Source organism: Rosa rugosa, chromosome 3, assembly GCF_958449725.1.
Source record: "Rosa rugosa chromosome 3, drRosRugo1.1, whole genome shotgun sequence".
NCBI classification, from domain to species: domain Eukaryota; kingdom Viridiplantae; phylum Streptophyta; class Magnoliopsida; order Rosales; family Rosaceae; genus Rosa; species Rosa rugosa.
Genome location: NC_084822.1, coordinates 47566500 through 47634217, shown reverse-complemented (window position 1 = coordinate 47634217; position 67718 = coordinate 47566500). Strand labels below are relative to the sequence as shown.

The 67718-nt window shown below is 38.9% G+C and overlaps 2 protein-coding genes, 3 long non-coding RNA genes and 1 other non-coding gene across 6 annotated transcripts; 4 read left to right on the top strand and 2 right to left on the bottom strand.

The window, feature by feature from the left end:
- The first annotated feature begins 12746 nt into the window (after window positions 1-12746).
- Window positions 12747-12831, top strand: TRNAM-CAU (transfer RNA methionine (anticodon CAU)). Its single transcript is given in 2 exon segments — window positions 12747-12784; window positions 12796-12831. It is a non-coding gene; the product is annotated as a tRNA-Met (tRNA).
- A 4145-nt stretch (window positions 12832-16976) lies between these two features.
- LOC133740286 (auxin transporter-like protein 3) lies at window positions 16977-19759 on the bottom strand. The gene is made up of 8 exons (XM_062168221.1): window positions 19484-19759; window positions 19183-19368; window positions 18981-19093; window positions 18667-18850; window positions 18301-18398; window positions 18006-18213; window positions 17664-17921; window positions 16977-17450 (listed from the first exon to the last, which is right to left on the bottom strand). The coding sequence occupies exons 1-8, from the start codon at window positions 19643-19645 to the stop codon at window positions 17256-17258; spliced, it is 1404 nt and encodes a 467-aa protein (XP_062024205.1). The 5' UTR covers window positions 19646-19759; the 3' UTR covers window positions 16977-17255.
- A 7493-nt stretch (window positions 19760-27252) lies between these two features.
- On the top strand, window positions 27253-29303 carry LOC133735315 (uncharacterized). The gene is made up of 3 exons (XR_009858939.1): window positions 27253-27571; window positions 28275-28349; window positions 29265-29303. It is a non-coding gene; the product is annotated as an uncharacterized LOC133735315 (long non-coding RNA).
- A 5141-nt stretch (window positions 29304-34444) lies between these two features.
- Window positions 34445-36685, top strand: LOC133741049 (uncharacterized). Its single transcript, XR_009861579.1, has 4 exons — window positions 34445-34546; window positions 34630-34953; window positions 35657-35731; window positions 36598-36685. It is a non-coding gene; the product is annotated as an uncharacterized LOC133741049 (long non-coding RNA).
- A 4342-nt stretch (window positions 36686-41027) lies between these two features.
- LOC133735837 (uncharacterized) lies at window positions 41028-43915 on the bottom strand. The gene is made up of 7 exons (XR_009859283.1): window positions 43862-43915; window positions 43686-43766; window positions 42683-42715; window positions 42237-42413; window positions 41816-42043; window positions 41548-41611; window positions 41028-41358 (listed from the first exon to the last, which is right to left on the bottom strand). It is a non-coding gene; the product is annotated as an uncharacterized LOC133735837 (long non-coding RNA).
- A 9474-nt stretch (window positions 43916-53389) lies between these two features.
- On the top strand, window positions 53390-55026 carry LOC133739656 (pathogenesis-related thaumatin-like protein 3.5). The gene is made up of 3 exons (XM_062167436.1): window positions 53390-53539; window positions 53800-54463; window positions 54679-55026. The coding sequence occupies exons 1-3, from the start codon at window positions 53473-53475 to the stop codon at window positions 54806-54808; spliced, it is 861 nt and encodes a 286-aa protein (XP_062023420.1). The 5' UTR covers window positions 53390-53472; the 3' UTR covers window positions 54809-55026.
- The last annotated feature ends 12692 nt before the right edge of the window (window positions 55027-67718 follow it).

Genomic DNA, 67718 nt, shown 5'->3' with positions numbered 1-67718 from the left:
CTTTTCTATCAAACCAGTTTGATTTTGTTGATTTAGCTTAGTAGAGTGGGGCCGACCGAAATTTCGCTTCTCACAGATCGAAACTTCAAATCTTAATATTTATACAAATGCTTTGGGCATAACTCTTTCTTTTTTGAGAGAATTGGGTGTCAATCCATTAATATTAAAGGTAGATAACATTACAAGGAACAACTCACCTAAAAAGAGACCTACGACAAGATTGAGTCATCCTTAGAGAACCCTATAGCCGAAACCAAATGAAACAATATAACTAGGGCAACCTAATATGAAACATCATCCTAAAATTAAAGAAAGCACCGGAACGGAACCAAGCACTAACCCTAATTTATTTCTTGAAACCCTAGGAGGCTAACCCTAGAGAACAATGCTAGCTTAAAAACCCAAGGAAATTGATTAAAAAAACCCTAAAAGACTGAGTCCAAACCAAGTCAGGCCCAGCCCCTAGCCCAGTAACATGGAAGCCCAGCTTGAGGCCCAGCGCACCACCCTCACGAACACAAACCCTACTAGGCCTGGGCATAACCGAATGCAAAACGGTTTTCCGACCGTTTCGAACCGGAAAATATGGGTCGGTTTTCGAACCGAATGAAGAGAGGAAAAAACCCACATTTGCCGAACCGAAACCGACTATATGCGGTTCGGAATCGGTGTTGGACAATTTTCCGACCGTTTTCAAACCGACCCGACCGATTTTCCATATATATATATATATATATATATATATATATATATATATATATATATATATATATATTACATGCCAATAGATGATTGATTTATTTTTCCTTTCTGTATACCTTATCACTAAGACCACACAGGCGCTCTCTCTCATTTCATTCGAGTTCTTAAACCCGCAGCCAGCTCTGTCTCTCTCTCAACTCTCCGTACGAACACCAGTTCACCACCCAATCTCCGGCCTCAATCTAAGAGTCTCCGGCCTCTCTCAGCCATCTCGGACGTCTATCTATCATCCGAGCTCCAGTATGTGCTGCTGTTACTGAAATTGGGAATTTAGATCTAGGGTTTTCTACTTCGATTTCTGATGGGGTATTGTTTAGGGTTTTACATCTTTGATTTGTACTTTGCTTTTGATTGTTGGGATACCTTATGTCTGTCATCCGAGCTCCGATATGTGCTGCTGTTAGTGAAATTGGGAATTTAGATCTAGGTTTTTCTACTTCGATTTCTGATGGGGTATTGTTTAGGGTTTTACATCTTTGATTTGTACTTTGCTTTAATTTGATTGTTGGGATACCTTATGTCTGAGTTGCTTGTGTGTTGTAATAGAGTTGGACGTTTTTGTCTGACGTTGTTTTTTATTGTTGAAAATAAGGTCAGATTATGAAATTGATTTGTTTCTACTTATTGTTTGTGAGTATTGTTTGGTACTCAGAATTGTTACTCAGAAAGTCGGAATGCTTGTTAGTCATTGTTGAAATTAGGGTTACTCAAATTGATAAATTGTCACTTAGAAATCGGAATGCTTTGTTACTGAAATTATTACTCCAATCAAATTGCTACTTTGATTGTTTGCTTACTGCTGCTTTGAAGTCATTATATGTATTTGCATCTGTTTTTTAGTTGTTGTGTGACTTGTGTCTAATATATGTTCTCCCACTAATGTTTCTTTGTTTTATTTTTCTTGAACTAGAATCTGGGGTTACTACTCAGGTCACAGCAACTGAGGAATGAAGTGAATGGCATGGTGAAGTGAGCTGCTGAAGCCTTTTTTGATGGCATCAAGTTATTATTATTATTCTGTTTCTTTAGACTGTTGGTAGCATTGCAGCAACACTTAATTTGCTAGTTGGTTTGTAATAACTTAACTGATTTAGCTTCTTTGCTTTGAATTTAACTGTTTTTTTTTAAACAGGTTTGAAATGCTTTCATTTGCTGCATGTTTGCTTGGATTTGTGTTGTTAGATTTGCTGCAGGTTTAAAGTTTAAACTGTTAGATATGCTGCAGGTTTGGAATGCTTAGATAGTTAGATGTTAGAGTTGCTGCAGCCTGTAGGTTTGCAATGCTTAGATGCTCGATATGCTGCAGGTTTGAAATGTTAGAAATGCTTAGATATTAGATTTGCTGCAGGTTTGAATCTTGAAATGCTTAGATGTTAGATTTGCTGCAAGTTTGTATTGTTAGGATGATGCATTTGCAAGTTTGAATGCTTGGATTTTAATATTCTTGTTTGTAATGTAACACTTGGATGTTGTAATGCTGAAAATGGACTGGAAAAGTCCAACTGGGCTGAAAATTGACTTATAGTAAGCAGAAATAGTAGGCTTGAAAATAAAATATTCTTGTTTGTAATGTTACACTTGGATGTTGTAATGCTGAAAATGGATTGGAAAAAAGTCCAACTGGGCTGAAAATTGACTTATAGTAAGCAGAAATAGTAGGCTTGAAAATAAAAAATTTGGGCCCATAATACAACCGAAACCGACCTGCTCCGATTCAAGAATTCGGCCCAAGCTAGCAAGAATATGGTGTTCGGTTCCAGAAATGGGATTTCCGAATATTTCGGTTTGGGCCTGGAACCGACTCGGCTCGAGTATGCCCAGGCCTAAACCCTACTAGTAATTGCCATACATCGCCTCATGCATACCATGTCTGACCAAATCTGGAAGCACGAGAAACCACTGTCCTTCGCCCTAGCCAAGAAAGATGAACTCAGTACCCAAACAACCATGAAGAAGCCACTGCAACTCAGCTATAATAAGCAAATCCCTCACCGCTACTACGCGGATCCTGTTGTGCTTGACCTCATGCCCAATAGCGCCGCCATTCCATAGTCCTCGTCCAAAGCGCACCGGATCGAGAAGAGATCCAGGCGTCGAACAATCCCAAAGCCAAGGTGCTTATTCCAACCCCAAGCATGCCTCCTATCCCAAAAAAGAAGAGCAGACCAATGAGAAGACCATGAGGCCCGTCCGACGACGATGTCGTGTTGACGTGCCGTCGGACGGAGCAAAAAGAAGATGCGGCGGCTGCTCTTCCTAGGAGAAAAGCTGTGTTCCCCTCTCTCGAGAGTATATTTAGACCTAGGCATAACTCTTTTTTTTATTAAGTCTCTAATGTTAATGGAGAAATATTGATTCTCCAAAAATTTTGGCCGCCAAGAATGAACACAAAATATTGGTGTTCTTGCATGCACTTCCCATTAAATCTAGCGCTTAGTAATGTTTTCTCACATCTTTTATTATTTATAGAAATTACACACCTTTCGATTATTATTTATAGCGCTTAGTAATGCACTTCGATTATGTCTGTATAGTCAGTCACACACCTTTCATAGCAATGTTACCAAGCAGTGGCGGATCTAGGATTCGAAAATAAAGAGAGCTACATATTTATGTGTCCCTTTGGGTGAAGCCCAATTTTTTTTTTAGTACAATTATGCACAAGTGTGCGAATGCAAGAGTGGGGAGATGAGAACCTAAGAGTTCAAGTGTTCAAAGATTGAATTTAGTCCGTAAGTTAGGCCTTTTTGTGAAGAAGAAGAAGAAGAAGAAGAAGAACATGAAGAATGAGAATTTGTGATGGACAGAGAGAATGGGAGAGCCAGAGAGGAGTTTGACTTCGATAATTTGAGAATTCGGGTGAGCTTCGTGAAACAAACATACATATAAACAAAAAATATACATCATATATATAGTTTTTTTTTTCAACCCAAAAGTTTGTTCTGAATATAAAGCCATGGATAGGACGAAATAGCTAGCAAATAAACCCAAGCCCAATCTGCAAAGTTAACTCTATAAACTTGAACTGATTACTCGGCATTCGAATGAGGCCAAGCTCCTGGCCGAGATACTGAGATAGCACAACAATTGATAAAATGATAAGTATTGAAATCAATTAAACCCACAACAATTGCACAGCAGAAAGAAGACTCACGGATCGACCTTGATAAGTTTTGAAATCAATTAAACCCACTTACCCACATCAATTAAACATTTAAACCCACATTAATTAAACATCAATTAAAGTATACATCTAATTTTTTTTTTTAAGCCTAAAAATCTCAGACGGGCTCCAGCCCGCCCAAGCTACTACCTAGATCCGCCCATGTTACCAAGTTTCTCGTTTTCATTTGTGTTGTATACCTAGTATACCTGGATAAATCATATATAAAGATTATATTATGTTTTAAATATTTGTGGTACTATTTATAATTCCAATAGAAAATAGTTTACTTTTTTATGTTTTAAGTATTTGAAATGCAATGTTGGAGAAAACCATTACTAATTATGAAGAATATAAGCTTGAAGCTAAAACTTTGGATCTTGCGGCCCTGGGATGTTATTGTCCTTTGGGTTGTACTGCATTATCAGACGAGTTGGGAGTTGGAGTGTCGAAGAAAAAGACAATTGAGTGTATTGAGTATTACTGCATTATGAGCCTGGTGGGAGTTGGAGTGGCGAAGAAAAAGAGAATTGAGCGTATTGAACTATTGATATAGCTTAATTGCATGGCTTATCTAAGACTTATTTGTATGGTTTATCTGAGCGTACTGTTTAGATGGAACATAATCGATCTTTACATTTTATTTCTTATAGGGCCTCTATAAGTTGAAGTGAATAAGTAACAAATTTGAGGTGTTATGGCTGAAACTAGTTTAGGTCATGTAAATGTTAATATTTCACTATACATACTTATAAGTTATATCAGGGGTACGGAATGAATTGAAGACTTATTAATTTCTAAATAGAGAATTTATTAATTGAATACTTATTATCATGGACAATTCTAGTATAAAAAGCTCAACACCATTTGGTCTCCATTTAGTGGCATAGTCTCTCCTTCGTAAGTGAGAGATTGTGAGTTCGACTCACGAAATACTAATTGTAGCTTTTGAGTTATTTATCTGATAAAAAACAATTAAAGTGTAAAAAGGGGTCAATTTCCAATCTAAGTTTCTAAATACCAATCACATAAAAATGACGCAGCAACCGGTGATATAGAATTGATCTACAAGTCCTTGCCTACTAGTGTTCAGTGTTGACTAGGAGCAACCTCATGATCTTGATTTGATCAATTTTGATTCTCTTTCACAACCTATGATTGTTACGCAGATGTGAATCAGTGCTCCAGTTCCTCCATTTCGTGTTTTTACAACACAGAACTGCTCCAAATCTTGTTAAGCTTATGCCGAAAGCCTTCTCTATCACCCAATTTGAGTTGGTTGATTCGCTTAGTAGAGTTGGGATCACCGAATGAAGCGTCGGCTGTATGTAACTATTACGTACCACGGTGGAAATGTTTGAATACGTCGTTTTTGGATACGAATTCTTAGTTGCTTATAAGAAGAGTAATGAGTGTACGTACGTCGGGCTTGAATAACAACGTACGTACATGCAGTAACAACTTACAAATATATATTACGTTCCTATGTAGTGATGGTACGCGTTACATCAGTTCTTTACCAAGATGGAAAGAAAATGATCGATATGAACTGGACATGACCTATCATAAACAACGATGTGATTCTCTTCTTTAACATCATGCTATGTTAGAACTGGATGTTCACATTATCCGAAACACAAAACAATGTCTGAATTTGACGACATCCGAAGAAACATATCGGATGACTTGGCCAAGAAAATATGGCTCAGAGAAGATTACTCTGTTTATTTAGTAAAAATCTTAAACTGATCAGATCCTTGCCACGAGCAACACGCTACTGAGGCATTTTTGGTGCATGAGTTCATCTTTTATGAGATTTATCTCACGATATATGCTTTGAGATCGAGAGAAGTTAGATATGACCAGCACTATCATGAGTAGGCAAATACTGCAGTGATTTTACCATGTTCTACAGCATCACTGTTAGACCTGAATTAAGCTAGTGAATCCAAGATTTACTGTCGGACTTAACAACCATTGCGCGCATAGCTTCAAAGACTTTGAGGTTAGCTCAGTGATAAGTTAAGGTAATTAAAGCTTCTAATTTTTTAGAATTAATTGAGTAATAAAAGATAGAATGTGAGAACATAAGATTTCTCCGCCAAAAACTAATGAAGAATTGACTGCAATGTTTGTTTAGATTCTTTATCAAAAGTGTATGTATAATTTTTAATTTTGTGAGATAGAAATAGAGTTTAGATTAAAAGTTGTCCAGTTAGAATTATGGAATCACGTACAGCTCGTCGCAGGCAGCCCAAGAGAGAGTCAGGGATGAGAAGGGAGCAGTCCAATGAGACACCAAGTAGTTTGGTTGCCGCTCACACTGATATTGCTCAGCCAACGTTGAATATCCCAGAAATTGATACTTCTCTAGCGGTGCAAGTCCATGCAAAGAATGCTCTTATGGTTCAGGACAGCTCTTCTATCGCCAGTGTCCCGCCGGGCTTTAGCAAGTTGGATGGTACTCCAGAAGTGGGAACCGGCAGAAATGAACTTGAAACTACAGATGATGTGACTTCTATTAGAAACCAAGAAGTCAATGCAAATGATGTAATCCCCATTAGAAAACCAGAAGTATTGTTGGATGAGGCTTTGGAGGAGGGAGAGTTCACGCCTGTGGTAACAAAGAAAGCAAAGAAGCTTCAAAAAAGGTCTGACAAGGTCAAAGTTAAACCCAAACCTGGGTTGCGCGCTCGAGTCCAGAAGAGCGCAAAACACTTTAATTGTTAATGAAGATTTTGTATTGGAACGCCCGTGGCATGGGAAACGATGACACACGACGGGCTTTAGCTAATATGGTACGTGCTCACAAAGCCTTAATTGTTTGCATTTCAGAACCTTTCATTTTGTTTAAATCTGTTCCTTTCTCCTTTTGGAGATCCTTGGGTCTCCAGCTCGTTACTACTAATAATCGGGGATTGCAAGCCCCCAACATGTGGTTTCTTTGTCATGAAGCTCTCAGAGTACAGGTGATCTCGGCCTCAGACCAACAGATTTCAGTATCTTGTAGCTTTGAGGGGGTTTCTTGTACACTAACGGCGGTGTACGCCAAAACTACGATTGCCGGTAGACGTCATCTCTGGCAAGAATTAAATCAAATTCATTCCCAGCATGGCCAGGGGCCCCGGTTGGTGTTTGGAGACTTTAACTGCATCTTGGGTGCGCATGAAAAGCGTGGAGGAGCTCTGCCAAATGGAACTTCATGCCTTGAGTTTAGTCAGATGTGCTCTGATTGTGAGCTTTTGGATATCCCCACAAAAGGCCTAGCTTACACATGGTCAAATGGTCATACTGAGGTCAAGCTTGACCGCGCTTTAGGGAACATGGAGTGGATGACTTCCTGGAGTTCAATGGATTGTTGCACACTTACAAAGGCTACGTCTGATCATTGTCCCATTTTAGTGTCCTGCTCCAAGCTGGATGCTATCCCGAGACCACCTTTCAAGTTTCAAAGTTTGTGGTTGCAGACACCAGATTTCTTGGCCCTAGTTCGATCGTTCTAGAACAGTCTGCATTATCATGGGTGCCCACAATTTATCCTAGCAGCTAAATTATGGGCTCTAAAAGGCATGCTGAAATTATGGAGCAAAGAACAAGTGGGAGATGTACATGCTCAGGTCACTCACTCAAAGGCAGCTTTAGATGCGGTTCAAGCTGAAATATCCACTCATGGTTTATCTGATGAAAGACTCAATGTAGAAAATACAGCCCACAACAGTTATTTAGCGGCCCTATCTCTTCAAGCTACTCTCTTAAGGGACAAATCTAGAATACGTTGGCTAAAAGATGGTGACAGGAACACAACTTTCCTTCATAACATGGTCAAGGTTCGGCGTCTTCAAAATTCAATTACATCGTTGTTGGTTGAGGACAGGGTGCACAATGATCAGGCTGCTATTGCTACACATGCAGTACAACACTTTGAAAGTTGTTTCACTCAAGATCATAAAATAGGGGTCACTGGTCTAGTGGAAAGGGTCATCCCTCATATGGTAACGGAGGAGGAGAACTCTTCTCTTCTTGTCACTCCTTCTGCTGAAGAAATTAGAGATGCCGTTATGAAAATGGATGGCAATAGCGCTCCTGGTCCTGATGGTTTTGGAGGATGTTTCTTCACTTCTTGTTGGTCTGTGGTAGCTCATGATGTAACTCGGGCAGTTCAGAGTTTTTTCATTAATGGTTACATTATGCCGCATTTCAACTCCAACATCCTCATTTTAATTCCTAAGCTTGAAGACGCTGAAAGCATCTCAGACTTTCGTCCAATTGCACTTGCTAACTTCGTGTTCAAGATTATCACAAGAATTATGGCTGATAGGCTCGGTCCAATAGCTTCTCGTATCATCTCCCCTAACCAAAGCGCCTTCATTAGAGGACGGTCCATTGTTGATCCCATTGTGCTGACCTCAGAATGTGTGAACCTCCTTGACCAGAAATGTAAGTATGGGAATTTAGCTATTAAATTTAACATCAGCAAAGCCTTTGACACTTTGGACTGGAATTTTCTTCTTCGTGTCCTCCGTGCCTTTGGGTTTGATGCCACCTTCGTTAACTACATTCACACTATCTTGCAATCTGCATATATATCTGTCAGTGTTAATGGGCAGGTCAATGGGTACTTTACATGCTCCAGGGGTGTCCGTCAAGGTGATCCTTTATCTCCTTTACTGTTTTGCCTAGCAGAAGAAGTCCTAAGTCGTGGCCTTTCTTCTCTGGTTAATAGAAGGAAGATAAGGACAATTGCAGCGCCATCAAGTGTTTTCCCACCTTCCCATGTGTTGTTTGCGGATGATATTATGGTATTTCTTCAGGGTAAGCCTTCTCACCTAAGAAATCTAATGTCTTTTATGGATGAATATGCTGTGAATTCTGGGCAGGTGGTCAACAAAGCCAAATCAAACTTACTTTTGGGAAGATATGCTTTGCCAAGGCAGAACAGAACTTGTGGTTTACTTGGAATACGACCAGGACAGTTTCCCTTCACCTATCTCGGTGTTCCCATTTTTATTGGGCATCCGAAATCTGTGCATTTGGTTCCAATTGCAGACAAAGTGAGGTGTAAGCTTAGCTCCTGGAAAGGCAAACAACTGTCGCAAGCAGGCAGACTGCAACTTATATCCTCCGTAATTGAAAGCATCTTGATCTACAGCTTCCACATCTATGAATGGCCAAAGTCCCTTCTTAACAAAGTACAGAGTTGGATGAGAAACTTCTTTTGGAGGGGAGATCCACTTAAGAACGGATTTGCCCTTGTAGCCTGGAGTACGATATGCTTTCCAAAATCTCAAGGAGGGTTGGGTTTAAAGGATCTTTTTGCTTTGAATAGATCATTGTTATTAAAAAGATGTTGGGAGATGGCTTCAAAGGCTTCTACATCAGCGAGGTTCCTTCATGATCGCTTTCTGCAAGTGGGTTTGCACCCTTGTTCGTCTTATAAGAAATCTGCCATTTGGCTTGGCTTAAAAAAATTATGGCCAAGGCTTCTTGCAAGGGTGCAATGGCTCTTGGGAGATGGTTCTACAATAAGGTTTTGGAAAGATAATTGGTTAGGTGAGGCAGTAAGTCACTCCATAGACTATGAGGAGGAAGTCAGGAAGCTCCTTAATGACAAGGTTGGTGACTTCATCTTGAATGGTCAGTGGAACCTTCCCCCCAGCTTCTGCAGGGCCTTTCCCCAAGTTGCCCAAGTTATTAATGCAGTCCCAATATCGTCTGATCTTGCCCCGGACCAACTGATCTGGACTGAAACATCATCTGGCACTTTGTCGTCCAAGGAGGCATACCAGGTGTTGTCTCCTCCCATTCCAGCACCTCCTTGGTGTGCGCGGATCTGGCATCAGGCCATCCAACCTCGAAAGAGAATGGTGGCATGGAAAACCCTTCTCAATCGAGTTTCTACCGATGAACGGCTTCAGCGTCGTGGTACTAGGCTCTGTTCAAGATGTTATCTTTGCCGAAGACACAGTGAAACTATTGATCATCTATTTCTTGAGTGTGTGGTTGCCGCGTCCTCTTGGGCTTGGCTCCATCAAATGTTCAGGCTTCTTATCCCTCCAGGTACATCCCTGCCTGACTTGTTTCTTGATGCTACCCTCTCTATGCTTAATCAATCTTCAAAATTGCTATGGTTTATATCTGTCTGCAACTTACTTTGGTGCCTGTGGAGTGAACGTAATAAAAGAAAGTTTGAAGGTGGAGAGTGTTGCCCCTCTAGATTCAAACAGTTCTTCCTACTGTCCATAAAAGAATCTGCAGGTTTAGCTTTTGTCTCCGCCTCTTCTCCCTCAAGTCAGATTCCCATCTTTGGCTACTTGGGCATTTCACCTCTTCTTCCCTCGGCCCCCCGCTTCATTCCAGTGATTTGGCAATCCCCCCTAGAAGCTGGTTTAAAGCTAACTCTGATGGTTCTTACCGGGATCTTAACCATGCTGGCTATGGAGCGGTTTTCCGGAACTGCGATGCGGCCTTCTTGGGTGCTTTTTCTTGCAATGCTCAGGTCTCTTGTGCCATAGATGCAGAGTTATTGGCTGTGATTGAGGTAATTAAGGTGGCAAAAGAGAGAGGCTGGTTCCCTTTATGGATTGAAACAGACTCTATGTTGGCTTTACAATACTTTAAAAAGCCATGCTTAACCCCGTGGAGGCTGCGGGTGCAATGGATGAATAGCCTTAATTCGATCAGCCAGTTTCAGGTACACGTCTCTCATGTCTTCAGGGAGGGAAATCAAGTTGCAGATAAGCTGGCTAACTACGGTGCCTTGAATAGTGGGTCAGTGTGGTGGGATTCAATCCCTCATTTCTTGATTAGTTCTTTTGGTCAGGATTTTTCTGGACGTACTACTTACCGGTTTGCTTAATTGTGGTTGTTCTCTTTTTATGTTTGTTATATGTATAGGAGTGGTCAGGCCTAGTCCCCCACCCTTCTCTCTGTATCTTGTTTCCTTCTTAATAAATTCACTTTTGAGGGACGGGCGGTGGGCTTCCGGTTGTAATGGTCCCCTTCGGGGTTGTGTGGGTGCCTTGGTGCCTCTTTCTGACCGTTACAGAGAAGCTAATATCGCCTAATCCTCATTAGTTTTTCAAAAAAAAAAAAAAAAAAAAAAACATGGACTAATATTGTTTCTATCATAACTCATAAGAAAAAAAAACCTTCAAATGGGCCATTGGGCCGGACCCCATTTTGTCACCAATGAGATGAGTTTTTTTTTTTTTTTTTTGTCGAAGAAAATAAAGTTTGTATTAGATGTTTCAAATGGTACGCCACAATACAAGAGGTACAAAAGACCCCAGCAAATAGAGGCACGTAGGCCCAGCAAATAAGGCCCGTAGGTCCTGCAAAAGAGAATTAAAGTCCCTAACAGGCTTGGCCCAAATACAATTTGAAAGCCCATAATTGAAAATGGAAAATCCTAGAACATTAGCTAGCAGCCACCAAGAGAATAGCAGCTCCATCCCTAAAATACTACCGCCGCCACCTCCATGTCGTTGCTTGAAGAGTATCAACCACCAAAGCACCATCTTGCTTCCTTCTACACCGGTTGGGACACTACACACAGGGCTCAAAGACGCTCAAGAAATACCAAGTAAACTAGTAGAGTGTAATTGCGAAAATCGAGTTACTCGCTGTTGAGGAAATAAAATTCACCAACGTGCGTAAGTTCGTTTAGCTGTGGTGGAGAACGAAGCAAATCCAGAAGCACTTGCAACCAATTCCGTCCAAAGAGGACATGGACAATTTCGAAGGTAGATCTGGATTAGAGGAGTAAAAAATCGGTGACAAAAGAGCATAATTGGGTTGTAGGGATGGAGAATGTAAGGGGTGGAGATGGGGTGAAGGCAGTGAAGATGAGGGCTGTTCCCATCAATGTAAAGCGTATAAGGGCAGTATGGTGTGCAGAGGCTTAAAGCCATTTTTTTCTCCTTTATCTTCTGGGAAAGGTTTCACTTCCATCTCTTTTATCTTGGCCAATGGCCGTAGCCAAGAAGTAAAAAGGGTCCAAAACAATGTTTAAAGAGCTAAGTTCCAACAATGTGGTGACTCACATTTTCTTCGTATATATCTTGTTACGTTTTGCATATGGCCTCCAGAGATCATAGGACCCATGCACGTGTGACTTATCTACAGAGTGTTGACTAGGGAAGGACCCTCATGATCTTTGATTTTGATTCTCTTTTCAAAAGCTTACAACTTAAATGGCTACAAATTAGAATCCATTATTAGAATCCATTTTTAGGTGGCTTGATTTGATTTGTACCAACAAATTCAGTTTTGCTCTTTTATATTTTGATTGGCAAAAAAAAAAAACGTAATGGTAATAACTAATAATAATTTATGTTGACACTTCAATGTTCAAAAATTACATTCTGAATCGTTATTTAAATGGCGGACATAAATTTTTAATTACAGAAGTTATGTTTAATGGTACAGTAACTTATCAACTACAAATTCAAATGTTATAGCATTGATCACTTTATCAGTCTTCGGATTTGTTTTCACATGCTTGGATTCAAATCAAAATACACCTGAACAATAACTTGTCTACAGTAGATAGAAAAGAGTTACAGAAAATAAATGGAGGGCTAAGAGTAGATCTAGCAGCATGGGTCATGAAAAAATCCATGGCTGGTCAAAAATATCTTCCTTTTGCAGATGGGCACATTGGCTACATTCATATCAGGTGGAGATGCAGAAATAATGGAAAGCATTCCCATGACAAGTCTGCATCTGAGAATGTTCTAAAAAGAAAAGTAGGACCCAGCTGAATTATTGTGATGACTTTTCAGCTAATATATATTTTGTGGTTTGCAGCTAGCATCAACAAGGGGCGGTGGCGCAGTTGGCTAGCGCGTAGGTCTCATAGCTTCTGAGTTATCCTGAGGTCGAGAGTTCGAGCCTCTCTCGCCCCAACCAATTTTTTTTCTTTTTCACTTCCTAATTTCTAATTTTTTTATTTTCAGTTTTTCAGGCTCTTTTTTTTTGGGGGGGGGGGGGTCCACTTTCATGGCTTTTCCATCCTCGACTTTAAACGATGTAAATGTAACGTCTTTTTTCAGCTTCAGAGATATTTAGGCCATCAGTCGGATCCCAGGGTCCCTAATTTTTTGCTCTATTTATGGAACCCACCCTAGACCCATCGATATGAAATGGTTCCCAATTTTCTTCTTGGGTCACAATCCCATAAAATGTGCTTGTAGCTTACTCTCACGATCTCTATACTTTTGACTTAAAAAGAAAATCTTCCATTGAATTATTGAATTTTTCTGACCAATCAATTGCTATACGTTGCTTATATATATTTTTAGTTTTTTTTTCTTCCGCGTACAAAGCCTTCTCTGAGTTCAAAAATAGTCAGTAGCTGATGACAAGATATTCTCCTAAATCCTACGTAGTCGGCAACATATAATGATGATTATAAGAAGAGGTGATTTAAACCATACGCTCAATTGTTATTGGTATGCTTCAAATGCAGTAGGGCCTATGACAAATCTTTGATAGTCGGTAGCCGATGACAAGATATTTGACCTTCACAAAAGTTAGTGTTCAATTTAATACATTATCAATGTAGTAAGAATAAGTATGGATCGTTCTCAACAGGGGATTAGGGCCTTATTAATTTCTGAAAAATAAAACGTTAGACAAAATTAAACAAAGAATATTCACAATATTTACGATTTACAAGTAAGGGGGATTTAGGATTTATTTTCTAATTATATACATGTGACACACCAAAACAAAGAATCAAGATAGAATTAAGTGAATGGAACAAAAAGTAGATAGAGTTTAACTACTATTAACACGTTGGCAAGGTTTCAAAGCAGCAATTTTGAATCAAAATATGTCATAGCAAGGAATCGATCAAGAACAAAGATGAACGCATGCAAAGTCCTTTTTACTTCCCTTAATTAAATTAACTAGATGAACGCATCATAGTTAACCCTATTAAACATGCAATTATTAGTGGTAGCTAATCACTGACAAAAACACAATCAACGCATTAAGCACATTAGAAGTTTGATCAATTCAAGCCAAGAACACAAGTTAGAACGCTAATCAAACATTCAAGACTCATTGTCAATTTACCTAAGGAATTATAGGATTTCCACTTTAATTATTAAGACCTAGAACGCTAGCATCTTAATATGAATTCAATTACATGCTCATCAATCAAAGTATGCATCCAAAGATCAATTAACACATAAACGATGGGATTGAAGCTCGAAATTAACAATCATGCATAAACACATTCAAATCACAATTTTCACTTTGGAAACCTAAAACATGCTTCATAGTATTCGAAAACTACATATCTAAAATCAACACATCATCCACATAAGAAATCGCAATTCATAAAACCAAAACAGAAGATAAAATCGCAATTCATATAAAACCCGAAATTGTGTTTACAAGACAAAACTGAAAACATAAGAGAGTGTTCATGGTTACACTTTTGAAATCTTCAAGGACACAAGAAGCTTCAAAGGTGGTGGAATGGAAGGTGGCTCACGGCAAGGATGCTTGAATAGAGAGGATGATGCTCACGGTCTTGAACTTTGGAACTTAATGAAATTGCCGGAATCTTTGAGTGGATGAAGGGGACGAATTGTGGTGTTTGATTCTGAATTTTGTGGTGGTGAAAACGTCTCCACAATGTCTCCTATATATAGTGCACGGAAACCCTAAGGTATCAAGGTCGAAATCTACTTCATGATGTCATTCAACCAATCAAAATCTTCCTTGAGAAGTAGAGAACAATCTTGATTCTGCATGAATATCTTTTTGCAAAATGTACTTACATGAGCATTTTCCAAGCATAATTAGCTAGAATGAGCCATGCTCATGCTACCGCCAGCTGTGCCAACTACCACCAACGGTGTGACCTACAGAAGCACAGCCAAGCAGGCTACCGCCTGAGCCCCGGCTCACTCCCAGATCACCGCTGACGCGCCGCGCCAAGATAGCATCAGAAGCTCCAGAAGCTGGGAACTGAAGCATATCAGTCCCACATCGAAAACAAGGAAGAGGTCAGCCTATTCCCCACCTATAAAAGGTTCACTACTCTCTCCTCATTAATTACGCATTTACTACTTACCTATTGTTATTCTGTCAACATAAATACATTGACTAACTTAGACATCGGAGAAGAGAAGACCGCCTAGCCCGGTCTCCCGTTGACACCCTTTGTATTTTACTTGACAGGTAGCGGAAGATTACATCACAAGTAGCGGTCCGCCCATCGGACCAGCGTTAACCAAGGTTTAGTCACCACTGAATTTTAGACATTAACACGAAATTATCATGCATCTTCCCTTAATTTGGTCTTCATTCAACTCGTATGCAATTAGGAAACCTAAATCAATATTTATTCTTTTTATTTTCTTTTCCAAAATTCATACGAAATCCAAAACTATCCCAAATTGGATATTGCCGAAATCTTCTAGATTATTCCTTTTAATTCTCATGACAAAAATCAATAAGAATAGGATTAGGATTCCTCAAGATGTCATGGATGCTTTTAGAGACTCATGTGCAAGTCACATACTTCAATCTTTGGGCCAGACTTCTCAATTGGACAATTTCAAAACCCATCTTCAAAAGTGACACAACTTTTTCATCTTCTAGAACATTCTTGAACTATCTTGAGTCATCTTCAAGCCACAGCATCTCCTAGTCTTCCCAAGTCTCCTAGTAGCATCAGGACTCCTAATGTGATCAGGTTTCCTAGTCCAATTGGGACTCTGTCATTTCTCATTTCCGAACATCATTTTTCCGAGCTCACTCCTAGTTGACTTAGGATTTCTACTTCAACTGAGATTCATTTTCCTAGTAGGACTGGAAAAACTTCATTTCTCCATTTCTTCTCATTTCTGCGCAAATAACTCCTTGTCTTCCTTTTTAGACTCAAAACTACCTAAAAACAAAAACTAAGTTAGAAATGATAATGTTAAGGAAATAACTAAGCAAAATATAGAGAGAAATGCATCAAAATCGTAGTAAATATTAGTCTCATCAATATTCTCCTACATCCTACGTAGTCGGCAAAATATAATGATGATTATAAGAAGAGGTGATTAAACCATACGCTCGATTGTTCTTGTTATGCGTCAAATGCACTAGGGCCTATGACAAATCCTTGATTTGGTTAGTCATAACCTATCTTTGACCAACCTGTGATGATGGGCCAATATATTCCTTCCGGTTAGAGCTCTCTCTCCCTCTCTCTCAATAATTTATGTTCGATTGGTGTAGTTGAGCCAAGGACTAGGCGACTCAAGTCTCAAACTGATTTGCCAAATCTTTGTCGTTTGAGGCATTGTACATATAGAACACATCAAATTAGGCAAAACGACTGGTTTTACACATCTAGTTGGGCATTGAAAAAGTGTCGAGATTGGGACCCTGAAAGCTTTGAATTTTGCAGGTACAAGATTTTATATAGACGATCACATCTTCTGCTCATCATGCACCAACATGCTAATGTGTCTCACGCAAAGTACTCTTCATGCCCCCATTTTCAAAAGTTAAGCCTCCCACATGAGCCTTACAAGCTTTTTCACTCAATCAAATACAGCTACTGAGGTTGATTTTGGTGCTAAAATTATCTAGAAAGAACAGTCCTGTGAAAAAGTGAGCTCAAAGTAGGTACTTTTGCACATTGACATTGTGGCACATTTTAGTTTGGTCCATGGAATGACCTTATATATGGACCATTCTGAACTCTTTCAGTATCAACTTCTAAGCGTGATATCTAAAGTTATGATAAGGAAGGTGTGATAGAACATTTAAATTGATATATCAAATTGTACAGTAATTAAACGAGTAACTATTTCCTTTCAAAAAAAAAAAAAAACGAGTAACTATTTTATGAATTTTCTTTTTTGAAATATGTAGAGTTTGTTTACTCAATTGTCGGCTTTAATTTATTTGAAGTTTGTCCTCACACTTTGTCTTCACACATTTAAGAGAGAACATGTGCGAACTTATAGATGAAAAAAATAAAATATTTAAAGTGTCTGAATTCATTAGCACCTCAGTTCCAATCGAAAAAAAAAAATATTGGAAAAGTCGCATTTTTTTTCAAAAGAAGTCTAATTAACACACAACTGTAGGTCTGTATAAAGGTGGCCATGATAATTGCCATCACACCTTTTTTTCCGAAAACCCATCAACAAGAACATCTTACAAAGAAAAAGAAGCTACAAAAGGGAAAAAAATACAAATCAAGTAATAAAAAAAAGAAAGGGTTACAAATGCCAACTCTTTACACACACTTACATATGTATCTTTAAAATTGTTAAGAAAACTTTCTGAAAAGTAGGAGGAATCTCTCTCCTCAAGCTTTGTGGGGAGGGCATTGGTAGCACTTGGTGAATAGACCAAATGTATTAACTTGGTGTATAAAGTTGAGCATGCTTGCCCACCCTCCGAATCCAAATCCCACTATTGCCACCCACACCACCACAAAGATGTTCATGGTGTATGATCCTGCCCACCCTCCCAAGAATGATGGTGGTCTCTCCACAGCATTCTGCAATTTCGATCAAACATAACAATGAATCAGAACATATAGAATGAAGATATTCTCTTTCAGACAGTTTGATATGTTATGTTGTGAGACTATCAATATGTGTACTAATAATTAAATACAATTGTATTTGAATATATTTAATACATATTAACCGTCTAATAACATAATATGTCAAGTATATGCTGTACTGATCCATGAATCAAAATGACCGACCTCTCGAGCTTGTGGAGAAGCAAAAGTGACCATGTGAGCTAAAGCAGGGATTATATAGACAGTAAAGCTGACAAGAAGAGATCCAACAGTTGAGTTGATGGGGCCAAAGAACGGGAATATGATTGCAAGGAACCAAATTGGGATCACCACTGGAAGTCTGGCAAGGGCCCTCTTTAACATGCTCTTGGTCTCATGAACCCTCAGGAATTTCTCCCACACAAAGTACAATGGAGTGCAAGCAAATCCAAATGTTATAAACTGCAGCCCAAAACGAAATCAATATCATTTTCGGTCACTAACTAATCGATTTGAAATGATCAATTTCATTTACTATTATGTTACCTGGTGAATAAGCATGAGAACAACAGCAGTGTCTCTAAATCTGGTCCTCGGAAGCAAAGCGAGAGCGTTCGAATGAGTCAAGAGGGCGTCTCCAAAAGCCCAGTACACAGCAGAAGCTGATGGTAAAGTTAAGGTCAGCACATAAAGTGTTGCCATCAAGTATATCATCTTGAATTTCTGTGGCTTCCACATTGCATGCATAATCTCCCTGCAGTTATTAACAAACAAGTTAGTTAACTAGTTCATGTTAACCTGAAATCCGCATACATAAATGGGAATTATTGCAATTACTCACACTGTAACAGCATGTCCACCAAAAGTGTAGAGAATGTTGGTAGCTCCAGTGAAGTAGAGAACCATCGTGGTTGGACCTGAGTGCTTCACTCCTTCAACCTAATTATAACACATAGAAAGGATGGTCAATTATTATTATGTAATTAAATTGATAATAAATATGCAAAAAGTCATTCTGTCAGACAATTAGCATGCCATGTTTTTTTTTTTTTTTTGTCACACAAGTTGCACAATATAACATGCCAGATTATCTAACAAGAGAATATTTCACTTGTATAAAGATGTCGGGTAGAAATTTATTACTGTAACATTGATGGATTTTTGTTGTTGATCTTGACATTCAATATGATTGAATTATGTAATTTACCTGTCCATGGATAAGGGAAGCAATGGTGAGGTACCATGCAGTATAAGTAGTCATAATAAGACCCAAGAATGACCAGATTCTGTAATTATGAAATGAAGGGATGAAGACAGTTGTAGCACAGCAAGCTCCAAAGATATACGTCCAAGTTCTCTTGTCGAGGTTGTCGTTTATGTAGTAGATGTTACTGGCATCAAAACAAATTCATAAGACAGACAAATTAATCCATCTAATTCTTTTACTACTTAATTAGCTGATTAATGTCTCGAAATTTAGAGTCGGAAAACGTACATAACATTAATTCGAGACTGATTTACCTTGCACAAGCGATTAACTGAATGACAGATCCGAACAGAAGAAAAGTACAGTTGAAAAAGAGGCCTAAATTTCTCCAGTGCTTTCCCAGAAGTCCATCAAGAACTTCAAACCACTGCAAAATTACAATCATAATCATCAATCACTGCTAGAAGAAATTAAAACCCTGAAAATTTCAGACTAGTGCAAGGTTCATATGCATACCTGAATTACGTGGTTTCTGAAATCGACCTTTTCTCTCTCCTTTCTAGTTCTGTACTCAACATACAGTAGACTGATAAGGTAAGCAGTCCAGCTTCCCATCAACCCATAAAAAAGCTGAAATAGAATCCCAGACAACAAACCCAGTTGTGAAAATGAGTATGGCAGTGTCAAAAGCACTTGTGCAACCTGCATTTAGTTAGTTCCATCAAAACCAAAGAAAGGTTTGTAAGCTACACGTTCTCAAACATCATGTATTAAAGAAGAAAAGAAACAGTGTTAGAAATTTTGGTGATATATGAACCTGGTTAGAAGCACAGCTAAACCATGCATCATAGGCGGAGCCGCCGTGCCAGAAAAACGTCGATAGCTTGCTCTTAGCAGAAGCCTTGGAATCACTACCATCTTCCCTTTCCATCTCTAAGTAGCTTCCGGCGATAATGGTCTCGACCTTCTCGGAAGCCATTGTTATAGAGCTCTTAGTGGTGTGGGAGGGAAGCAATGGATGAGTGTATGAGTTGTCTATAAATAGATAGAGGAAGTGCTTCTTTCTTCCCACTCTTTTACTCACTAATTAATTAAGCTAAGATATATAGCTTGCCCCTTTGCTTTTTGTAGATGTAATTTCATGAGCAATAATTGAGAAACCCAAGTTGAGACCTAGCTAGATATATAAATACATCAACATTTGAGCCTTTACTTGGTACTCACCAAGAGCAAAAAAAACTAAACTAATTCTAAACTAGTAATAATTGGATTAAAAGCAGAATAATTGTTAGGACATATGTGATGTAGATACACTAATCATGTTTTTATTAAAACTTTGATTCAAAATTTAACAAATTAAATTATAGATTTAGAGAGTTAGTGAAGACAATCGCTCTAACTCAACATTTTATCGTATCATAATATTCAAAAAAAAAAAATTAAATTTTTTTTGTAGTGCTACAACTTCTCTACAGCTTGGATTTCATTGGTGGGTGATATAAATGCATATCCACCAGATATATATCTCACTTTCCTTCCTAATTTCTTTTAGGTGCTTTTATTTGTTCTGCATTTGTTATTTGGGCATGGAAAAGCTGTTGATGGGCCAGGCCTAGCATGCATTGCACGAGCGGGATGGCCCATTTTGTGTATGGTGTAATAGTGATGGATGATAAATCCGTATAGTGAAAAGTGGGGATTAAAGTTGAAAGAGAGCCTAAGATGGAGGGAATGATTGCTTTGAGGTGGGCTTTGGTGCTAAACATGATTAGTACCACACGTGTGCCAACTGGCTTTACAAAAATAAAAGGGATCTAAAAAACCCCTTTTTCTCTTTTTTGAAAAAAAAGGCCAGGTCTTTAGGGTTCTTGGGGGCCATTGATCACCTTCTAAATTATGACCTTAATAAATAAAAGATGTGCTTTTAAGCTAGTACTTTTCTAAAATCTCAAGTTTGGTGTTAGGTAACTTTCCACCGATTCTCACGTACACAAGGTTATTAGTTTTATGAGACAAAGAGGTTGAATCAAAATGACTCGTTTATCATGCATGTAATACAGAGATAAACGATAAAACCACACTAAAACACGTCCTAAGCTTTAACCAACAATTAATCTCAATATTTTTAAAAATCTTCCACGATCCCTTTGTTATTAAAAAAAAAAGTCCGATCACGGGAGAAAATAATTATTTGGTCTTAAGGAATTGTTTGGCCATTTATATATCAATGAATGAGCACATATTTAAGTCTAACAGAAGTTTGATTTATTGACTAATGGTTGCCAAGCTATCAAGGTGTGGCGACTGGTGAGGAGGATGATCAGGAAGTGGCAACCAATCACTTTTCCCATTTGGCCCAATGTTATCTTGGATAAGATTGATCTAATACGACTGTTGGAAGCTTTATGCCTACTCTTGGACTCATTTTTTCTAGTGCATATGACAGTCACCAACCAGAAACTCAGATAATTGAACTCTTATCACTTCTTAAGTCACTTGCGAGCGAGAGATTTTCATTTATTTTTTTCGCCATGAGGATAAAATGAAGAAAATTACACACTAACGGATAAAGAAGCATTGAAGTACTACATTTTGTGATGGCGAACAGAGGAGCGCAATTACCTATTTACCTCCGTTTGCTTTAGAGCATATGTCGATACTCGCAAGATGCAATAATTAAGAAAAGATGTTCCTCCAAATCTTGTGTGAAAGGAAAAAAGAAAGCGAGCACATTGGTGATGAAAGATAGTAATAATGAACAAATGGTATGGCATGGCATGGTCAAAATGGGATAATTGTAGCTCAATTTGGATGTTGATGAATCATAACCTAATTGTTACAGAGGGATGGGTAGATCTACAAGTTTAAAGTCTAACCCCACCCTACATATGCAACTTTAAGGATGATATACACACCAAGGGTGACTAAAAGTTTGGGACCAAGGAGCTTCCAACAGATCAAAAAAGGGAGTTTGATCCTCACTTTTTTTGACTTGATTCATAGGTTAGGCATGTATCATTATCTCATTTTCATAAAAGAACATTGCTTAGGTTTGGATTCGTTTGGACGCCTGGAAAATGTATGTCCCTTAAGGATTGATGGGGTAAGCCCGAAAAGAAAGAGCACGAGATTGGAAAATGAACACTAGCAAAGTTTCTTAGCCGGAAACAGAGTCGAATTGAACGAACTTTTTTTGGTTGAATGTAACGAACTTAAATCATGTCTAAGTTTTGTTGAAGATCAACTAAATTTTGTTTTTGAAGTAAACAATTAACAATCTAATGCATTTTGAAACAATAGGAAATATCAAGCTTTGAATGCCTCTTTGGGATTTCGAATTTTAGAACACGTAACAACTACTCCACCACCACAATGACAATTTTGGAACTCCTGTAACTTGTGGGCAAACCAAAGCCTTAACCACAAAGATGAAGCAAAAATCGGTTCCCTCAATATCTTAAATATTCACCTTCATTCAAGTCAAAACATTGAGGTGATACACTAAATACCATAGTATCATTTGTTTATTGGAGTATTGGACTACTAATTTAAAATGGGTTTGGGAGTTGTTGGTGATGAAAAATTCTGATAGGATTTTGATTCACCAATAAATACGGATTGAAGCGAAAGTTGACAAGGAAAAATCGAGAAACTTTGTTTTAACTGTTGACTTGACCTTTGACCGTTGACTTTTGATTTTGACCGGAGCTCGAAGAGAAGGGGGGTACCTGTAAAAACTCTCTGATGCCTAAGTCAGTATTTTCCTTACTCGAGTGTAGTAAACAAGTTGGTGATCTGCTGTCTTATGTGGCTGTCAAACCCTCTATTTATAGGTGAATGCCTACTTGGGCTACAAGTAAACTTGCACAACAAGTAGTCTGTTACTTGGGCAACAAGTAGCCCGTGACTTAGGCGGCAAGTCTCGAACTAGTAACTATTACCGTACTTATAACTGCAATCATTCCCGCACTTATGGCTGAAATCATTACCGCATTCATAGCCGGGTTATTTGTCATAATTGCAAGTCTAGAATTGTCGACCACCCTAACATCCTTTCAAACTATCATCATGTAATAGTGATTGCTTAGGTCTTCCGCGATATCATTTTCGCTAATTTCTTTCTTGTTTGTTATTACTGACTAGGGAGGTATTAGCTTACTCCCCCTCTCTTTGTATCTCTTTTATTTTTGTTTTTTAAATAAATTTTGATGCGATAAAGAGGTTCATTGCCTCTCCTATCTCTTTGTTGAGCCAAAAAAGAAAAAGAAGAAAAAAAAACTCTGTTTCATCTAAGGAAAAATTATTGACTAACATTTCATTCGCCAATCACGCAATTGTGGTACCAAAAGAAATTCACTTCATAGCAAATAAATAGGAGCACCTTCTTATCCATAAGCCTCTTGAAATACGTCAATCCATTTAAGATAGTATACAACTCCCTTAGGAGTCATGATCCGAATAGATTGGCACTTGAACACCATAGATAAAGCCAAAATGCCCAAAAAGATCCAAATTCACTAAGTAAAAACTAATAAGTGAGGGTGGCAAGACATCCTCCTTGACAGCCTATGAAATAGGCCCAAACAGACCAAGCTCAGATTTAGGCCCAACCCCAAGCCCAAGAAACCACCCTTAGCAACACCACCGCCACCCGGATCTCCATCGATGTTGCCACCGTCGCTGAAAGTATCTCTGTCTACCGACTTCTCCAATAGGTCATAGTTTGCAAGTATCAACCGCCTCTCCTCTGCAGTCAAATGTCGATCAGATCAACACCGATGCCTGATTATGCTACTCTAAGGCTCAGTCCAAGCTGACAACAATTGCAGCCAGCATGAATCAGGGAGATCCGAGATGAAGACCCCGTGACAGATTATCAACGCCAAGCCTACTACCTCCAACTTCTACCGCCGACACCATGACAATACCTGCCCCGGATTTCACCCTAAAATCTAAGGTGGCCCCGTGGGACCCACCGTAGAAGAAATTTCACCAAAAATTTGGCGGAACTTCTCGTAAAAGTGGACTACCCATACCTATGATAAAACAACTGAAACATTTCTAATAGCCAACACTATCTCCTCAACAGTTCAACTTCCACAATTGATATAAAATAAACTAACTTCTAATCTCAATAACAATTTATGTCGGTAATCAGAGCAATCTAGACAATGAATTAAAATACGGTACAAGTAGGTTAAACACGTACTCAACCTACAAGAAGTCGGAAGCGGTGAATACTATGCCTCGATGCCTATGCACGCTCGATTTCAACTATAAACAGACTGGGCACGTAAAACCGAAAAGCTCAGGGAAAAGCATTGAAAAACTATTAGAGTGAGTGGACGAAAAATAAGTATTTCTAATTAAGGTAAAACAACTTATTTAATGCTTTCTCAATTTATTCTCTTAAAAACCAAGCATGCAGTAAAGAATCGAGAAATAACTTTTAAATGCTAACCGAACGAGCATCTCAAAAATAGTGCAAATCTCATGAAAAATGCTCTTAATCCTCCTTTGTACTGAAAACCCAAATATACTGATAGTTCAAATCGTATTGTAAATCTCATCTCAAAATCATTTCAAATATCTCGGAAATCTCAATAAAGATACTCATAACGTAAAATAGGCGATGACTAGTGGGAACTGCCGACTAGTCATCTCATGCCACCTGGGGAGACTGCCGACCAGGGACGCATCGGAGGGTACTGCCAACCGGAAGAGGAGGTGATGGTTAGATGGTACCGCTGACTAACCATAAATAGTTAGAGGGTACTGCCGACTAACTATCTCATGCCATCTGGAGGGGACTGTCGATCAGGGAAGCATCGGAGGGTACTGCCGACCGGAAGAGGAGGTGATGGTTAGAGGGTACTACCGACCGGAAGAGGAGGTGATGGTTAGAGGGTACTGCTGACTAACCATAGATAGTTAGTGGGTATTGCCGACTAACTATCTCATGCCATCTGGAGGGGACTACCGACCAGATGACGCATCGGAGGGTGCTGCTGACTGAAATAATATTCTGGAGGGTACTACAGAATATCTCGGAAATCTCATCTCAAAATCATTTCTAATATCTCGGAAATCTCAATAAAGATACTCATAACGTAAAATAGGCGATGACTAGAGGGAACTGCCGACTAGTCATCTCATGCCACTTGGAGGAGACTGCCGACCAGGGACACATCGGAGGGTACTGCCAACCGGAAGAGGAGGTGATGGTTAGATGGTACCGTCGACTAACCATAGATAGTTAGAGGGTACTGCCGACTAACTATCTCATGCCATCTGGAGGGGACTGCCGATTAGGGTAGCATCGGAGGGTACTGCCGACCGGAAGAGGAGGTGATGGTTAGAGGGGTACTGCTGACTAACCATAGATAGTTAGTGGGTACTGCCGACTAACTATCTCATGCCATCTGGAGGGGACTACCGACCAGATGACGCATCGGAGGGTGCTGCTGACTGAAATAATATTCTGGAGGGTACTACAGATCGGAATAATATTCTAGAGAGTACTGCCGACCAGAATATTACCTGGAGGGTACAGCCGACCAGGTAATGCATGCATGCGCTAACATAATTACCTCCTCAAATATACTAAACTTAATAATTCATAAATACTTAACTCGTGAAATCTCGATAACTCAAATATTCGAAATCAATAATTTTCATAATATTTTCTTAATTAACCACTTTACGAAAACCATTCCTCAATAACTTAATAACTCATAATTTGAATAGCTCGATAATTAATAAAAGCTCTCGGAAAGTAAAATTAATATTAATCTCGTAAATCATAAATAAATCTCATAATAAAATAAATGCTCAAAAGTAGTACTGCATGCATAATTAATTTTAGGATTAAATTCAGTTTACCCCCCTAAGGTTTGGGGGTAATTTCATGTTAGTCCTTGTCCTCTCAATTTAATCAGTTTACCCCTCGAGCTTTTCAATTTTCCTCAACCGTGTCCATTCCGTCCAATTTGGACGTTAAGTTTGACAAAAAAAGCCCACTTTAAGGGCTAAAATTGTCATTTCAAGGAAAAAAAGCACCATGATAAAAAAAAAATTCTTTTTTTTTTTTTAATTCTCTCTCATTGAAGAAGAAGAAGAATAATTTTTTTTTTAGATTGTCATTTCAAGGAAAAAAAACACCACGACAAAAAAAAAATTCTTCTTCTTTTTTTTTGTCATGGTTTTTTTAAATTTTTTTATTTCTCTCTCATTGAAGAAGAAGAATTTTTTTTTTGGTCATGGTTTTTTTTTTTTTAATTCTCTCTCATTGAAGAAGAATAATAATTTTTTTTTTCGAATGGTTTTTTTTTTAAATTCTCTTCTTCTTCTTCTTCAATGAGAGAATTAAAAAAAAAAAAAAGTCATGGTGTCTTTTTTCCTTGAAATGACAATTTAAAAAAAAAATCTTCTTCTTCAATGAGAGAGAAATTAAAAAAAAAAAAAATACTTCATGGTGTTTTTTTTCCTTGAAATGACAATTTTAGCCATTAAAATGGTTTTTTTTTTTTTTCAGACTTAACGTCCAAATTGGACGGAATGGACACGGTTGAGGAGAATTGAAAAGTTCGAGGGGTAAACTGATTAAATTGAGAGGACAAGGACTAACATGAAATTACCCCCAAACCTCAGGGGGGTAAACTGAATTTAATCCTTAATTTTAAAATCAAATGTCAACTCACAGTGAAATGGCTAATTCCAACGTCGGGGTCGGGGCGGTCGGGCTCTACTCATCCTTCTACGATCCTTTTGAAGTCTGAACATTTGTCCAACTCCACGTATGTAATACCCCGAAAAATCCAAATTAAATTCCGTGGATTTTTAGAAATGATTTCACGATAGTGGGAGCGAGTACGAGGCTCGGAGAAGTTGTGGAATTAGTTCGAACGATTAATTTTCGAAAAAACGAACGTTATTTAGGGGCTCGCGAAAGTTGACTTTTTATACGTTCAAAATTTGGGAAAACTTTCTTCATGAAAGTTGTAGAGCTCGTCGATACGATCGCGTGCATATGCGGAACGCAAAAAATCGGAGTTCGTATGAATTAGTTATGATTTTTTGAAAAAGTTTCCAATTTAGTATAAAGCTTCCATTTTTGAAAATTTCCAAAAATAAAAACAGATTTTTCCAAAATTGGAAAATCTGCTGCGATTTTAGTTCCCCGCCGGAAATCGCCTCCAAAACTTCGATCGACGATTTCTTCCTCCTCCGGCCACCGATCCTCACCAAACTTCTTCCATTGGCTTCGTATATATGGTCCTTGCGCACCTGTCTGTGGCAGCCTTTCACGGCGGCGCGACCTGTAGCGGCGGCGGCAAGCCCGGTCCGATTTAAGCTCGATTTTGGTCAACGCCGGTTTTCTCCTAGCTCCGGCCACCAAAACTTCTGATCCTTGGCTTCATGAACTCCCCTCAACCTGCTGATCATCATACTAGGAGGATTGCACCTAGAGTGACCGGTTTCACGTTCGTCGGAGCTCGGTAAGTTTTCAATCCGAAACGAAAATCTTTCGATCGGTATATATCGAGCTGTAGTGCATCGTTTTGATTGATTCTTTTTCCAGTGGGTTCCCCTTGATGTTATTAACAACTCTCTAGAAGGCATCGAGGCCTGAAATTGAAGCTTTGACGTCGAAATCGAGCCTTGCCGGATTCTGCAAAATTCTGGAATTTTTCCGACCACCGAAGCTTTCGATCGGTATATCTCGAGCTACAGACCATATTTTTCTGTGATTCTTGAACCAGTGAGTTCTTCTTGAGTTTCTTAACAACTCTTCAGAAGGAATCGAAGCCTTAAATTGACGTTTTTACGTCGAATTGGAGCTCGCCGTTTTCTGCAGTTTCTCGCCGGTTTCTGGAAAATTCCGGCCACCTTCATACTGTTCAAGGTAATTTTCGACCCCTTCCGGTCATTTTCAGACTTCGTGCTAGTTATGAAAGTTGTTAAGCATGATGAGAGGAAGAAGAGCAGCCCGGCCCCGACACCATTTGTGGTGGTCGGCGGCGGCTCTGCCACTAACTCCGGAGGCCCTTTCCGGCCACCTCCGGGGATCAAAAATATGGTTTCTGTACATTTTCAGATTCTATATTTCAATACGATCATTTCGATATATTATACGCAATTTTTGGATATCGTATGATTAAGTTATGAATTTTACGATTTCGATCGATTTCGATCGTTCGATTTGTGATCTGTGAAGATCGGACCGTCCGATGGACTTGTAGTTTTGTTATGTTGATCTTATGACTGTCCCAGTGGCTTTGTGTGGTCATGGGCGAAGATCCGACCGTTGAATCTTCGTATAATTGTGAAATAGTGATTCGGAAGGCGATTCGTGAGAATCTAACCGTCGGATTTTCGTATAATTTTGTGAAGATGTTAGTAAGGACGATTCAAGAAGATCTGACCGTTGGATCTTCGTGATAATTTTGGAGGATGATCCTAAGGGCGATCCGTGAGGATCTGACCGTTGGATCATCATATAATTTTGATCTGACCGTTGGATCATTATTAAACTAGAATCCGACCGTTGGATTTCCGTATATATGTGGTTTATGAATGATTGCTAAGTTAAGATCGTATCTGACTAGGTGATTGACGGTTTAAGTTGGTGGACGATTGTGGATCGTATTCTGAGCTGTTGAGAAGACGCAGCGGGATTAGAGGTGAGTAAACCTCACATGGTTCATATTACGAACCGAATATAATTAATTGATTTTTTTGTCGTAATTGTGTGGAAATTGTTTATGAAATAAAGATTTGTTTTGAAATAATATGAACTTGATCAACTACGGTTCATAGGGCTGCGGCTCACAGGTAAGAAAATGAATTTAAGTATAAAATGAATTTATTGCTTTAATGCGTGTGAACTATAGTTGGTATTAATAGACATTCCTGTGCGAATGTCTATGTATATATATTATTTACGTGAAATAATATGTACTGTTGGAGTTGTGTTGAGTTTATTGTTGAGAAACAATATATTGTGAGAGGTATTGAGTTTATTGTTGAGAAACAATATATTGTGAGGGGTATTGAGTTTATTGTTGAGAAACAATATAGTGAGAGAGATGTTGAGTTTTATTGTTGAGGAACAATAAATTGTTATGATCTGTGGAGATCAATAGATCACGGGGTGACCATGGCATACTATCAGCGACCCACGCTCTCGCGCCGGGTAGGTGGAACTGAATAGTATTAAATCGTGAACCACGCTCTCGCGCCGGGTAGGTGGAAACGATCAGTTAGAGCTCTAGTCTGTCTGCCAATTGTTGAGTGGTGTTGTGAGGGAAATGTTGAGGTTACTTGAGACTGTGAGTGGTCATGTATGAGTGATGTTGAGGTTACTTGAGACTGTGAGGGGTCTTATGTGAGAAGTGTTGAGGATACTTGAGTCTTTTAAGAATGAGTTCTTAAAAGAGAGCCTCAAGAGTATCCTTCCTTTTATGGTGATTGTGTTGAGTTATATTAATTGTAAAGAAATAAATCAACAATTCTTTCTTGTTTACTCATACTGGCTGTAAAAAGCTTACCGGGTTTTGTGTTGTTGCAACTCCCGGTACACTATTCAAATTGTGTAGCGGGTAATCCTACAGGACAGGAGAACCAGGACGGTGATCGTGCGGTTAGAGCAATTGTTAGAGTTTTACAGCAATTGTACGTTGTGAGGTGTGTTATGCTCATTTGAGCTTTACAATATTGCTTGTGAGAGTGAATTGTAATAATGAACTCGAAGTTTCGAGATTTGGATTTTGTAATTGTAATTATTCATGTTTCGGATTTGAATTTATTATTCAAAATTCGGGGCGTGACAGTTTGGTATCAGAGCGTAAGGTACATATTTGGTGATAATCAATACTTCCCGAGTGATGGCCCGTCTGCAGCGGATCCCCATCATATACTCTTCGGTATTGGTATAATCATTGGGTATGTCTTAGTATGGGGTCTAGACAGCGTGTATGTCCGTAGGACGGTAGAGTTGCCTTCTAAGTTCGTATTAGAATAAGTTTAGTTTCCGCGAGTTGTGATCTTCGAGGAATGGAAACCTCCGGATTTAACTCTGATGAGTCAGTGAGGATTGTTTATGGAAATGAGTTTCCTTTTGTATGTAGAAGTGTTTGGTTGAAGGCATGGTGTGGACCTATGCTTGTATCTGATGTGGATACGAGTATTAATTGATAGTAATTTTGCCTTCTTAAGTTGGACATACAGATGCATTTGAATAGATTCTAGACTCATGTGGAGTTATGAGTAGTGTTGCGGTTAGGGAAGAAATTATTGTGGTTAATTCTTCCATGTGCTTGTAAGTTGTTGAGCAGAGTTTGAGATGCGAGAACGGAGTTTGATCTCGTGTTTGAGTGATTGAGACGAACGACTATATATTTGAGTTCTCTCCGAGTACCTACAATCTTAAGGGCTATTTGAAGTGGGACTAGTGGTAGTTTTGGTATTTCTAAATTTAAATCGAGATCCGAGGAACATGTTTTGTATACGTGGTTGATATTGCGAGCATCATTTTTGATTGATATTTTGCGTTTCACAAAGACAACTGGATTGGAAATTCTCCGTTTGGACACCTTGGTCTGTTGACCTGACTATGACTTGTGGACATAGTTTTATTTAAGTGAAGGAAATTGATTTTGTGAACTAGTTTTCTTAAGTTTTGGATCGTAGTATGGAGTTGGACTGAAGTGAATTTGAGGTTGTTGTGTTTTAAGTTTAAGTAGGCGGGACACTTAAAGTTTTGAAATGGAATTTGATCTTGGTCGGTAATTAATGGGGAGATTTAGAGTCAACTCTCTGTAAATGTTATTAGATGAGGGTGTGTTTCTGTGGTGATGGATTTTAGGAGAAATGGTTAAGTGCAATTTTGGGTATTGATTGTAGTGACATTGTTGGGTATCCATAGTGGTTCAAGTGAATTACTATGCGATATGGAGTTTGATTCGGTTTCTAAATCGTAAATTCATAGGGTATGAATTGTGGTAAGTTTAATGGAGAAATTAATAGAGGAAATGGTTGAGATTTTATAAGATTTGTATGAGTAACTCTAAGGATGTGGGTTTTTCCTAGCTAACTCAGGATGTGTTTAGCTTTATTAAACCCTAATTCTAACGACAAAATTGTTGTGTTTGGTTTGACTCTAAGGATGCTAGCTAGACCTCTGTGCAACTTAATTGATTGTTTGTGATAAATCATTATGATTGATGTGTGCAGCAGAGTTGTCAATGGTTTTGAAAATAGTATTAGGTGACCAAGGTTGATCCTTGGTGTTGTTGTTGGTTTAACAAAAAAGAAGAAACGACATGCACACCATCTTATTGATTTAATATTACAAAAAGGAAATTGGAACTACGCTATACTAAGCCTAATTAGTAGCTCCGGATGGGTTGAGGCTGAGCTCAAGAGAAACTGGAGATCCACGGTTGTAACCGCCTGAGCCACCAGAATAGTAACCAAATGCGCTACCTTCCTCGGAAGTAGTCTTCGGGTTACCAAAGACGTCCTCGCCGTGCACGGGGAACAGAGGAAGAGTTTCAACCTCCTGGTGATCTCCTCCTCGTTGTTGCAGGGATGTTTGTCCTCCTGTTGTGCCAAAAGAGTTGTACTGATATTAGTATTGAAGGGTGAGGAAGAATATGAAACAAATTTAAATCAAGAAATCCTTCATTACCAGTAGAATCGGTGGAACCAAAGTTGAGATTAATGGATCTACCATCATCAGTAGAACTAGTGGACCCAAAATTGATGTCAATGGATCCACCAGCTGGCCCAAAATTGATGTCGATGGATCCACCAGCACCAGTAGAACCAGTGGACCCAAAATTGAGATCAATGGATCCACCAGTACCAGGAGAACTAGTTCCCATGGGCACTTGAGCAGCCTGATTGCACCTATTCATCTGCTTCTCTCGAGCCCTGACATTCTGGAACCAAAAATAAATGTTCTTGCCCTCAACCTGTCCATACTGTTGCAGCTGGAGACAGATCTCGTGAATCTGCTCTGTAGTTGGGGTCTTAACTCCCTTGTCGTAGTAAAGATCCCTGAGGATCCTTATTTGATCTGGAGTAGGAACCCACCTGGCACGGCTTCGCCAGAAATCTGTGTTGGCACTACTCCCGGCTGCTTGGTTGTTTCCTCCATCCTCGATTTGTTGCTGGGTTTGTAGCTCCATTAGTTGCAGAGTTCGTGGTTCCATGGTGATGAGTTGAGAGGAAGTGTAAATTGAAGAACGAAGTTGTTGAGTGTTTGTGGGAGATTGACCTTAGAAGGATTAAGGTCGATGAAGGGGTATTGGAGATCTGAAAGTTCAGAGGAAAGAAGAGATCGAATCTTCAAATGGAAGAAAAGATCTGAGAGAGAAGGATTGAAGATTTGAGAGTGAAAAACTGGGGATTTGAGAAGAGAAAGGCTGAAGAGTTGAGAGAGAAAGGCTTGAGCTCGGAAGAAAATTTCTTTTCCTTTGGAGTGAACAGTCGCGTCTCCAGAATGCACCTATTTATAGAACAAGGTGAGCAGATCTCCACCGTTGGATGAACGATCTCAGAATTTGAATCCACGCGTTGGATTAAAGTCGCCCCGAAACCCGGAAAAGCTGTTGGCGCGTGTTGAGCGTGTAAGGGGACCGAGGGAATCTCGAGGCGCTGTGGCAGACAGCTGTAGCCGAAAGCAGATTTGACTGCCGTAAATCACGGAAGGGATAAGCCGTGACACAAGTGGGCCGTACTTGGGCCTGTCTCGGATCAAGGCATCACTGTAGCTGTGGGAGGAGGCCTGATGGGCCGAATTTCAGAAACAGTTTTGGACATGATGGGCCGAGTTTCTGAAACAGTCTTGGATGTTTTGGGCCGAATTGTTGAAACAGTTGAAACAATTGGTTAAATAAAAGGATTGGTATGGATAATAACGTGAGCAGCCGTGCTCGAGTGGTTGAGTGTAAAGTTCGTGTACAAGAGGTCTGAGGTTCGAACCTTGCCTCTCGTTTATTTTTATTATGTTCGCTTATGACATAATAAGTATAATATTTGTACACGTTATATTAAGCACAGCTTGTGCTCCAGTGGTTGGGGACAAAACTTTCGTGCAGCAGGTTAAGGTTTCGAACCTTGCCTCCCCCGTTATTTTATTTATGTCGCTTATGACATAATAAATATAACACGTGAGCATATATTAATGAAGGCAGCTCTTGCTTCAGTGGTTGGGAGCAAAACCTTTGTGTTCGAGGTCGGGAGTTCGAACCTTACCTCTTACAAATATTTTTGGATCTCGTATATGCTTGATATACGGACGTATATACGGTATGTATGGTATACATACGTATATATGGTCTGTACGGTATGCATACGTATATACAGTTGTACGATATGCATACGTATATACGGTCTGTACGGTATGCATACATATATACGGTATACCTACGGTATGTACAATTTCATACCGTAGCCGAGCTGGAAGTCGGTGGGCCGATTGGTAGGCCCAAATAGTAAGCCCAAATAGTAAGCCCAATTGTTCGGCCCGAATGGTAGGCCCAAATGTTAAGCCCAATTGTTCGGCCCGAATGGTAGGCCCAAATGTTAAACCCAAATTGGTTCGGGCCGGTTCGAAATGTGAATGGTTCGGTTCCTTCGGCCCAATTGGCCAGCCCTAATGCTTAGCCCAAGGATTGAGCAAGCCCACGTCATCATCACTGGGTGACATATTTTATTGGTGTACTTTTGGGGATGATTTGTTTTGAGTGATGCATCTCTATTGTTGTGTAGAATAGTGCATGCTTAAGTTTTACTATAGAGATTTACCGTGATGCTAATGGAGTAGCGAAACGCTTTGTGGGAGTCTTTACTGTGCTTGTATGCCAGTACAGGGTGATGATCTATGTGAGGATCTATGAGATAATCTCTGTGAAGATCTAAGTGATGATCTCTGTGATGATCCACGTGATGATTTTGTGTAATTGATGTGGAGTGATGTTGAGCAGTTGTTTTGTGAATTTACATCGTGACGAAAGGATTTAGTGGCCATAGGAATGTATTTTTATACAAAGGGCTGTGGCTTTGTAGATTACTACAACTTTGGGAATGATAGAGATTCGATGATTAGGTCAACCTTAATTGAGAGGAATTGACTTACGCTTAAATTTCGGGACGAAATTTCTTTAAGGAGGGTAGATTGTAATACCCCGAAAAATCCAAATTAAATTCCGTGGATTTTTAGAAATGATTTCACGATAGTGGGAGCGAGTACGAGGCTCGGAGAAGTTGTGGAATTAGTTCGAACGATTAATTTTCGAAAAAACGAACGTTATTTAGGGGCTCGCGAAAGTTGACTTTTTATACGTTCAAAATTTGGGAAAACTTTCTTCATGAAAGTTGTAGAGCTCGTCGATACGATCGCGTGCATATGCGGAACGCAAAAAATCGGAGTTCGTATGAATTAGTTATGATTTTTTGAAAAAGTTTCCAATTTAGTATAAAGCTTCCATTTTTGGAAATTTCCAAAAATAAAAACAGATTTTTCCAAAATTGGAAAATCTGCTGCGATTTTAGTTCCCCGCCGGAAATCGCCTCCAAAACTTCGATCGACGATTTCTTCCTCCTCCGGCCACCGATCCTCACCAAACTTCTTCCATTGGCTTCGTATGGTCCTTGCGCACCTGTCTGTGGCAGCCTTTCACGGCGGCGCGGCCTGTAGCGGCGGCGGCAAGCCCGGTCCGATTTAAGCTCGATTTTGGTCAACGCCGGTTTTCCCCTAGCTCCGGCCACCAAAACTTCCGATCCTTGGCTTCATGAACTCCCCTCAACCTGCTGATCATCATACTAGGAGGATTGCACCTAGAGTGACCGGTTTCACGTTCGTCGGAGCTCGGTAAGTTTTCAATCCGAAACGAAAATCTTTCGATCGGTATATCTCGAGCTGTAGTGCATCGTTTTGATTGATTCTTTTTCCAGTGGGTTCCCCTTGATGTTATTAACAACTCTCTAGAAGGCATCGAGGCCTGAAATTGAAGCTTTGACGTCGAAATCGAGCCTTGCCGGATTCTGCAAAATTCTGGAATTTTTCCGACCACCGAAGCTTTCGATCGGTATATCTCGAGCTACAGACCATATTTTTCTGTGATTCTTGAACCAGTGAGTTCTTCTTGAGTTTCTTAACAACTCTTCAGAAGGAATCGAAGCCTTAAATTGACGTTTTTACGTCGAATTGGAGCTCGCCGTTTTCTGCAGTTTCTCGCCGGTTTCTGGAAAATTCCGGCCACCTTCATACTGTTCAAGGTAATTTTCGACCCCTTCCGGTCATTTTCAGACTTCGTGCTAGTTATGAAAGTTGTTAAGCATGATGAGAGGAAGAAGAGCAGCCCGGCCCCGACACCATTTGTGGTGGTCGGCGGCGGCTCTGCCACTAACTCCGGCGGCCCTTTCCGGCCACCTCCGGGGATCAAAAATATGGTTTCTGTACATTTTCAGATTCTATATTTCAATACGATCATTTCGATATATTATACGCAATTTTTGGATATCGTATGATTAAGTTATGAATTTTACGATTTCGATCGATTTCGATCGTTCGATTTGTGATCTGTGAAGATCGGACCTTCCGATGGACTTGTAGTTTTGTTATGTTGATCTTATGACTGTCCCAGTGGCTTTGTGTGGTCATGGGCGAAGATCCGACCGTTGGATCTTCGTATAATTGTGAAATAGTGATTCGGAAGGCGATTCGTGAGAATCTAACCGTCGGATTTTCGTATAATTTTGTGAAGATGTTAGTAAGGACGATTCAAGAAGATCTGACCGTTGGATCTTCGTGATAATTTTGGAGGATGATCCTAAGGGCGATCCGTGAGGATCTGACCGTTGGATCATCATATAATTTTGATCTGACCGTTGGATCATTATTAAACTAGAATCCGACCGTTGGATTTCCGTATATATGTGGTTTATGAATGATTGCTAAGTTAAGATCGTATCTGACTAGGTGATTGACGGTTTAAGTTGGTGGACGATTGTGGATCGTATTCTGAGCTGTTGAGAAGACGCAGCGGGATTAGAGGTGAGTAAACCTCACATGGTTCATATTACGAACCGAATATAATTAATTGATTTTTTTGTCGTAATTGTGTGGAAATTGTTTATGAAATAAAGATTTGTTTTGAAATAATATGAACTTGATCAACTACGGTTCATAGGGCTGCGGCTCACAGGTAAGAAAATGAATTTAAGTATAAAATGAATTTATTGCTTTAATGCGTGTGAACTATAGTTGGTATTAATAGACATTCTTGTGCGAATGTCTATGTATATATATTATTTACGTGAAATAATATGTACTGTTGGAGTTGTGTTGAGTTTATTGTTGAGAAACAATATATTGTGAGAGGTATTGAGTTTATTGTTGAGAAACAATATATTGTGAGGGGTATTGAGTTTATTGTTGAGAAACAATATAGTGAGAGAGATGTTGAGTTTTATTGTTGAGGAACAATAAATTGTTATGATCTGTGGAGATCAATAGGTCACGGGGTGACCATGGCATACTATCAGCGACCCACGCTCTCGCGCCGGGTAGGTGGAAACGATCAGTTAGAGCTCTAGTCTGTCTGCCAATTGTTGAGTGGTGTTGTGAGGGAAATGTTGAGGTTACTTGAGACTGTGAGTGGTCATGTATGAGTGATGTTGAGGTTACTTGAGACTGTGAGGGGTCTTATGTGAGAAGTGTTGAGGATACTTGAGTCTTTTAAGAATGAGTTCTTAAAAGAGAGCCTCAAGAGTATCCTTCCTTTTATGGTGATTGTGTTGAGTTATATTAATTGTAAAGAAATAAATCAACAATTCTTTCTTGTTTACTCATACTGGCTGTAAAAAGCTTACCGGGTTTTGTGTTGTTGCAACTCCCGGTACACTATTCAAATTGTGTAGCGGGTAATCCTACAGGACAGGAGAACCAGGACGGTGATCGTGCGGTTAGAGCAATTGTTAGAGTTTTACAGCAATTGTACGTTGTGAGGTGTGTTATGCTCATTTGAGCTTTACAATATTGCTTGTGAGAGTGAATTGTAATAATGAACTCGAAGTTTCGAGATTTGGATTTTGTAATTGTAATTATTCATGTTTCGGATTTGAATTTATTATTCAAAATTCGGGGCGTGACAACGTATTCCCGTTCGGATCCACATCGTCATCTGCCATTTCAAAACAAATTCCTTATTATCAAAGCCACCAGGTTGCTCCAAATTCATCTCTTCTAACTCTACACCTCCAGGTTCCTTCTTCAATATCAATCGTACTGAACCCGACAACTTCCGGATGGTACAAGTAAACTGGTGGCGACGTTCACGGCGGTTGTGGTCGGAAATGGAGGTCGAAACAAGGGGTTTTAAGGAATGGTGAGTAGCAGTTCTGTTTATGGTGGTGGTGTAGTTCAATTTGGACGGAAGATTGGAGATTGAAGAGTTAGAGAGCTTCCAGCTCCCGCGACAGCCTGTACGACGTCGTCCAGCTTCGGGTTCGCAACGGGACTTCTCGGTTTGATATCTGGCTTCCACTGAGCTTGCTGGTGGCAGCGGTGTGTTAAAAAGATGGCCGGAGATCAACGGTGGTAGAGGAGCTGCGCCATCGGAACTTGAGGCAGCGCGTGCGGAGGCTAACAGTAATCATGGTGGTGATTCCAGTTGGGCTTGATCGGATTTGGATATAAGGTTGATTAATGATGGCGGTGTAAACTGGTGATGGCCGAAAGTGGTGTTTCCGGCGCTGGTAGAGACAGAAGGTGAGAGAAAGAAGAGAGAGAGGGGCAAGAGTCGTGCGATCGAGAGAGAGAAGAGAAAAAATGAGGGCCGCTAGGGTTAGTTTCTCTAAGGGTTTTTTACTTCAACAGTGTCTGAACACTTCGAGGACTTTTAAAATGATACCGGAACTTTCAAAGTTATCAATGTGATACCTGAACTCATTTTTTTCTATCAACGTCGTACCTCCGTTCATATTCTGTCACAGTGCCGTTAAATATAAGCACGTGACTTCCACGTGACTAGATTTTGAAGGATAAAATTGTCATTTGACTCTAACTTATTATTAAAAAATAAAATAAAATAATTTGAAATTATTCTCAGTTTTGTGGACAAAAAAAAAAACAAATGCAGAGGACCTCCTCCTCGAGTAGCCCCGCCTCCTCCACCACCACAATCACCACCCAAGCCCTAGACGACTACTCCTCCTCCGACTACACCACCATATCTCCGGAATCAACTTGAATCCGATGAGTTTGCTCATCCTTTTGGTATCGAACTCGAACTCCTGAAACAACCTCCCCACCGACTCGAAGGCGACCTTGTGAAACGGTGTCGGAACAGTCGAGCATGTTCTGGCCTGACAACGATCTTCGAGCTCCTGAAATAACCAACTCAGGCGCCTTTCTTTTGCCGCATGACGATCTCAAATAATGGCGATCGAATTCCGATTTCTGGAGAAGCTCAAAGCTGGAGACTCATCAGAATTCAAAGATCGAAAATCGAAAATCAGGGATTTTGGGTCTCTGCTGGGTATCAGAGAAGCTCAAATAAACCTTGTTATGGACCTCCCGCCTCGCCGCCGCGAAACGTCAGCACACGTTGCAGCACCGTCACCAAAGCTCCCACTTGGATCTGTAATGCGGTTTCTGTTGGGTTCGTTCATTTTGATACAGAAATATTGAATCTGATTTTTATTTTTGTGTGTGATTTAGATCGGCTGAGCATGGATGATTTCGAGGTGGTGTATAAGAGCAATGGTCAAGATAATGGAGGTAGGAAGTAGAGTCTAGAGTGAGAGAGATTGCATTTGCAGAAGACATGGAGAGAGTAGAGGAAGAAGACAACAGGTGGAGATGGTAGAATAAAATGATTAAAAAAAAAGGATAAATAGGTTTTTTAAAAAAAAAATTTAAAATAGGTAAAATGTTGAATATACTCCTAGATTTAGGGCAGATTAGTCTTTTTATCATCATTTGATGCCTCACGTGCGTTACACGTGCTCGGATTAACGGCACCGTGACGGAATATGGACAGAGGTACGACGTTGATAAGAAAAAATGAGTCCAGGTATCACATTGATAACTTTGAAAGTTCAGGTATCATTTTAAAAGTCTTCGAAGTGTTCAGACACTGTTGAAGTAAAAAACCCGTTTCTCTAAATACCAAACATTGTGAAAAGTCAATTTTGCCCATTACAAATTCCCGAAAACTTCGACATAGAAATAAACTTCCGTAGACCGTAAATTATTCATACCGATTCCAATTTAAGCATGCCACGTGTCCACGAACTCGGTGTAATGTGCTACGACTTTCGCCAAGGAAGTTTTCTCACAAACTGACCCGAATAAAAAGTCAACTTTTGGTATTCTAAATGATCGAAACGAAGGTAAAAGTAAAATTCTTAATCATTACCGTCCAAATAATTGATAGGTGAGTTTAGGTACGGGGCATAACAATCCCCCCACCTTATAAAAATTTTGTCCCCGAAATTTCAAACTGTCGAAGTAGAGGTGAGGAGCGCACACCAACTGAAGTACAACATTCACGAAGAAGATATCACGTCTATCATCTAAAAATGGTGATGATAGTGCATGGAAATGGATGTGCAAGCCCACTCAAGTCAAAATGAAGTTTTGTTCTTTAGCTATACCAAAAGTTGGTCAACTAGAATGGATGATTGACATTTGAAAATAAAGCTCTCTCGTGCTGGAACATGGCCTGAAATTTGGCTAGAGTCCCACAACATCCTGCTGAACTCGACGGTCTTAAGAGTTAGATCTACTTTCAATCGTGACTGAAAATTCTTATCGAATGAAAAAGAAAATCGTAAAAGTCTCTTACTCGAAACAGCCCGTAAATGCTTCGAATGAGTGCCCAGAAAATATATGGTAAAAATTCGTGATTATAAGGCTCAAGGTTAAATTGAAATCAGTTACGTAAGCGCAAGACATCTTGAATACTGCATAAAAGGAAAATCGACTTGTAAATCAAGAAAAGAGATATTGAAGCAACGAAGTAATATGGATTGGGGTTTTTCCTTCTATCTAGTGAAACTTGGTCCTTTTTCAGGAATTGAGTGACTTAGTCATACATTAATTTTTTTTTTTTAAGGAATATTCATACATTAAATTAAGTCTTACAAGACGGAATCTCTTCGTCTTGTAAGACTTAATTTAATGTATGAATATTCCTTAAAAATATATATATATATCTTGTTGTTTACGGAATGTCCATCGGTTACGTCATCATATGTTGTTTCCAAATCTTGCTTGTACGTTATATTATGCATGTGCCTTAATTAGTCACATATTTTAAAATACCCGCTTTCGCTGGCTCCATATTTAGTCATGCACGTTGTACGTATTTATAGTGAAGATATTATAACTAGAAACATTGCGCGGGCAAAGGAGTTGATCATTAGATGTCTATAACTATTTACTTCATCTTCTTCTTCCTCTATTCCTCACTATAAGGATGGCGAAGTTGAAAACTACTATTGGTCAGTTGGTCACTAGATTTTTTTTTTTGCCAATGATCGATCTCTAATTTTAACTGTACTGTTGCTTCAAAGCTATGGTAAAGACAAAAAAGATCGCTTGAGTTCAAATTATTGAAGAACTTAAATGCTTGTTATTGCAAAATAGACAACAAATATGCAAAAAAAATCTGACTATATTAATGAACTTCAATTGTACATAAATAAACTGCAAGGTCTTCTCATCGGACTTATAAACTAGGGTCTCTACAGAATCATAGTCTTTGAAATACAAAGCAACTGTTGTTTTTACATCAGAAAATAAGCAAATACACACTAGGCCAAAAAAGCTAACAGACAACGGACCAAAATCGTTGTGTGATTTGGACGATCTCCGTTGTGTATCGGAGCGTTGTGTGATGAAAAATCACACAACGGTGCTGCACCGTTGTATGACATAAAAACAGTCAACATATTTTTGTTATAAGTGTTGTGCCTTCCCTCGACAGATGCTAGGCAGAGCTGCTGCGCAGCCATGCTATGCGTGGCAAGTGCATGCTTCAGACAACAAAACTTGTTTTCAAACTGTTGTTGGTTAAGCTCGTCAGACAACATGCCTTTGAATTTTACTGTTGTGTGATTGCTCCTCCCACTTCAGTTTTTAGACTATGACTGTTGTATGATTTAATTTCACACAACTAAATTTTGGTGTGTTATAAGAAGTCTGTTGTGTGAATTGTTGCTTGATTATTATGTAATAATCCGAATTTTGCATAATTAATACTCCATTGTTATCTAAATAATATTATCGATCCATATTAGAAAGAAATCTGAATGCAATTCATCAATTCAAGTACTCCAATCCATACATTAAAGCATCAAATATACCATAAACATAATATTTCTCAATCATTCATACATTAAAACACAAGAACAACATTGAGAACAATATCAATAAAGGCTGAACAGCTACTCTTCCTTGAACCTCTTCTTCACTTCATCCAAGCTTTCAATATCTCATATAAATGACTTTATCTCTCTGTTTTCAAATACCCAGCAAATCAATAATCTCAACTGCAATAGTATTCCAATCAATCTTTGGATACATTGATTCAGTTATTCATCATTTCAATTATATATAATCCAAGCAATGAAAGAAGGCATAAACATGACTGTAGCTGCTGTTCTGCTTTAAACCTGCACAAGAGAGTTCAGTCAGCCCCAGCTTTTGGTACTTTGTATGGTTATGTTCACAAACAAATCAAAAGCATTTTGTGAACTAAATGTTTCCGGGGGAGTTGACAGAGTACCAATTCAAAAAAAGAAAAAAGAAAAGAAAAGCACAACCAGTGCAAAGAAACTAAAAGAAATAAACAGGGGACTCACCCTCGATTTAAAACTCGGAACTATGGCATTTTCTGACACTGCAGCTGCTGTCCTTGTTTGGAGCCTGCAAAGCAAACAAGTTTGTCAAGATTAAATACAACTGGGTAGCAGCCAACTCCAAGATAAAGAGACGGTCTAAAAGAATGACAAGTAAATTTCTTGGGTGCAATGTGTCATGATGCAAATGAAATGCAGAACCAAAAAAGAAGAAGTTGAAAGTCACACCATCTTGAAACTTTAATCAAGTGCATAAAGAAATTTGACACACCATCTGACAAAGGGTGTGTTGAAGTGCAGCATCATCCAAGGCATATATTGAAAAGCCAATTTAAATTTATTCCAAGAGGATGCAACAAGTTCTGAACCAATTTTGTTGCAAGAAATTTTGAAGAGTTGCCGACATAAGAAAGCAAAAGAAGTAAGATTTTGGTCCGTGGTCTTCCAAGTATGAATGTTTAATTAATCAGAGTTAATCAGCCCACAAGCTTGCAGCAACCTGGGAAGATGTCTCTAGAGTTCATTACAATCTTCGAGATATTAATCATTCATATCTAATCTACCAACTGACATGGAAATCTTCCATGATATTTCCTCAACTTAGAACACATCTGTACATATAAAATGAACATCTGTACATATAAAATATGCACATTTCTATAGAAAGGAGAAAAAGTAATTGTTCAACATACCACAAGAAATTGCTTCAGATTTCCTCCACAAGCAATAACATCCTGAATAAGCTCCAGCCCTCTATTAATTTCACCAATTGAGATGGCAACGTTGACGAATAAGTCTCAAACTGAGCATTTGGAATCACCTCCAAACGAATCCCCAAAAATTTGACCAGAGAAATTGAGCAAGCATACCTAGAACCAAAGCAAAACCCACAAGAGTCAAGAAATGATAATTCAGCCATTCAAAGAGCACCCAAACAAAAGTTGCAGCAGTTAAAACACTTGCTGATATCTTTTTGTTCCTCCACAACAACACGTCAACATTTCAATATCAAAAGAGATTTTCCAAAAGAACAAAAAGTATAAAATTAGTGTCCCACACAAAGTCTCTTTTCCTTAAACAAAATGGAGCCCAAGCAACCTCCAGATTAATCACATATATATGTAGATCCAAAGCATACCTTGATTAGCTTCACTTATCTTCTCTCTTTGAGCTGCATAAAAACAAATGCATAGATCAGAGAGTAGTTTAATAGTTTATCTCCCGACGAAAAAGAATGCAGCAACAAACACACAACTTCCAGAGACTGCAACATAAAGAATTTGTCTTCATATAATATTCATCATTATAGAACCAAAATATTACAACAGCGGTGAGGTTATATTAACATATAGTGGCCACATTTAATTGTGACTCAGAATACAAGCCCTTCGATCCACTATTTAAAACAGAGAATGTGCCTAGGGACGAAACCAGGTGAAAGAAAAAAAAAAAAAAAGGTTTTTAGTACCCATGTCTCATATTTTTCAATATGGAGAATGTAAAGCCCTTAAGCTCAAATGATGATGGACGGTGCACAAAGTGGATTAGGATAATACAAAGGGTTTCATCCCATCCAGTGTAACAAAAAATATACATCAGAGAAAGAAAAGGAAATTGTTTGATAACTGGGAAAAGATAACTAGAAATTAAAAGTTAAAAACTTTGATATTGTGAATGCAGGTAATTGGTCTTCCAAAAAAAACACAAATAACAGTCAAAAAGGACATGGAAAGGTCCCTGTTTGTTCAAGACATCAAAACTCTGACACTAACAAAACAAGAAATGATATCCATTCCTTCTGTTGCATTCTTTCTAGACTATAATGACACAACTTTTTATCCAACAAAGGTGGGTCTGAAATTGTAACCTCGGCTGATGAATGAATATAGCTAACAACTTGCACAGCCTTGTTGAAAATTCAAAATTTGAAAAAAGAAAGAAAAAAAGAACAAACAAACAAACAGAACAAGGTGTTAATCAATGATTTAGCTAGAACTCTTCAATAGAGCCATAATTGAAATAGTGTAATAGACATGCGATGAATATGCCTCTTTCATTTCCATTTGCACTCTAGATTATAGTCTTGCAGCTATAGATAATGAATCCTGCTCCTGCTTAAGTTAGAAGTTACACAAACTCACCAGACGAGGGGGTTCTGAAAAGCTGTAACTTAAACAAGTGGCAGCCAGTTCATCTAAACTCCTTTTGATTCCAATACCACCCTGTACAAACACCATATATTTCAACACCAGAATCAAATAAAGCTACCAAGAAACCAAAAGTACAACAAATTCATCAATTAAGTATCAGTAGCTACCTGAACAGGCAATCCAGGGGGTTTATTGAAGACGACAATAGCTGGATCCTGAAATCAAAATAACATGTGTAAGCAAGATAACTAGCTTAACATCCACACAAGCGACAGATAAGGATAGTAGCTTGGATAATGAAACAAGTACAAAGAAAACCACAAAAATTGAACAATCAAAGACATTTTATGATGTCGATCTGGAAAAAGCAAAGAATAAAAAACGGATTAACTGAGATTAATCTAAGCACCATAGTTCCAACATAACCCAAATTCATGAGACCAAATTAACGAATCTAAGCACCATAGTTTCGACAGAAAACCCAAATTCATGAGACCAAACCAAGCAATCTAAGCACCACAGCAATCTAAGCACCACAGTTTCAATAGAAAACCCAAGTTCGTGAGACGAAACCAAGAACTAAAATTTTCAAAAATCAAATAGAATCGACATGTACCAGCTCAAAAGATCAGAGCTTTAAGCCATTCGAAAGCAAACCCAACTCAAATACACAAGAATTAAACAAAAAAGACTGAAACTTTAGATCAAAACCAGCCACAAAATCAGCATTGGTGGGGAAGAGAAGAGAGAGAGCGAACCTACGATGGTGGCGGTCGGAGAAGTACCTCGAGCCGGCTCAGGTCGGAGAGCGACGAGCTCAGGCCGGACAATGACGAGTTCAGATCGGAGAATGAATTAGTGGTCAGGTCGAAGAAGGAAGTCGAGGCTACTTTGGGTCGGTGAAGGAGCTTGAGGCGGCTCTGGTAGTTGAAGGAGCTCGAGGTCGGGTCCGAGAACGGGCTCAGGTCGTAGAACGAGGTCGGGGAGAGTGAGGTCGGGCAAGATGAAAGAGCTGCGCGAAGTCAAGGTGGGAGTCGTTATAATTAGCTAGGGTTGGAGAGTTTTTTGTCTGAAAAGTACTAAGTGTTGGAGGGAACGAAAATTTGGTCCCCGCGTCTCTAAAATTTTTTAACTTGGTCCCTCCGCGTTTTTTCAAAATTTTCGAACGAAACTTTACACATCGGCTAATTTGATAACCGATGTTTATAATGACAATAGAAATCGATTATTTGATGAACCGATGTTAGATCGTTTTTTTACATCGCGTGCAATTCCGACCGATTTAATAGTGATGATGTCTAAGGGCATTTTTCTAGTAGTGTGTATAAAGGCACCTCGCATTAATTTTTTTTATTTTTTTTAATTACTCAGACAACATATAGAGTTATATATGTTGTATGAAGTGTAGCAAAGCTCAGGGAACAAAGATGGAAATTTCCCGCCTGTGCAATCAAAATTTCAGTTTTGGCGCTGAGATTAGACATTTCTCAATCACACAACAGAAATAATTCCTTGTGTTGTAGGAACTTGCAAGCATAACAAACCATTGAAGCCAAATTTACTCGTTTTGGGGAGAGAATGAATGCCATTTTGGAGACTTCTCCAAATTTTGCCACTCACTTGCACAACGGCACATTAAAAACCATTGTATGATAATTTGCAAGTACACTCCTACAACACAAGTAACTAAACTGTTGTACAATTTAGTGGCATCTAGGGTACAATTTGGAGCCAAATTTGAGTCCATCTAGGAGGGAAATCCGCCGCATTTTTTTTTTGATTCACACAACAGATTATTCTTGTAACCGTTGTGCAATGACATTCTAAAAAAAAATTCAGAATTTTAACCACCTTATACAACGTAAGTTTAGTAAACATGTTGTGTGATTCACTTTCCCACATCACACAACGAATTTTTTTTTTTCGTTGTGTAAAAAGTGTTGTATATTAAGGTTGTTGGCCTAGTGACATCTGAAAATGAAAAAAAAAATTTGTTCTAGATTACATTGGAAAATAAGCAATTATATTTGAAAATAAAAAAGAAATACAGATTACATCAGAGAATACATCTGACAAAAAAACCAACAATATGTGAAATACATAACCAAACAATATTAAACCACATCAGTAACTACGTGAAAAAACCCTAGGAGAGTTTTTCTCTCAACCTAGTCTTCAACAACGCTCTAGCCTCCTTCCCTAATTTCCTGCTATCGCTCTCTTCTTGACTTCTCTCCAACCAATGGCTTCCATTGATGCTGTCACATCAAGCTTCGCTACTTCCCTTGCCCTCGCTGAAGGAGGCAGCGCTCCTAACCTAGGAAAGATTGGTGGTGGTCTCGTTCGCATGTCCTTCCAACATTTTCTTATTAGAAAACCTCTGACCCGCAAGTCGGTTGGTCCTAAGGCAGAATTTAGGGTTCAGTAACGAGCTGGAGATTTATTCTTGTTCTCCTTTGAATCAGTGCGTGATCGCAACAAGGTACTCCGAGGTGGAGGTTGGTGTTTTGATCGAGCCCTGGTTTGCTTTGAAGAGTATGACAGCGTCAAACCTCTTCATGAAGATCCTGCCGCTATTGGTACTGTTTCTAGCCCTAGAGACAAGGGCAAAGGAAAGTTTTAAACTTTCTTGGTCTTCTTGCCTAATACTAGAAGTATGGTCTTCGACTACTTTCATCTTAGTTTCTCTAGTTGTAAACCAATTGAGATCACTAGGCGACTAGGTTACTGTTCAAAGGGAGGTCAGTAGTGAGGATTTTGTTTATTTGTTGTTAGGCTCAATAAGTGAGCGTATGTGTTAACAATAAGGGCCACTTGTCTTTTGCTTGGCAGCTTGTGTCATTTATAACTTTGGTATGAGACAGCATCTGATGTACGTGCCTTCTAGCCATGGATAAGTAATGAAATTATCTATTCTTCAAAAAAAAAAAATATATATATATATATATATATATATATATATATATATATATATATATATATATATATATATTAAACCACATCAAAAGATAAACACCAACAATTATGAAATACATAACCAAAACCAATAATTGTCCAAAAAAAAAACTAAATCAATAATAACCAAGCAAACCTGTTCCAGTTCACAAACATAAGCAATCCAAAAACAATAACTAGAAATAAATTAAATATCCAAAGTTCATGCAAGAAAACCAAACCAAAAGAAAATTGTTCGGAATTAAAAAAAAAAAAAACACACACACACCAAAAGAAACTCAAATCATAGATTTTTCAAGGGAAACGGAATGACAAATTATTTGGGCATGTAGCATTGCCACTGCTGTAGTCTCCAAACGCTCCCGACGGAAGTGGTGGTAGTGGGTCTAAGAAGTCCATCGTTTGCGGTGGTACGTGGCAGGTTCATGATTTCTACAAACCAAGGTTGTTGTTCGAACATCTGCTGCTGCTGAATCTGCTCCTCAACCTGTATCATCTGGTATTGCATTTGCTCTATATTTTGTGCCTCCATCTCGGCCTGGTGTTGTTGCTGCTGCTCCACACCTCTACCGGTTCCTTCTCCAAATGTACTCCTCTTCGTCAGGTCGAGCTCCACCGCAATTGGTGCAGCTTGCACCTGATTCTGCTGGTTCTCCTCTTGGTTGTGCTCCTCGGTAGCTTGCTGCTTCATATCTATCTCCCTGAGGTTTTGTTCGATTATAAAAGTGAGGTCATTTAGATCCTTCCTTTCAAGGTCAGATAGGGTTCTCCCCTTCAAGCAGCCAAACATGACTTGAGTGATCTGCTTCTCCTAGTTGTCTCTTTTCAGCTTTCTGATTTTCTCCCCGATTTTGTCAATTCGCTGTCGTAAGAAGGCCTCCTGGTTGACCATGTTTTTTGTCTTGTCCATCTCCTACATATCTTGGAACCTTATCAGCATTTCGTGGACTTCCGGATGACTTAGGAAGACCTCCGGCTCTGCGTCAAAGGGATTGTAGATGATCGCCGCAGCCTTGATGTCATAGAGAGTGGTGATCTCGTACACCTTCTTCAGAAGGCCCTCCTTCCTTTTTCTAAATGTGTTTCTTCGGGAACTCTTATTGACAATGTATTGTAGTTTCACCTTCGTTCTAGCCATGGCTAGCTAGCTAGCAAAGGAAATGGTGAGAAGCTAGGGATTGAATAAGGGAAGAGAAAGAGCTTTGCTATCTTGGAGTGGAGAGAACTGAATTACTGGGTTTGCTATATATAGTGCTAGCAAATGGGTACTTCAATCAAATTTTGCTAGAGTTGTGTCCTGATTTGAAAATTTTATCCATCCTTAAAATGACACAGATAAATTCTGTTGGTGTTCCTGGGATGTGAAATTTAATGAGGGCTTATGCATGCATTAATGGGACCAAACCATTGTTAGGTTGGTTTAATTTTTATAAATTGAAATGGAAATTAACTTTATATGAGAATTGGGCATTATTCATTGAGTCTCAAAAATAAAAAGGGGCCTTAGGATAGGAATGTTATATAAATGTAATTAAAGTGAGTTATTACAAAATCTAGGTAATAGATACCCTACAACATAAATGTTTGATGAGTTGTCTAGATGCATTTATTAAAACTTTTAATTTATTTGTTTTCTATTTTAGTCCGCCTTTAGTTTTTATGTTAAATTTAGTTACCTTTTAAATGCATATATACAAAAAAGCCTAGTTTTTTATGTATTGCATTTTTCATTTCAAACTCAGTTGTTGTTTCCATATTTAAGAAAAAATAAGTTATAATTGAATCCAACCCTTTATGGTTTGAATTAGGGCTGGGCGTCAGGACCCGTGGGACCGAGGACCCGACCCGAACCGAGCAAAAAAGCCCGATTCGGTTCGGTTTTGATATGTAAATTTTATGTTCGGTGCAAAGAGCGACCCGATTCCTTTTTCGTCGGTTCGGTCTCAGGCTTCAAATATTAAGAGACTGAAGGCCCGAAAAGCCCGATCTCAGCCTCCCTCTCTCTCGAGACTAACCTGATCTCAACCTCCCTCTCTCTCGAAAGTGTCGAAACCATCTCAGCCCCTTCTCTCTCTCTCTCTCTCTTCGCCCATTACTAGCTCCTCCAACTCCCCAAGAATCAAGCCATTCCCCGTCTCCGAAATCGTACCCCAGTGAGCCATTGGACGCGAAGCTCCAGAAGTTGACTATTGACTGTTGGTTTTCATTCTGGGAAATCAGGCAATGTTTCTTATTCACTTGGATCGGATTCATGGCAATGTTTGATTGTTGACCTGTACTTTACAAACCCATAAAGGCCTCAACTTTAGGTAAGCACAGAGTCTTTGATCCAATCTCAAGCTTAAAGGTTGCATCTTTCTTTCTGGGTTTGATGATTTGCGTGTTGGGTTTTGATTTGTTTGCTCAAACTTTGATATGGGTTTCCTGCTATTTCATAGTTTGGATTTGTTTATTTGGGATTCTCATGTTCATATTGATTGGTTCTGACAAAAAGATATAATTAGCAGAAAGTTCATGGCAAGGTTTCGTAGCAGACGAGCTGCTTGGAGGGTTGTTGTTTCCTGTTCTTCAAAAATGGTAACAGCCAGTTGAACTGCATATTGGGCCCGAAAAGCCCGAAAGACCAAACTGAAAAGCCCGAGTTCGGTTTCTGTCAGTTTTCATTTTGGAAAAAGCCCGATCCGACCCGAACCGACAGTTTCGAGCTCGGTTTCGGTCTTACTAATTTTCAGGCCCGACCCGAGCCCAGCCCTAGTTTGAATATGAACAATTCAATTATAACTTATTGGGGGACATAAGAGTTAAGTAAAAAAATATGAACAATTCGAAACAAAATTTTCGCTAAATCATAGTTTTGAAAACTCAAACTATTTTCTGATAAAAATAAAATAAAAAAACCCAAACGATTTTTATTACGATAAGAGAGGGGAAAATGTGGTATTGGATTCCATCTAACTGAACCAAATAAGGATGAACCACAATTTGTTGGAGAAAAATACTCGATGACACATTGACACATGATTCTCTTTCAAATCATGCTACAACAAAAATAAAAATACCGATGATATACAGATCTTTTATGTTTACTGAAAATAAGGATGAAAGAGAAGAAGATGACTAAGAGATGAGAATTGAGAATTGGTTTGAGAGCTAACTGCCTGATTCTCTTTCCAATGAATGATATAACAAAATAAAATTTACTAAAAAAAATATGATGATATACCGATCTTCTATGTTAATTCGAAAATAAGGATGAAATCGAAGAAGACGACTAAAAGAGGGAGAAGAGTTTCGTCCTGTAATAATGCTGTTTTGAGTTGAAACTAGCCGAGAGAGCTAGAGAGGCTCAGTGAAAGAAATAGGAATTAGGTAATTCATTGTCTTGACTCGCATATAAATAGTGAGAATATTTGCCACACAAACATCATAAAAACATTCACTACGTATGCACCATCAAAAGTATTAAATAACCATCTCAACAATAAAAATCAACCAGCCATACATATAACGTTGTTCATGGTGTGGTGATGCACAAGTAAGATTTGAGTTGTTACTAGATACGTATATGAGATCCAGGTTGTCATTGAATCCGTCATCATTTTCGCCATTAGATTTGCACTCCGATTCATTTTTGGTTTTCTATATGGTACCCTAGTCTCTGGTTATTTTTTTTTGAAAGGATTTGATTTAATTAGATATCAAAGCCATGAAAACAGGCCAGAGTCTAACAGAACTTACATAAGAAGAGCCGGAACAAACCGGATATCCTATCTAAGTCACACCTAAACTCATTAAAGTCTAAATGGTCGCTCGCTGAAACAGCAAGCCAACAAACTAAGCAAGAATAATCTCACTTCCTAAGGCAAAATCATTCATCTAGTCTAATCTGCCAGCACTCAATTGTGGTACACATATCAACTAGAAACATCTTAGAAAGTATATAGAGGTCACTCCCACTTGAGAAGGCTTGAAGTTCAGAATGTCATGAAATTTTGTACCTTAAGCAAGTACCTTCTCCTTCCCCTGGGGGTCGAAGTTGGTCCCTGTCTCAGGCTCCTCAGCATCCAACAACCTCGGCATCAGGTTGGTCTTTTTGCTCTCCAGCTCTCCATCATGAGACTTTGGCTTATTCCGACGACCCTTTGGTCGACCCTTTTTCTTCGGAGTCTTCCCAACATTAATCGGGACCTCCACAAGTTCACCAAGATGAAATTCATGAGGGATCTCCGCCAAGATTGGCTTATGTCGCTTCTCCATACTCCATTCACCTTGGCACCATTTGCGTATCCCCAAAGTTTTTGGGTAGATAGCCTCTGTCCCCCCAAGTGCAGTTGACCCACCAAGATTCCCATCCAAAGGCAAAACAAGCCCATGGTCAACGAGCCCATCCCCAGGTTGGAGCCCAACAACCGTACCCAGCCCACCACTTTGCGCAGTCAACTCTGGCCTCGAGGTCAACCCTAATTTGAAGTTAGGGTTTCCCGCCGAAAACACTGGGGCCTCCAAACTTGCAGCAGCCGCTAGTTCCGCCTCCGGTCTATCTGCCCTCTCCGGCCCAACCATCACCACCGCCTCTGCTGGTTTCTCTGAGGCCAGGGAACCCAAGGCCGGGTCCGGTTGTAGCGTCTCCGGCACCAGCGACACCGCCACAGGCATCGGCAACAGCCCCTTGTCACAGGCACCACCACCATGACCAAACAACCCACAAGCCGGGCATATGCCATGACATTTCTCATACCTGAATTCCAGCAGAACAGAAACCTCCGGTGAGAAACAGTACGTACGTCGTGCCCAAATCCTCCGACGCACATCATGGACAACCCAGATCCGTTGGACGGGATCCTTCCGCTTCAACGCCGCCGCATCTACCTTCACCAAGGCCCCCAGATCATTCCCGATTAGAGTTAAAGCTCGCTCATTGCGCATAGCAACCCGAAGCCCCGTCACGGTTATCCAAAGTTCCAAGGATTGAAGGGAGACTGCCTCCACCGATCCAATGCCGTCGTAGTCAGCCAAGACAAGCATAGAACCGCTGAAGAACCGAGGACCACCGTGAAGAACGTGGTCCTTCTCCTCCAGTGACTTAAATTGAAATACGAAGACCCCTGCCTTCTCTTCACGAATCAAAACCCTTTCCTTGAGCCGCCACACTCCTGAAAGCGCCGCCGCAAACGATGGGACGGCCACGGGACGTTTTGGAGCTAGCAGCCGGCCACAGAGATAAAAGTAGGGATCTTGGAGTGCTTCTCAGCCCCCAATCAGGCTCACCACGGCCTCCTCCGCCAGGGCAAGCGTCGACGCCGCTTTTCCCGCCGCCATCACGAAGCTGTTCTCGATCAGTTTCTCAGCCAGAGAGAAACCCTAGCAGAGAGAAAAAGCCGACTTCTTGAGAATATTAGCGAAATAATTCCTCTGGTTATTTTTTCATTAAACATTATTTGCAAATATAATCTAGTTTTGATACGGACATCCACAACCCGTGTTGTTATTTTGTTGAAAGAATTATCTCTATTATGCTTCGAAGTGGTCATTGTAATCGTTTCTTATCATAGAATTGAGACAATTTTATTACCCACGCAATCCATGGAAGTCCAGTTTCCGCGAAGGCTGGGGGAGGTCACTTACTCTAGTGACTCTAGTGTTGGTGGTTATAGAGCTATTTTTCATGATTATAGAGGAAACTTTCTTGGTGTTTTTTCTTCAAATTTTGACATTCTTAGTTTAGTTCCATTACGGCGCAGATGATGACTATTAGAGCTATTGAGTTAGCTTGGGTTCGGGAATGGTTAGAGGCAGATTCTTCTCATCCTTGATTTATTCGCTTTTCCCGTTTGGTTCCTTGGTAATTAAACGGGTTGAGTGGTCAGTGGAGGAATTGTTTGCTCCATATTTTGATGGTGCAATTTCGCTCATCTCACATTTTTTAAGAAAGTAATAATGTTGCAGACTTCGTATTGTTTGGTGGGATTTGACTCCTCCCTTGTTGCAGTCTACCCACACGTTAAACAGTTAAACTCCGTATTTGTTTACAACTTTACGGTGCATCTATCATTCTATCTCATGGTCTCGTTTCACTTAAAAACTTGCCGCTAGCATTTTTGCTGTAAACCCATCTCAGTCTCGCCGACGGCAGTCGTCATTTGCCTCAACCTACTTAGCGGGTTGTTGCTGATGACCTAGTTTACCGTAGGCGGCGAGATGTTTCAGCCGCACCGGCCTCACATTTAACTTAAGCCAACATTTCAACCCCAATTCAAGTGTTGGGTTTCTCTCATTTCTATTGTACTTTTTCCTTTGCTTTCTGGGAAAATTTAGGAAAAGAATCATTCACCAAGAAAGAAAGCATGAAAACCGAAAGAAATGACTTTTAAATCAATCAAACAAACAACAGTTGTAAAATCTTCCCAAATTTTGCATTAGGAATCTGAATTGAGTGAATTCTCTGGCTTCTGAACGTGGAACTTATATTGGTTAAAAATGGTGGCTCTCTTTTGAAGTAAAGGAGTGAATAGTTTCTGGAGATGGGGATTTGTTTATGTAGGTACATGTGCATTTCTGATTGGTGTTTGATTTTTGGAAAGTAAAAGTATGAACGAGGAAGAGAACCTTAATAAACTTGCAGAAATGGATTAGGAAAGGAATCATATAGCTAAGGATTGCCCAAAACTTCGGCTTGAATAGTAGTGCTTTGTCCACACGTATTCTTCTTTACCCTGTTTCTTTATATGTGGCTGTTGTAAGTTCCTAAGCGCCATTCATATTCAAATACCATAGTAGCTCCCTTATAGTGAAATAGAAAGAAAGGGACAGAGCAAGTAGTGATATGGCAACAGAATTCAAAGTGTTCTGGTTACCGGTTTTATTGGTTTCTATGATCATTGTTTCATCAGGTATTTCTTGATCATAACAATCTTTGTGGTTTAATCTTTCTTTTACAATCGCATTGATATAGGAATTTGATAAGGAACATACTCCTTTACATATAAGTTCTTTATGTAAACATGTTGCAATCCTACTAGTACAACAATGTCATATGATCAAAAGTAGTAAGGGAGTAGATGTAGAACCCTTCTAAATTTATAGTTAATTGGTGCACCATCCTCTTTATTAAGTTTGGGAGGAATTGAGTTTCTTGAATTTTTGTCTCCAGGACCCAAGTTGTCCGAGTCTGCTAGAATTTTCACCATTATAAACAATTGCAAAGAGACAATCTGGCCTGCAGTATTTCCTGGGGAGAACTTCAACGGTGGTGGCTTTCCACTAAAATCAGGCCAGTCCGTTGTATTCACAGCTCCGGTTAGCTGGTCTGGCCGGATATGGGGTCGTACCGGCTGCAACTTTGACAAAAATGGCAATGGAACATGCCAGACTGGGGCATGTGGCACCAGCCTCAAGTGTGGAGGCTCAGGAAACACCCCAGCATCACTTGCTGAATTTACACTTGCGCAGCCAGATTTTTATGATGTTAGTCTTGTTGATGGGTTTAACTTGCCATTAACTGTCACACCTGTTAATGGTTCGGGAAATTGCAGTGCTTCTGGTTGTGATGGGGACCTGAGGACTACTTGCCCGAATGAGTTGGCTCTGAAATCAAATGGGAAGACTGTTGGCTGCCGCAGCGCCTGCGATGTGTACAACACTGATGAGTATTGTTGCAGAGGGGTATATGGAAACGCTGCTGTATGTAAACCCACATATTATTCCAAGAAGTTCAAAGAAGCATGCCCTACTGCATATAGTTACGCGTATGATGATCCATCCAGTATTTTCACTTGCTCAGGCACTGATTATATCATCGCATTCTGCTCATCCAGGTTTGCCATTACCTACTTTTAAATACTAAAGCTCACGAAAGTGAACATCAAATTTTGATTCTTGATAGTACATACATACGAAGTGCTATGTTCTTAGACAAAATCTAGAGCAATGATCAACAAGAGCAATGCTAAAGCATTCTGTGTTTGCCTTTTGCTTGTTGTGCAATCATTAACATTTGTTTTCCTCTGAATATGCATGTGTTTATATGCAGGAAGCAACCGGTATGTACATATCATAACAACAAGCTTGTCTGCAGTGGATCAATTGGTTTAAAGTCATCGAGATTGTGGGCGACGATGCTTGTACTGCTACTGCTGATTAACTTATGGATAATTTTTTGACAAGATTGTTCTTTTTTTTTCTTTTTTCTAATTCCCTGAGTTTAGAGGTGTGTTGCATCCCCTTTCGAACTTATACAGAGCCAGTTCAAAAGAATGCATCAGTCTCTTTGCCAGAGGATTGTCCATGTTGGTTGTACATGTCAAGTTATTCAGTTTATTCTTTTCCTTCAGTTGAAGATAAATAATGAATGCATCTGCTATGAACAGAATTTGCCTCTTTTCCTTTTCTTCATTCTGCCTTCTATTTGAAGTAAACAATGGTATTGGGGCGTTGGACCTTGTCTCAGGTTGTATTGAAGGAATTGTGTCCTAAAACAATCATTTTGATGTAATTATTATTATTCAAAAGGGCAAGTTTATTGTTCATTGCTTATACTTAATATTTGATTGAACAAGGTCCAAGGAATATGAGTTAAAGAGAAAGTAATCTAAAGAGTTAGATGTGTGAGACATTTACTCTTTCACACTCTTATCCTAAAAGGTTCCTAGTCATAGGATTATCACTTGGACATTGATAATCCGGAAAGACTAGCACATACTATGTATTCTCAATATGGAGGATGATATGTCTCTTGTCATTTGTGTAGAGACACTAATACAAGTATGTGGGTGCTCTTAACTTAAAGAGTATACTGAACGCGATCATTAGAGTTCTTGTATGGAGTCTTACTTACATGTCAAACTTGAACTCTAAATTGCAATAATACAAATTAGTCCTTTGACCTGAGACACCATAGTTGTCTTATGAGTGAATGGATTATCTCTTGATGATGCAATAACATTGTGTCCCTTAATGGATATAATAGATGCATTCATTGGTATAATCAATTCGGTCATGGAGACATGTGAGTGTACAACAAGGAATCTCTATCCTTAAGTAAATAAGGTGTATGTTCAAAGATGTGATTCAATGAGTCTTTGGCCAAAGCATTGAATGAGATTTAAAAAGGAGTTTTTAATCACATTCTAAGAATCACATAAGAATGAAAATCACATTAGGGGATTGACATATCAATTCCATACCCCGATGATGTGATTTAGAACATAGTGTAAGAGAAGGACCGTATTGTATTGTAATTCCAATTGAATAGGTTCTTTGTCATTCTACATTAACTAGGGTAGTCATGATATGTTGCAAGACGTCACTCATGACTTGTGAAGTCCCCGAGGATTAATAAACATTTATTATCCTAATAACAAGGGAGAATCAAAAATGGAGTTTTTGATTCGTAAACAAAATAGAATGGTTTCTATAAACTTCACTGCCTTGTTAATTAGAACCTAAGAGATCGCACACCATATAAGTGGATCATTGAGATTGTATATGAAGAAGATTAAACAAGAGTTGGTTATGAGCAAATAATTAATTAGATTTATTATTTGAACATAATTAAGATTTTCGGGTAAAACCGAACCTATTGGGCCTAAACGATTGTCGGGTTTTTTGGTGTGGACTTGGGCTTCACTAAATGAGATTTAAATGAAAGCCCAAGACACATTTTTAGTGCCCAATAACATGTATGGACCAGCCAAAATATTGGCTTTATGAAAGTCAATATTTTTCTTTTAGTAATTGGAGTTATTTCCTATTATATAAAAGGGAAAGCATGGACAAAGAAAAGTGAGTGTCTCCACACTATTATTTTCAGATTAGAGAGAGAGAAAGAGAGTTCTCTCTTGGTCCATTTTTCAGAAATTAAAGGAAAGAAGAACACTTGCATAATTTCTTCTTTTCTTTCATCTTTCTTCATCTCTTGATTCACTTGGTGAAGATCCTTAGAGGCCATATATTTTTGTGGCTTTACTTGTTACATCAAGGAGGAGATTACAAGCACAAGAAGGAGTATAAGAAGGAGTTCTTAATTCAAGGTGCTTCAAGGTGGAGGAAACACACACAAGGAGAGATCAAGGAGAGAAACTTTGGTGGTTCACTTGGATCGGATTAAAATCACGCTCCAAGGGTGAGTAGAACATAAACTCCCTCTTTGTTCTTCCTTACTATGCATGCTTTGTTTATATACATATCACAATAAGCCAAGATCATGGGTTAAAGGAATGGATTTTATGTTTAGTTAGTAGTTTAATTGTTAAACTTATTCCGCACTAATTAAAAAGTTTTGAAATCCATCCATTCCTTCAATTGGTATCAGAGCCATTGGCTTAATTTTGTTATGTTATAAACATGGCTAAGTATGTTTGTTGATGTGATTTTCTTAAGCTTAGAGTAATATGTAATTTAGATCATAAAATTTGCTTTATCATAAAAGTTATGAAGCATGTGATGTAAGGTAGATTTTATGATAGCAAGAAAAAGGTTTCTAGAAATTACATGTAAGAAGTGGTTTAAGTTTTATGAAACTTTAATGCATATGAGATATGTATTAAGGGGTTCTATATGTTTCTTAATTAAAATGTTAATCTTAGAAACATGTTAGATGATATATGCTTTAGGGGATGCATGTTTTGGCTTCAAAGATGAAGTAAACAAGTGTTCAATGGAAGAACATAAAGCTGGAATTTTATTTCCAGCTTTTTGGAATATGTCTAAACTAGTTGTGAACTAGCTAATTTTTCCATGGTGTTTGCTCTCACTTTTGATCCATAAATTCATGAATTGTTATTTACCTAATAGTTAATGATGACATAAAATCATTTCCATGTTTCTCTCACCAAATAGTTGGTAGAGTTAGTCATCTTTATTATTAGTTTCTCTAAATAACTCTCCAAAAGTTGGTGATGCATGATGTAAAACATTATCTCTAAATCACTCACCAAAAGTTGGTGATGCATGATGTAAAACATTATCTCTAAAATCACTCACCAAAAGTTTGTGATACATGATGTAAAACATTATCTCTAAATCACTCACCAAAAGTTGGTGATGCATGATGTAAAACATTATCCCCTAAATTACTCACCAAAAGTTAATGATGCATGATGTAAGACATCACCTCATAAATCACTCAACTAATTTACTTGCTTAAATTAAAGTAATTTAGTGGTTAACTTATTTTAATTGAGTTAAATATGCTTGTTTAATTAACCTTATTAATCTTGGTTAATTAAAGGATGATTATGGACTATGGCCTAATATAATTGAGCATGAGATTGGCCGACTATTCATTTTGAATGAATGTGGTTATGTAATTAAAGTAGTTAATTCATTTGGGTTATGTAATTAATTTGATTAATTCATTTGGTTGTGTAACTAAGTAGCTTATTTAATTTATTCAAGTTTGATTAAATTTAAATGGGAGCTTGTATGCCCCTTATCCACTCTTGTAATCGAAGATGGAGGCACATGATGATGATCCAAAGAAGAAGTTTGAAGTCATCAAGCCTTGAAATAAGTTCAAGTGCAAAGTGTAATAGCTTAGCTTAGTTATTTAATTTTCGTAATCGTTACGCGTAATTAAAATCAACCACCCAAACATGACCTTGATCCAACATATTGGCTCATGTTGGATCAAACAATAAGTCCATAATCATCCTATGTGACCTATTATAATTGCATGTTCATTGCACTTGATCAAGTAATTTTATATTTCCCATGATTCCATTTGAAAAATGTTTTTGATGAAATCAAATTGTTTTCTGAAAACAATTAGTGGGAGTATTTTATTATAGATCAAGTATAATGAATGTGTGATTGCAATAGGATCAAAGCAAATGCAATGTGATTGTTATTAATGAGATTATTAAAGATGAGACCTTAAAATTCCCTCAAAGTGATATTAAGTTGAAAAACGAAGAAGTCATTATGAATGCTTCTTTGTGGCCTTCCAACATTGTAATCTCCTAGTAGATGTTCTTGCATGTGAATATCATTCCGAACGGAGGTATTTCTTGCTAGGAGCATTAAAGAGAGGTTATTCAACATTTGATGTTGTAAGGTAGGGACAAATCTTGGTCAATATTCTATTATGATGAGATTTAATTTTTGATCTCTATACTTACATGAGATGTTGGGTATAGCTTAACTAGAGTAATTTATCAATATCCTATTATGGTGAGACTTAATTACTTTAGAGGCCAAAGTTATGGATATTCACATTTGATGTGATTGGATAAGAGTATCCTCTCATGGAAATTAAGTTGACCTATAGTTCTATTATGATGCGGTTGGCTTAATGAAAATGAGTCTTCCATACTCACTAAGAGTTTTAATTTATACTCTCGAATTCCTTGAGGGATTTGGAATTTGTTAAAATAGTGAGAGGGTGCCATTTGATTCTTAAGACCCGAGTCACTTGGTTTTAAAATCAATCTCACTTCTTTTATTTTATGTTATGTAGACTGCAATATGTCAGGACATCCTATCACCAAAATTCTCAATGAAAATCGTCTTGAGGGCCCAAACTTCAATGACTGGCTCCGCAATTTGAAAATTGTATTGACATTCGATAAGATCGCTTATGTCTTACAAAATGCACCTCCTCACACTCCATTGGCTCAAGATGCAACCGATGAGCAACGTGTTGCTTATCAAAAGCATAAGGATGATGACACGCAAGCTAAATGTGTTATGCTTGCATCCATGAACTCACAACTTCAGAAGCAACATGAGAATATGGATAGCGCCAGTTCTATATTACTTCATCTCACTGAATTATTTGGTGAGAGAAATAGAAATGTGCGATTCACAGCTGTCAATGAGCTTGTTAAGACAAAGCATGTGAGGGGTGCTCCTGTGCATCAACATGGTCTAAAAATGATAGGCCTTATTGAGCAAATTCAAGACCTTGGATTTGCACTTGATGCGGAGCTAGCTCAAGATCTTCTTCTATCCTCCCTAGATGATTCATTTTCTCAGTTCATAATGAACTATAATATGCAACAAATGGATCATAGTCTTTCTGATCTTCTCAATATGCTGGTAACAGCTGAGAAGCAAATCAAGAAAGAGAGTGGGAGTGTGGCCATTGTCGCTTCTTCTTCCAAGTCCAAAGGCAAGGGCAAAGGGAAGAAGAAACAAGTGGCAAAGCCTAAAGGAGCAGTCCAAAAGAAGAAGAAGAAGGAACAAAAGGAACCAAAAGGTGTTTGTTTCTTTTGCAACAAGGATGGGCATTGGAAGAGGAATTGCAAAGCTTATCTTGCATCCTTGAAGAACCAGTCTTCAACAGCAGGTATGATCAATGTGATTGAATCAATACTTACAGTTAATAATACTTCCACTTGGATAATTGATTCAGGTGCATCTCACCATGTTTGCACTTCGTTGCAGGACCTAGTGGGAGCAAGGAAGCTTAAAGCTGGAGAAATCACCCTACGTGTTGGAAATGGCACAAGAGTTGACGCCAAAGCCGTGGGGACTTATATTTTGAAGTTACCATCAGGAGATACATTGGAGTTAAATAATTGTCTTTATCTTCCTATATGTATAAAGAACCTTATCTCCATCTCCATGCTTTTGAAGGATGGTTATAGAGTAGTTTTTGATAAACTAAGTGGTTTTGTATCTATTAATGAACGCATGATATGTCATGCTAATATTATTGATGGTCTCTTTCATCTAGCTTTAGATGGTAGTATTAATTGTATGAAGGAAAATGCTTTGGGATCTAAGAGATCTCGGGAAACGGTTAACCCCATTAAGATGTGGCACATTAAGCTTGGTCATATTAGCCAAGATAGAATTCACAAATTATCCAAAAATGGATATTTAGAGTCGTTAGGATCTGATCCTATGCCTACTTGTGAGTCTTGTCTAAAAGGAAAAATGACCAAGTCACATTATGGTGGACAAAGAACAAGAGTTAAAGAACTCTTAGGCCTAATACATACCGATGTATGTGGTCCCATGTCCACTATTAGTAAAGGTGGATTCTCATACTTCATAACTTTTACCGATGACTATTCTCGGTTTGGATATATATACCTTATGAAGCACAAATCTGAAGCCTTTGAAATGTTCAAAGAATTTAAAAATGAAGTTGAGAAACAAACCGACAAGAGTATTAAGGCTCTAAGATCCGATCGAGGAGGCGAATACTTAAGCAATGAGTTTATTGATTATCTCAAACAAGAAGGCATTGTTTCTTCATTAGCTCCTCCTGGAACACCACAACTCAATGGTGTCTCTGAAAGGAGAAATCGAACTTTGTTAGACATGGTTCGTTCCATGATGAGCTATACTGATTTACCTATATCCTTTTGGGGATATGCACTTCAAACAGCAATTTATTTGTTAAATAGAGTGCCTTCTAAGTCCATCCCTCTTACACCATATGAGATGTGGCATGGGAAGAAACCAAGTCTCAATCATATTAAGATTTGGGGTTGTCCAGCTTATGTCAAAAGACTAGAAGCAGGCAAGCTTGAAGCTAGATCAAGCAAGTGTTTATTTGTGGGATATCCTAAAGATAGTTTAGGATATTATTTCTATCAACCTGAAGAACAAAAGGTGTTTGTTAGCAGGAATGCCACTTTCCTTGAAAGGGACTATGTCCTTGATGGAAATGTTGAACAAATGGTAGAACTCAAGGAAGTGTCCAACAAGCCACAAACTAACACTTCATTTCCCGTTGAACAAATGGTAGAACTCAAGGAAGTGTCCAACAAGCCACAAACTAACACTTCATTTCCCGTTGAACAACTTCCTGAACCAACTATAACACAAACTCCAAGAATATCTAGTAGGATCCGGATACCTCCCAAGAGGTATGGTTTGTGTCATGAAAGCCTTGGGGAGTTAAATCTCCTTGGTGACAATGAAAACCTGCATGATCCTTCTAGTTATAATGAAGCAATGTCAAACGTTGACTCAAAGAAATGGCAAGAAGCCATGGAATCCGAGATTGACTCTATGTATACCAATCAAGTCTGGACTCTCGTTGACCCTCCACCTGGTATTAGACCAATTGGAAACAAATGGGTCTTCAAGAAAAAGATAGGCTCAGATGGTAAAATAGAAACCTACAAAGCTAGGTTGGTGGCAAAGGGCTATAAGCAAAGAGAGGGCATTGACTATGAAGATGTGTTCTCTCCTGTTGCCATGGTTAAATCTATTCGGATATAAGCAAGCTTCAAGGAGTTGGAACATCCGTTTTGATGATGCAGTCAAATCTTTTGGTTTCACACAAAACATGGATGAACCTTGTGTTTACAAGAAGGTCAGTGGGAGTGCTGTTGTGTTCCTTGTACTTTATGTAAATGACATCCTACTCTTTGGGAATGATGTAGGAATGTTATCTTCAATTAAAGTTTGGTTGTCCAAGACCTTCCTTATGAAGGATCTTGGAGAAGCTGCCTATGTACTAGGAATAAAGATCTATAGAGACAGATCAAAAAGATTAATTGGATTATCTCAATCCTTGTACATAGACAAAGTGCTGAATAGATTTCACATGGAACAATCTAAGAAGGGTTTTCTGCCTGTCAGACATGGCATTCACCTTTCTAAGAAAATGTGCCCACAAACGATTGAGGAAGTGCAAAAGATGAGCAAGATCCCATATGCATCTGTAATAGGGAGCCTCATGTATGCGATGCTATGCACAAGACCTGATATCAGTTATGGCGTAAGCATAACTAGTCGATATCAGTCCAATCCAGGTTTAGAACACTGGAATGCTGTTAAGAATATCCTTAAGTACTTGAGAAGGACTAAAGATTTATTCCTCGTTTATAGAGGTGGTGATTTGCAATCAGAGTTGCAAGTGGAAGCATATACAGACTCAGATTTTCAATCTGATGTGAATGACAGAAAATCCACATCAGGGTTTGTCTTCACCTTGAATGGAGGTGCAGTAAGTTGGAGAAGGTGCAAGTAAATTGTTACTGCAGATTCCACTACTGAGGCAGAATATATTGCAGCTGCAGAGGCTGCAAAGGAAACAGTTTGGATGAAAAAGTTCAACACTGAACTTGGTGTGGTTCCTACCATTGAGTCACCGATTCCACTTTACTGTGACAACAATGGGGCAATTGCTCAAGCCAAGGAACCAAGGTCTCATCAAAAATCCAAACACATCGAAAGACGTTTCCATATCATAAGGGAGATTGTTAATCGTGGAGACGTTAACATTCTCAAAGTAGCATCTGTTGATAACATATCAGATCCATTCACTAAACCTTTATCACAAGCAAAGCTAGAACAACATCTTGAGAAGATGGGTGTACGTTTCATGGCTGATTGGGTTTAGTACAAGTGGGAGATTGAAGGAATTGTGTCCTAAAACAATCATTTTGATGTAATTATTATTGTAATTATTATTATTCAAAAGGGCAAGTTTATTGTTCATTGCTTATACTTAATATTTGATTGAACAAGGTCCAAGGAATATGAGTTAAAGAGAAAGTAATCTAAAGAGTTAGATGTGTGAGACATTTACTCTTTCACACTCTTATCCTAAAAGGTTCCTAGTCATAGGATTATCACTTGGACATTGATAATCCGGAAAGACTAGCACATACTATGTATTCTCAATATGGAGGATGATATGTCTCTTGTCATTTGTGTAGAGACACTAATACAAGTATGTGGGTGCTCTTAACTTAAAGAGTATACTGAACGCGATCATTAGAGTTCTTGTATGGAGTCTTACTTACATGTCAAACTTGAACTCTAAATTGCAATAATACAAATTAGTCCTTTGACCTGAGACACCATAGTTGTCTTATGAGTGAATGGATTATCTCTTGATGATGCAATAACATTGTGTCCCTTAATGGATATAATAGATGCATTCATTGGTATAATCAATTCGGTCATGGAGACATGTGAGTGTACAACAAGGAATCTCTATCCTTAAGTAAATAAGGTGTATGTTCAAAGATGTGATTCAATGAGTCTTTGGCCAAAGCATTGAATGAGATTTAAAAAGGAGTTTTTAATCACATTCTAAGAATCACATAAGAATGAAAATCACATTAGGGGATTGACATATCAATTCCATACCCCGATGATGTGATTTAGAACATAGTGTAAGAGAAGGACCGTATTGTATTGTAATTCCAATTGAATAAGTTCTTTGTCATTCTACATTAACTAGGGTAGTCATGATATGTTGCAAGACGTCACTCATGACTTGTGAAGTCCCCGAGGATTAATAAACATTTATTATCCTAATAACAAGGGAGAATCAAAAATGGAGTTTTTGATTCGTAAACAAAATAGAATGGTTTCTATAAACTTCACTGCCTTGTTAATTAGAACCTAAGAGATCGCACACCATATAAGTGGATCATTGAGATTGTATATGAAGAAGATTAAACAAGAGTTGGTTATGAGCAAATAATTAATTAGATTTATTATTTGAACATAATTAGGATTTTCGGGTAAAACCGAACCTATTGGGCCTAAACGATTGTCGGGTTTTTTGGTGTGGACTTGGGCTTCACTAAATGAGATTTAAATGAAAGCCCAAGACACATTTTTAGTGCCCAATAACATGTATGGACCAGCCAAAATATTGGCTTTATGAAAGTCAATATTTTTCTTTTAGTAATTGGAGTTATTTCCTATTATATAAAAGGGAAAGCATGGACAAAGAAAAGTGAGTGTCTCCACACTATTATTTTCAGATTAGAGAGAGAGAAAGAGAGTTCTCTCTTGGTCCATTTTTCAGAAATTAAAGGAAAGAAGAACACTTGCATAATTTCTTCTTTTCTTTCATCTTTCTTCATCTCTTGATTCACTTGGTGAAGATCCTTAGAGGCCATATATTTTTGTGGCTTTACTTGTTACATCAAGGAGGAGATTACAAGCACAAGAAGGAGTATAAGAAGGAGTTCTTAATTCAAGGTGCTTCAAGGTGGAGGAAACACACACAAGGAGAGATCAAGGAGAGGAACTTTGGTGGTTCACTTGGATCGGATTAAAATCACGCTCCAAGGGTGAGTAGAACATAAACTCCCTCTTTGTTCTTCCTTACTATGCATGCTTTGTTTATATACATATCACAATAAGCCAAGATCATGGGTTAAAGGAATGGATTTTATGTTTAGTTAGTAGTTTAATTGTTAAACTTATTCCGCACTAATTAAAAAGTTTTGAAATCCATCCATTTCTTCAGTATCCAATAACCTTTAACGGTTTAACCCTGATATAGCACACCCTCCATATGAGTTCCCAATACATTAGAACGACCCAATCCCTCTGGGCTCTGGGTGCCTGATCGAAGGTTCGCAGGTTCATGGTAGAGAGCAATGAAGGAAAGGTGGCGGCGAAACAACCACAAAATCCTCCGATGGTGGCGCTTTTTCCAATGGAGATGGCAATGTCTGTAATGTTCAGTTTTCACCTGTTTGGGTTGAACTAGAGGTGGCAAACGGGCCGCTAAGCACGAGCACGGCATGCTTAAAAGCGGCCCGGCCCGGCACGGCCCAAGCCTGTTAGTGGCCCGGCACGACCCGAGCACGTTAGAATAACGGGTCGGGTTGGGCCTAGGAATATTAGCCCATTGGCCCGGCCCAAGCCCGTAATAGGCCCGGTACAGCCCGAGCACGACATATTGTGGGCCGGCCCGTTACAAACACAAAATTTCATTTTGTTTTTAAAAATATTAAAAAACCACAATGATGAGATTTGAATATTAGACTTTTTTATTTAAAATCTCATTACAATTCTACCAATGCTATTTCTTTTATGTTATCAAAATAGTGAAATAAAACATTATATCCTTGTTTTGACATAAAATATTTTTTCTAAATATTAAATATATGTTTATTAATAAAGACTAATCTCATAATAATACAACTATAGAATGAAGGAAAGAATAATATGATACTAAATCTTCATTATATTAATAAAGATTTTTTTTTTTTTTTTTTGAATCAATCCATCAATGATTGTGTTACTAAACTCAAGTCAGAATGGCCATTACATACCCCTCCGCTACTACACAGGGATAGGCAAGAGGTTGTGGAGATAACACATGGTACATAGAACTAGACCATTCATTAGACATCCGGTGCTCACTTATTAAAGCAAACCTATTATCTATGATGACACTAAGACATAGATATAGGCACAGTTCAACATAAAACTAAATTTTGCCTTTGCCCTTAGTATTAGGGCTAGGAGGTTTCTTCGAGTACAAGATACTCAAAACTTCTTCAGCAGTAAACTTCTTTGCGGTTGATGCTTTTGATGGATTTTTGTTCTTGGCTCCAAGAGGTCTGCCCCTCTTCTTCTTACTACTCTGCTCCTTCTTTGCATCATCATTTGGCATGGCCGCAATTGGCCTCATCACTTGAGGAACCAACATTCCTCCCGGGGTTTCAATGAGACCCAAGGACTTAGCAGTAAACTTTGATGGGAATTCAGGCATTTTGATCTTCTTTGCATCATTATCACTTACATGTTTGCCCTGCATATTCTCAAGAAAGAACTTGAGTTTCTTTGGAGAAGTGAAAGGAGATGAAGGTCTGCCTCTTTTTTCATTATGCTTGCCTGTCTCGATGGGGACTAAGGCCAGAGCTTGGTCCTCATGTTCGTCTTCACTCTGCATATTCGGCCATAGATGTGATTGCTTGATGACAATAGGTTTACGGCCTTTCGAACTTTCCGGGTTACCAAACAGGTTTCTGGCTACTGGGAGGACCTGCACTTGGGTACCGTGAAATTTAAATAGGCCATCTGTGAACAGTGGCTCCTTAAAGCCAGGGAAAGAGCTCACCAGATTCAGGTGCGTGGGAGAAGCTGCAACCGGTTTAGTCTTTGGAGGGGTAGTTACCAAGCAGGTTCCGGCTTCATGGAAAATAAGATTACATTTCCGACATCTTCCAATTAGGTTTTCATAGAAGAAGGTAATTTCCTCTATCACCCCTGGCGCTAGCTTGATAGTTTTCTTGAGGAAGAAGGGTTTTGTGATATCATGGGCTACATGAACACGAATCGTACCTGTTGCATCAAATAACTTACGATCAAATTCCAGAAATTTGCCAGCAATTGCGGCGACATTGATGATGGTTTCCTTGACCTCACACGCAGGAGGGATGTTGGTGATCTTCACCCAGAAATACAACGTGTTCAAAGTGATTGAGTGGAGCGAGGAGAGCCCATCATAGTCTTGCAGTATGATTGGGGCCCTGTTAAAGTACCAGGGACCGCCCTTAAGAACCTTGTTCTTGTCCTTCTTGAGATCAAAAGCCAGCACAAAGAGGTTCTGGGATCTTGCTTGAACCTTGAAGCCTTGTTCTAGCACCCCAAATGCGGCGGAGATGCCGCTGGAGATCGGCTCCACCAAAAGGTTTCGCCGTCAGAGGCCTGGCGAGCAGATAGGCCTGAGAACCACGCCTTACGTTGGCTCCAGCCATGTGAGAGAGGTCGACAACATCGCCTCCGGCTAGGGCCAGGGACGTTGCAAAACTGGCAGTGACATCATCGATGACAGACATGATGATTGAGCGGAAAAGGAGATGAGATCGGAATACAGCAGTGGCTGTTTGGGGTTTGGGTGGAGAACGGCACAGGACGCCTTTATATTAATAAAGATTAATCTCACAATAATATACTAAAAGTAATATATTTTGAGTTATTTCTTTCTTTCTTGTAGTGGAATATAAAAATTTTATTAGAAAACTAATCTTAAAAAGCTAAGATTGAAAAAAACATTGTAGAACTTAATTGATTTGAATTTTCTAAATAATTAAATAAAATTATTTTTTATTTATTCAAATTAAGATTTTAAAATCGTGCTTTATAGTGGGTAGGCACGAGCACGGCCCGTTTATTGACCCGACACGATATGGGCTCGGGCCATGGGTCGGACCGGGCTTAATGTTTAAGTAAATGGTCCGGCACGAGCCCGGCACGATGATAAATGGGCCGGCCCAAGCACGGCACGAAGCAGGACTAGGCCCGCTTAAAATGGGTCGGGTCGGGCCGGGCCGGCCCGTTTGCCACCTCTAGGTTGAACCCTTCGTATTCTAGGATTTCTTTTTTTTTTTTGGTCTGAAGGAAACT

What these genes read in the sequence shown, in the direction of transcription:
- LOC133740286 (XM_062168221.1), bottom strand. Translation starts at nt 19,645, where the DNA reads ATGGCTTCCGAGAAGGTCGAGACCATTATCGCCGGAAGCTACTTAGAG. An exon ending in TCAGAAACCACGTAATTCAG is followed by an intron (nt 19,094 to 19,182) that starts GTATGCATATGA and finishes GTAATTTTGCAG; the next exon opens with TGGTTTGAAGTTCTTGATGG. An exon ending in GGTGGACATGCTGTTACAGT is followed by an intron (nt 18,214 to 18,300) that starts GTGAGTAATTGC and finishes TAATAACTGCAG; the next exon opens with GGAGATTATGCATGCAATGT.
- LOC133739656 (XM_062167436.1), top strand. Translation starts at nt 53,473, where the DNA reads ATGGCAACAGAATTCAAAGTGTTCTGGTTACCGGTTTTATTGGTTTCT. An exon ending in TATGATCATTGTTTCATCAG is followed by an intron (nt 53,540 to 53,799) that starts GTATTTCTTGAT and finishes TTTTGTCTCCAG; the next exon opens with GACCCAAGTTGTCCGAGTCT. An exon ending in ATCGCATTCTGCTCATCCAG is followed by an intron (nt 54,464 to 54,678) that starts GTTTGCCATTAC and finishes GTTTATATGCAG; the next exon opens with GAAGCAACCGGTATGTACAT.